General features: G+C 42.1%; 2 long non-coding RNA genes across 2 annotated transcripts; both read right to left on the reverse strand.

The window, feature by feature from the left end:
* Nucleotides 1-29,368: 29,368 nt before the first annotated feature.
* LOC310989096 lies at nucleotides 29,369-30,966 on the reverse strand. The gene is made up of 3 exons (XR_014595518.1): nucleotides 30,828-30,966; nucleotides 30,480-30,584; nucleotides 29,369-30,400 (listed from the first exon to the last, which is right to left on the reverse strand). It is a non-coding gene; the product is annotated as an uncharacterized lncRNA (long non-coding RNA).
* A 1,443-nt stretch (nucleotides 30,967-32,409) lies between these two features.
* On the reverse strand, nucleotides 32,410-34,722 carry LOC310989326. The gene is made up of 5 exons (XR_014595529.1): nucleotides 34,605-34,722; nucleotides 33,794-33,870; nucleotides 33,602-33,691; nucleotides 32,981-33,142; nucleotides 32,410-32,645 (listed from the first exon to the last, which is right to left on the reverse strand). It is a non-coding gene; the product is annotated as an uncharacterized lncRNA (long non-coding RNA).
* Between the last annotated feature and the right edge of the window lie 37,367 nt (nucleotides 34,723-72,089).

A 72,089-nucleotide genomic window follows, 5' to 3' on the forward strand; every position in this document is an offset into this window, starting at 1 on the left:
CCCCGATTTCAACCAAACTTCTGCGTTGGACTCCCCTCGGACCCCCCGATGATATATCCGAGTTTGGAGAAATTTGAAGAAATTTTTTTTTTTTGGTCAAAAAAAAAAAAAAGGTAACACCCCCCCCCTGTCGTCTTTTTTAAAATGGCCTGTTTGGTTTTTGGTCATTTTCTCCAAAACCACCGCCCCGATTTCAACCAAACTTCTGCGTTGGACTCCCCTCGGACCCCCCGATGATATATCCGAGTTTGGAGAAATTTGAAGAAATTTTTTTTTTTGGTCAAAAAAAAAAAAAACGTAACACCCCCCCCTGTCGTCTTTTTTAAAATGGCCTGTTTGGTTTTTGGTCATTTTCTCCAAAACCACCGCCCCGATTTCAACCAAACTTCTGCGTTGGACTCCCCTCGGACCCCCCGATGATATATCCGAGTTTGGAGAAATTTGAAGAAATTTTTTTTTTTTGGTCAAAAAAAAAAAAAACGTAACACTCCCCCCTGTCGTCTTTTTTAAAATGGCCCGTTTGGTTTTTGGTCATTTTCTCCAAAACCACCGCCCCGATTTCAACCAAACTTCTGCGTTGGACTCCCCTCGGACCCTCCGATGATATATCCGAGTTTGGAGAAATTTGAAGAAATTTTTTTTTTTTGGTCAAAAAAAAAAAAACGTAACACTCCCCCCTGTCGTCTTTTTTAAAATGGCCTGTTTGGTTTTTGGTCATTTTCTCCAAAACCACCGCCCCGATTTCAACCAAACTTCTGCGTTGGACTCCCCTCGGACCCCCCGATGATATATCCGAGTTTGGAGAAATTTGAAGAAATTTTTATTTTTGGTCAAAAAAGAAAAAACGTAACCCTCCCCCCTGTCGTCTTTTTTAAAATGGCCTGTTTGGTTTTTGGTCATTTTCTCCAAAACCACAGCCCCGATTTCAACCAAACTTCTGCGTTGGACTCCCCTCGGACCCCCCGATGATATATCCGAGTTTGGAGAAATTTGAAGAAATTTGGTCAAAAAAAGAAAAAACATAAGCCGCGCGCCTGTCGTCTTTTTAAATTCGCCCGTTTGGTTTTTGGCCATTTTCTCCAAAACCACCGGCCCGATTTCAACCAAACTTCTGCGTTGGACTCCCCTCGGACCCCCCGATGATATATCCGAGTTTGGAGAAATTTGAAGAAATTTTTTTTTTTGCTAAAAAAAAAAAAAAAAAAAAAATTCGCCTGTTGGGTTTTTGGTAATTTTCTCCAAAACCACCGCCCCGATTTCAACCAAACTTCTGCGTTGGACTCCCCTCGGACCCCCCGATGATATATCCGAGTTTGGAGAAATTTGAAGAATTTTTTTTTTTTTGGTCAAAAAAAACAAAAAAAACATGAAATTCGCCTGTTTGGTTTTTGGTCATTTTCTCCAAAACCACCGCCCCGATTTCAACCAAACTTCTACGTTGGACTCCCCTCGGACCCCCCGATGATATATCCGAGTTGGGAGAAATTTGAAGAATTTTTTTTTTTTGGTCAAAAAAAAACAAAAAAACATCAAATTCGCCTGTTTGGTTTTTGGTCATTTTCTCCAAAAAGACCGCCCCGATTTCAACCAAACTTCTGCGTTGGACTCCCCTCGGACCCCCCGATGATATATCCGAGTTTGGAGAAATTTGAAGAAATTTTTTTTTTTTGGTCAAAAAAAAACAAAAAAAACATGAAATTCGCCTGTTTGGTTTTTGGTCATTTTCTCCAAAACCACCGCCCCGATTTCAACCAAACTTCTGCGTTGGACTCCCCTCGGACCCCCCGATGATATATCCGAGTTTGGAGAAATTTGAAGAAATTTTTTTTTTTTGGTCAAAAAAAAACAAAAAAAACATGAAATTCGCCTGTTTGGTTTTTGGTCATTTTCTCCAAAACCACCGCCCCGATTTCAACCAAACTTATACGTTGGACTCCCCTCGGACCCCCCGATGATATATCCGAGTTTGGAGAAATTTGAAGAAATTTTTTTTTTTTTGGTCAAAAAAAAAAAAAAAACATAAAATTCGCCTGTTTGGTTTTTGGTCATTTTCTCCAAAACCACCGGCCCGATTTCAACCAAACTTCTGCGTTGGACTCCCCTCGGACCCCCCGATGATATATCCAAGTTTGGAGAAATTTGAAGAAATTTTTTTTTTTGGTCAAAAAAAGAAAAAACATAAGCCGCGCGCCTGTCGTCTTTTTAAATTCGCCCGTTTGGTTTTTGGCCATTTTCTCCAAAACCACCGGCCCGATTTCAACCAAACTTCTGCGTTGGACTCCCCTCGGACCCCCCGATGATATATCCGAGTTTGGAGAAATTTGAAGAATTTTTTTTTTTTGCTAAAAAAAAAAAAAAAAAAAAATTCGCCTGTTTGGTTTTTGGTAATTTTCTCCAAAACCACCGCCCCGATTTCAACCAAACTTCTGCGTTGGACTCCCCTCGGACCCCCGATGATATATCCGAGTTTGGAGAAATTTGAAGAATTTTTTTTTTTTTGGTAAAAAAAAAAAAAAAACATAAGCCGCGTGCCTGTCGTCTTTTTAAATTCGCCTGTTTGGTTTTTGGTCATTTTCTCCAAAACCACCGGCCCGATTTCAACCAAACTTCTGCGTTGGACTCCCCTCGGACCCCCCGATGATATATCCGAGTTTGGAGAAATTTGAAGAAATTTTTTTTTTTGGTCAAAAAAAAAAAAACATAAGCCGCGCGCCTGTCGTCTTTTTAAATTCGCCTCTTTGGTTTTTGGTCATTTTCTCCAAAACCACCGGCCCGATTTCAACCAAACTTCTGCGTTGGACTCCCCCCGGACCCCCCGATGATATATCCGAGTTTGGAGAAATTTGAAGAAATTTTTTTTTTTGGTAAAAAAAAAAAAAAAACATAAGCCGCGTGCCTGTCGTCTTTTTAAATTCGCCTGTTTGGTTTTTGGTCATTTTCTCCAAAACCACCGGCCCGATTTCAACCAAACTTCTGCGTTGGACTCCCCTCGGACCCCCCGATGATATATCAGAGTTTGGAGAAATTTGAAGAAAAAAATTTTTTTTGGTCAAAAAAAAAACAAAACCCCATAAAATTCGCCTATTAGGTTTTTGGTCATTTTATCCAAAACCACCGGCCCGATTTCAACCAAACTTCTGCGTTGGACTCCCCTCGGACCCCCCGATGATATATCCGAGTTTGGAGAAATTTGAAGAAATTTGGTAAAAAAAAAATATATATATATAAAAATAAAGTCTCTTGGGTGGGAAGGAGCATCCATATTCTCCATTCACGGACATGAGGATGACAAAGATGATACGTGCATCACCACACACACACACACACACACACACACACACACACACACACACACACACACACACACACACACACACACACACACACACACACACACACACACACACACACAAACGCACACACACACACACGGTCACACTTATGATTTGAAATTCTTAGTCACTGCTCAGCACTAAGCCTTGAGCAGGGACTTGACTTGAGCAGCAGCCCCATGATCTCTACATCTCTGCATTTCCTCACGTCTGGGTAATTTTGTAACAGTTTTTCAGCCGTGTTAAAAGTCTTTTACGCGCCGTTACGCACGGGGCACGTCTGTCCTGCAGTGCGCTCCTCTCCTCTCCTCTCCTCTCCAGTACCTGGCTGCTCAGCTCCGTCTCTCAGTCCCGGTCCCGGACTGAGACACATCACCACTGCCTTCACCCGTCTTTGATCCCTCTGGTCAGTGGTCAGAGTGTTTAGATCCGTGTGTCCCACCTGAGCTCTCTATTAATCCACTCGATCATGGGCGGCACACACATATTATAGGTGTGTGATTGTCGCTGCAACTGCTGCCTGTTCGTCAGTATATGACGAGTTGGGCCCTGTAGCGATTTGTGTTTATTTATCTAAACAGAGCGCGAGAGAGATGAACACACGTGCTGTCACTGTATGCATCGGATCAAATGACATTCTGTCCCTTCGTCCGTCCAGCTCCGTTTACGAGCGGCAAAGCGCAACCTGTCCATGTGCCCGTGTCTGTGTGTACGTGCGCGCGCGCGCGTGTGTGTGTGCGAGCGGTGCGACCGCACGCGAGAGAGACGGCAGGTGGACTGACTGGCAGAGATGAGAGGTGATGAAACGCTGTATAAATATTCTTATTTGTGAGAGTCTGTGGCGGCCCAAACGTTGGGAAACACTGCCTCTGGTCAGTTCAATCTTGATTATTCTGTCTGAACTTTTTTTGTTTGACAAAATTATCAAATTATGTAGGTTTCATTAAAGGCAAAAATTCATTTTTACTTTTTACTTTTACTTTGAAAGTACATTTCAGAGCCTGTACTTTCTTACTTTTACTTAAGTAAAGGAGTTGAATCAGTACTTCTACTTTTACCAGAGTATTTTTTTACACATGTATCTGTACTTCTACTTAAGTACAGAATATGAGTACTTTTGCCACCTCTGGTTATGAACCTTGCTTTGTTTATGCTGTGTACTCTATGCTTCTTCGTAATCTTTTGTGAACTGCTCTTTGTATCTGTATAATATTTTTTTGTAATATGTTAAACCTTAAATAAATATATATTTTTTAAAAAGTAAAGCTAACGGTTAGCCAGTTCCCTGGAGGCATGAGCTTTCAAACAAAGGTGATGGACAGGAGTGTGGAGTGGTGGCTTTAGTCTGGGTCAGTTAAAGCAAAATCAATCAAACCCTCCTACAATGGATTTTACAGGCAAGAGTGAATTGAATTGTTAGGTTTTACATCTAATGTAAACACCATAACTGACGCTGTAGCATTTCATTAGTTAATGTTGGTTAGGTCTGAAAGGGTTTGAGAAGCATTGTATTTGAGAGTAAAGGATAGTTGCTGACAGGTTTTTCTAACTAAGTTCTAAATAAGTGCATTTAAGTAACTGACATAACAGATGTTTAAGCATATATCCCCAAAATGTTCAACTTTTTTCTTTAAAGGTACGGTACTTGAAATGTTAAAAACAAGCCACAGCCACTCTGTTTGGTGAACTTAAGTTAAATACTTGTTTCATATGGTACAAGATAAAGTCACACACTACACTTTATCAGAAAAGAAAGCTGGAGAAGATTAGGTTGCAAGCTCACTACCAGCTACTCACAAAGATATCAGAAGTCTGTACAGGGTATATACAGGAATCTTCAAGTTAATTTTAAAACCTTTTTAAGACTTTTTCAAGACCTTCTCAATATTTTTCAATACCTCACCACCACTTCAAGCTGTAACCATTTACATCAGTGACACTTTTAACGTAATAACAGTTTTAGTTTGTGATAAAGACTATAGACCACTATGATACAACAGAATTCAAAATAGGCTGGGATAATAAATCAAAGGCAAAGTTTATCAAAAAAAAAAAAAAAAAAAACATTGCTCCACTCTCAAAAAAAAAAAGCAACAAGCTTCTTTTCTTTTTTATGCACCGGTTCATCTTTGTTTTTTAATAAAATGCATAAATTCACACATTTTTACAATGTTTTTTAGGACTCAAACTCTTGGACAGCTAATTCAGAAAAAAATATTTAAGACTTTATAAAGTCCTGATAATACTTTTTAATACTTTTTAAGGGTCTTAATTTTCCCAAAATTGATTTATCACCTTTTAATACTTTTCAAGACCCCGCGGATACTCTGCTGTAAAAAGATTATTGTTAGTTGCAAATACAAAGTAGAGCTTGACATCTGCCTGAACCCAATAAGACCCGACTGAACCGGGGGACGTCAGTCAACTTTTCAGAGGATCTGTTTCTCTGCATTGTAGAGAAATAGTCTTTGTGAATTGGTGACACACTGGCTTAAAGAAAAAAAAATCTCTCTCCTCTCATAGTTCTACAAAAAAAACCTTTAGGTTTTCGTGTAATGGCGTCGGATTTGAAGGCACAAGTCAAGCTCTAGGAGGAAGCGGTTGGGGTTCCAAGAAAGGATACCTGTCATCTTCAGGGGAAGCATGTTGAATTAGAATCCTGGGGCTTGCCGGACGTCTCCGGGGCAGGGAATGTGAGAAAGATTTTCTATGTGTACACATACAGAATATATCACCCATATGACCAAATCAGTAAGCCATTACAAAACCAGAAAGCCATGCTATTCTACTGTATTATCAGGCATGCACAGTGAAAAGTTGCCAAAGCCTCTTTTTGACCACTTCAGGCAGTGGACCAAAGTGTAAAACTTACAGTTGTCTACTTCCAGACGACCCTTATAAATACACATTTAAATTTTAAGTCCAATGTTCAATTTGCTTTTAAATCTGTTTTGGTGTCCATGAATCCCTCAGGGAAAATACTGGTTAGGTTATAATATATAGTTAGATATAGTTATAATTTTTTAAGCATAAAATCCATTTATTATTTTATTTTCAGTGACAGTGACAGCAACAGTAAACCTACAGTCCAGGATGGAGATACCCACCAAACGGACCAAGTCATTCCATGGCGAGTACAGACCGAACCACAACTCCTTCAGCATGCAGTGGCAAGAAAAAGTCAGTGAACTCTTTGGAATGACTTTTCTGCCAGAATTGGTCATAAAATGTGATCTGATCCTCATCTAAATGTAGGAAAAACTGACCCATTGAACTTTACTGCTGGCAGGAAATAAGTAACTCTTTAAAACATTGGTAAAATCTCCTTTGTCAGCAGTAACCTACTGTACTTAACTCTCTGTAGGTTATTCCACTGCATCTCTGTTTGATTAAGGTCTGGGTTCTGACCGGGACTCGGTTTATTTATGAGCAAAAGTAGCTCTAACCCACACCTCCAATCTGATTTCCTCGATTAGACACCAGGGTTTGACAATTCCTGCCAGTTACTTTAAAATGATAGCATTAGGCAGGAGGTTCAACTACACTGTGTATTTCTGAATGATGTCAATACCAAGACAAGATCAATGCAATCATTTGTAAGTTATTAGTTAAAATAGATTGTCTGAGATGAAAATTTGACCTTTAAAAAATTAAAAATAAAATAAAAAATAAAAATGCAGGTCATTCCAATGAGCTCCCTTCCTCTTGCCACTGTATGTCATGTAAGTATTGCATTCAAATTCAAGTATCCAAGAATCCAAACCTATCCTTCAAGATATTTTAACTACATTGTGGGTAATGGTTGACCAAGAATGTTAATCTCATATCTCAGTCTAAAAGTGTATATTTTGGTGAGACTGTAAACAGTTATACTGGTGTTACTAAGAAGTCAAAAAGCAGACAAATTATTGGTTTAATACTTTTTTGTGCTGAGGACTGGCTGCTGTGAAGTTAAGCGAGTTAAGATAAAGGACGTTGACTAAAGGAGAGCGCTGAGGATCAGTAACAAGATGTGCACCGATTCTGTTATCAAGTGGTCAATCACATTCACAACTTCTAAATGTTCAATAAAAGGGTCAATAAAGGTGTCATGATGTCTTGCTGGCATCCATTTTTCATGTGATAATGTGATTTTGGACAAGAAATATAACAGTAATGACTTTAATCCTGGTCCTGGCCATCAAACCACACTGAAACTACACTGCCAACAGTTGATTTGGTGACCTGGTCAACTGAACAGAGAATTGTTGATCACCAGTAATTACTTCTGTTGGTGTAAAACTCCAGGTAAAATTCACTAAATCAATTTCAATGTACAGAATTTTTTTTTGTTTATTTCAAAAAAAGAGTTTCTGATCTGATGCACATGTGAATAAGACTTTCAAGAGTGTTGTGGAAACTGACTATTACTGTACATTATGATACAAATAGACAGCAGCGCCATTATATTGGGTTCAAACAATCTAATGGCAGATTATCTGCAGCTACACTGCTCCCATGTGGTTATTACAAGTAATACAGTAAAGTCTATATTGTTGACATGAAAATGTTTCACCAAGATGTATAGTAAGAACTGTAATTCTAGTTTCATGGTGAATATGTCACTAAATCCTTAATATATTGTTACAAATCGCTGCACCTTCACACACAACCTGAGTGGCAAAGTGGCAAAGCACAGGAACTGCTGGGTGGAACAGCAGACTAGAAGAGTGGTGTAGAGCAGGGGAGGGAGGGAGTGAGGGGGAGGGGAGGGTTTAGAATCATCAGCCTGTGTAGGAGGGGGGAAAGAAAACTACAAAGACCAGGGAAGAAGCTGCAGGAGGACTAGAGGATGCTGGGGTCAGAGGCTGGTACCTTTCAGTCTCATGATTGTCTGGAGTCAGACAGTTGGCGCTAGCACTCCTAACCCTGTCCAGAGAAGGCTGGAGATCACTAGAGGCACCACAGCACAAAATGCCATCCAATGGAGGAAGAGGAGGAGAAGAGAAAGAGGAGACAGGAGGAGAGGACAGAAACAAACACAAAGAGAAAAACAATGGACAAACAGAAAAAAAAGAAAAAAAAACATTTAAAAAAAGAAAGTCTGGTTAGATTCCCAAAATCATGATGCTTCTTTGAGAACTGAACCATGACTGACTGACTGGTGTGAGAATGGGTGGGGGGTAGTCTCCCTCAACCTGGGAGCTTTACTCTGGCTGGTTTCATCGCTAACAGTGATAATCCGTGTGTGCGTGTGCTTACCTAACTGTCACCTCATCTGTGAACATCACAACACGGTGTGTGATGGAATGGCGCGTTGCCATGACTACTCGCGATCCCGTGACAGAGCTCGTCTTTCGACATGCAGGCAGCGTGGAGCTGAGAGAAAAGCTGAGAAACTCATCTGTGAAGCTGCTGCTGTGGAACATACTCACAGGAAGAGACGCCCACTGGTCTCTGCACGGCCGTGTGACTCCATCTATACTATACATATGTACAGCTTATATCCTGTGTAGTGTAATATTAACAAGATTTAACTACAAAATTGATTAATTGCTTCTCTATTGGTTAAATGTCTGAAACAAATGAAAAGTGCTTGTACAAAGTGCACTGAATATACTGTACAATACTATGTACAGATGTTATTGTGAATGTATGATAGGATATGAAATTATATGTATTTTAATCAGGTATTCTACTCATTTCGTAATGGAATCTCAAACTTTGGATTCTAATAAATAAATAAATAAATAAAGACAGTACACTGAAAAAGGCCTAACATTGGATAATCTGATAGCCACACCTACTTCATACTGGCCAGGTGAGCAGAGGTGTGAAAATAGTCCATTTGAACTTTTCTGTCAAGCATCATTTACACAAATTGTCCTGTCAAAAATGTGCACTGCTGCACTGTTGTCTTCTGGACAAAGACACACAGGTGATGCAGCCAGGAGGAGGAAGGAGCTACAGAAGTCAAAGTCCTGTTCATTTGATATCTTTTATATCTTAAACAACTCTGGAGGAATCTGTTGGAGTATTGACATCATGCAGATCATGAAGTGGTCATGGTTAAAAAAAAATGTAATGAGATTAAAATGATTATAAAGGGATACTTCAACATTTTGGCTAATTGGCCCATTGCCATAATCCCTATAGTTTTAGGAGTAAGTTTGTTACCTTTAATTGTCGGTGCAAGCTATTTTTAGATCAGCGGAGCAGAGCTGCTCAGAGCTACGCTACGGAGGCTCATGGGATTTCTTGATTTCCCTCATAAAACTCATCAAATACACAATCCAACAACTCCACAACGCTCTGGTGGACAAGTTGTGACCTGCACATTCACCACGCTATGAGATAATAATGGAACATTATTTTCGAGGCAAATGCAGAGACTGCTTGCCGAAAAACTGCCCCTGATGGGAACGAGCATCAGCTGTGTTGCATGAATTTACCTCTAAAACAACTCTGTCTGGTAACGTTGTGTTATTATCTCATAGCGTGGTGAATGTGCAGGTCACAACTTGTCCACCAGAGCGTTTTGGAGTTGTTGGATTGTGTATTTGATGAGTTTGATAAGGGAAACCAAGAAATCCCATGAGCCTCTATATAGCATAGCTCTGAGCAGCTTGCGACTCTGCTCTGCCTTTCTAAAAATAGCTTGCTCCCTTTAAGTGTCACTAACAGTGTCAGAGGCTAAATATTGCACTGTAGAAAAAACTGATCACAAACTCAAACTAAATTGCTGTCTGTCAGTCAGTTTTGTGTGACTTCATAAAGCACAGCTCTGTGTTTTGTAGACATGGGCCTGTATGATATTGGTGAAAAAAGCCTCAATACCAAGGCTGTAATTGTCTATAGTAGCATAATTATAATAATTATATTTCAATGGGACTTTGAATGAGGTTATCTCACCTCTGGAAGTACTGTACACTGAACTCTAATCTATGAACTTACCTGGTTGTGTGTTTGTGGATGCCGTTGAACAAAAGTGGCATCTTAGGTGGCAGTGTGTTACTGTGCCTAGTAGATCTCCTGATGTTAGCATGCATGTAGCAAACACAAGTAGGGAAAACAGGAGGAACAGGGAGAGGAGAAGAAAAACAGGTGTGTGGGAGCATGTGGACAACAGAAAAAAGTTCCACAGGGCAAAAGAACAAAGAAAACCCCACTTAACCAGTGATTTTATATTTACAGTTATATGTCATTTAGCTAATTGAAGATACTGTGTGGTAAGATTGTATTTAGTTTGGACCATCAGGTGGATTGAAGTCTATTATCATACTTTCAAAGTAAAGCAGGTTTCCTGTTAGAGAGCATGTCTTGCAAAAATCACTGGCTAAGCGTCTGTGGCTTTGCAGTGTGAGTAGCTACAACAGATATACAAGCATCAAAAGCTGCTTCTCATCTCAACTGACACTTCAAAACACTGTCCTCCTTCAAACACATCCGTGTGTGTGTGTATACAGTCCAAACAGAGGGTGTATCCAGCTCATGTTTCTATTAGAGAGGTGTAGTTGCATAGAGATAATATTATCTCTCTGCCTGGAAAATGACACATACAGACGTGCTTTCCAGAGTAGGATTTACCTCTCCGGCTGTGTGCTTCAACAGCAGCCTCAGACCCAAGTGAAGGTGACTGCAGTACATGTGATAAACCAATGATGAGTGTGTTGATATGTGGAGCTTAGGGGTGTAACGGTACATGTATTTGTATTGAACCGATTGGGTACGGGGTGTTGGGTTCAGTACAGCGCTGAGAAGGGGTGAGTTTGGGTACAGAAGTTGTGTGTGTTTACAGTCCGCCTGCAGCTACACGTGCAGCCCGTTTACGTCCTGCTATCGCTATTGCTGCCGCTAGCGAGAAAACAGAGGCTTGAAGAGCCTTCCTGCTTGTAGGAGGAGTGGAGGTGGGGGCTGTGGCTCCTATCTCCTCTCTGTCTGTCTGTCTGCCTGTCCCTCTGTCCGTCCGTCCCTCCGTCTTTCTGTCTCTCTCTATCTCTATCTCTCCAACGGTTGCATCGTCAGCCAGCCGCTGTGGCATTTGCCCACATTGCCCTATGATCAGTCCGTCACTGGCTTGAACTGTTGGCTCTCCATGTGATAGTATTAGAGAGTGAATTATTTTTATCATCAGAGCACAAAAAGCTAAATAGCTGAGGAGGAAGTGTGCTGTACATCCTTAAGCTTGAATAACAAAGCTCCAAAGTTTTCTTTTTCAAGTCCCACATTTTAATGCAGTTACTTTATCGAGTTAAATGGCACCAAAACAATCCAAATGTCCACCGCGGATCACTGGAATTCAACTGGACTGAATGACACAGGACCACTGCTGAGAGGTTCCTGTGAAAATAAATAAATCACCACATCCCTTACCAAAGGACAAATGATCTACAATTTAACTGTTTGTGTAAAGGCTCATAATCAATAGTTGAAGAATGAAGCTAGTAGTAGTGCTGTAGTCCTCGAGACCGGTCTTGGTCTCAAGACCGGTCTTCTTGAGACCACATTTTCAAGGTCTCTGTCTTGTCTCGGTTTAGATCCAGTTGTTGATTTTTTCTCGCTCACTTTGCTTCATGTGATCTAGTTCAATAACTTAAAGAGAATTCAAACTTCTACAAAGTATCTGCTTGTGTAACCATCTGAAAGACTTGGTTGCACCAGTGTCACCAGTAGGAAGAGACTTCAGCAGGTTGTGTGTTGCTGTGTTCTTCTGTTCAGTCAAAACTTTGTTTCAATTAAATATGGTTTAGATTTGATATAAAATGTGCTTTTCTTTTTAGCTGAGCAATAATGTAAATATCAAGCCACAGGACTATTATCAGTACTGCTACTGGATACAGTTATAGTCTTGAAAGTGGTCTGGCATTGGTTTGGTCCCGGTCTTGGACTTGGGTCTCGTCCCCCCTTGGTCTTGGTCTTGGTCTTGACTCGGTCTCGACCCCCTCAAAGTCTTGGTCTTGACTTGGCCTCAGGTCAGGTGGTCTTACTACAACACTAGCTAGTAGTCTGCTGTATGACATCATGCTAGTAGCCTCCTAGCTCCTGACATGTAAACCCATTCTACACTATTCTAGATGACTACTAATAATAGGCTAGATATGCTAACATGTTAGCTTGCAGCCTGATAGCACTGAAGTTACTGCACAGCAACCACAACACAACAATCTGCCTCAAGGATACAGGCTATTCAAAGATGATTCTAAAAATAGCAACACACTTTTCATGACTGTGTGCTGTATTTTTAAAGTGTAGTAAAAAAATCTTCTTTTTTTTGGTTTGTGGCAGAACTAATCTCTGAAGATAAAAATATAAATAAAGAGGCTGATCAGCCTTGAAGAGATCTGAGCGACTGTGTCTGGGTTTTGTTGTGATTCCAAGGTCACTGGTTTCATTTCCCAAACTCAGTGTGGGCCATTAGCTTCACTTCACAAAGTGCTAGTGAGCTTTTTCATGTATTCCTGCCGTGCATGTTAAGTAAAACAAAAACTTGGTGAGAGTGATATATTTTTACATCCCTCCTTTTATCTCTTTTTAACTTGACTCTCATCCAAAGCCCAGACCAGTCCAACCCTCACGTACGGAGACAAAGACTCAGACTTTTACGGTACACAGATACACACAAACAACCAGCTGGGTTTCAACATGGCAGTGCTTTGTCTTATTTTGGAAATTCAACTTTATTTTAGATGAGACTCATCTGAGACAGAAGCATGGAGTCTGTATGATCTCTACCTTTCTACTATTTCAACATGTTGTCTACAAAGTTGACGGTGTTTCCCGAACATATCTGTATGTTAGACATTGAACATTGTGGAAGGCTTTGCTTTTTTTTCTTACTTGTATTTTTCTCTCTTATTTCTATTCTGCTGTATTTTTGTTTTTGTTTTTTTACAGTGTTTTTTAAAATGATTATTGTGATATGGATCCCCCTGGGTCAAAGAGAGACTTTGTGATTTATGTCTCATCTTCGTATAATCATATTTGCTGACTATTGGAAAACAACATCAATAGTCAAGTTGTGTTTTGTCCCTTTTTTTTGAATTAGCTCATGAGTGTCACACATAATTGTACAAAAATATACAAAAGTACAATTATTATTACAAGATATTATCATATATGTGTCATCGACACAATATCAGTATTTCATTTTTTCTGCTGATGTTGCTGTTAATGAATGCACCAGAACACCACCACAAATGAAAACACGGCTCTGGGACACACTGCATTGTAACACTTGGAAACGGTCCCCACCCACCTTTAGACACTACTGCTGTAACCTCATCAAACTCAGGCTCTGTTACACGCTGAGAACCTAAACAGCCATAGACACACACACACACACACACACACAGACAGACACAGATGTGTATACCACACACCACACACACACATATACGAATGCACACATCCAGGTACAAAGGGCAGGGTTAGGGAAGGCTGATGAAAACATTTGCATCTTCATACATGTTAGATTTCACTGATAATAAACCACACAGTCTTTTTCTCTCTTACATGTTGATGCAAGCATGCACGCACACTCACACACACACACACACAGAGGATCAGGAAATAGAATATATATATATATATAGGAATATACTGACAAACGGATTCATGCACATGCTGCACACACGTAATCTCAGACTCACGCTGCAGCTTCTTGCCAGGAGGCTCGGCCTGTCGTCGGGGCAGGAACGGGGAGGGCCGGGGCAGCGGTATGGATGAGACATCGTGGGTTTGGAGCGGATACCAGTGAGGCTTGTCGTCCAGTAAGGCCGTCTCCAGCTCTATCAGGATCTGTTCAGGGCATAATCCACAGAGTAGATGAATATAAATGTTATGCTACTGAGGCCCTACCCAGGATTATTATTATTATTAATAATAATAATGCATTTTATTTGGTAAACAGATGCTCACTTTACATTAGAACACAGAACAATGAACAAACATAGTGGCATGCAAAAGTTTGGGCACCCCTGGTCAAAATTTCTGGTAATGATGAAATGATCTCCAAAAGGCATAAAGTTAGGACACGTTAAAATGTTAAAACACGCTTTTGCAATATTTTAACAATATCAGTGTATTATTTTAGTTTTCTACAGTTTTAGAGTGAAAAAGGGAAACAAAGCAGCAGCCTGCAAAAGAAACCCAGGAGACTTGCTCTCAGATAACTTTGACCAAGGTATCAGACAAGATATTTACTATTAACAGGGAATATGGGAAGGGAATATGTCATCTGTAACTTTATGCCTTTTGGATATCTGCACATAACTGTGTTACATGGAATGAAGTTAGGATAAAATAAGTGAACTTAAAACATCAATTATGTCAAACATAATTGTTAAAGAGGGGACCCCCCTCAGCTTGTATTTTGGTTGCGAGTGGCCATCAATAATAAGTATTAGTGTAAATTAAGATTAAAGCAGAAGTAAGCGATCCGGTCGTTTTGGCTAATGCTGCGTTCCAGGCAGGCTTTTGAAACCGTAAATTACAGCTTCAAGTCACAACTTACGATTTTGTAGCGTTCCAGACAACCCACTCGTGTTTTTCCGACCTGTTTTACCTGTGAAAGTCACTATAACGGCCACTCGTAACTCCCGACCCGTGAAGTCGTACCAGATCGAACTGGTACCACTTCACAGGTCGGAAAAACACGAGTTAGGAGTTTCCTTGAACGCACCATAACAGTCCTCGTCCCTACGTCGCCACATTCACGGCGTTCCTTGGCTGCACACACAGCCCTGCATGCCGTTCTCTCTCCTCATTGGATAAAAACTGTAGGATACGATAAATGTTTTCTCCTCGACTCAGAGCAGAGCAGAAGGACTGACAGACCCGAGTTTCGGTCCAAACACTCTATGTAAGTGATTGCTGTCGGAAGATATAACTATTTAAGACTTATATTAACACAAATATATCACTTACTTCTGCTTTAAGTATAGGCTTCCCACTTATGTTGTGTATCTCCCCAATCCCTATCCCCTATTTTTGTGTTTCTGGTTTTCACTGTGTTGTGTTGCATTACAGCGGGGACACTAATTTATACTGAAGTCCTGTGTACAGTAGGTAACAACTGTGATACAGACCAACCATCACCATGAGGTGGCACAGGTACTAGTCACAAATATGTGCTACAAAAGAGAGTACAGGAATGTTCAGTGTGTGTGTGTGTGTGTGTGTGTGTGTGTGTTACCTCTCCCATAAAGATGCTGTCTTCCTCCGGTGACCTGGGCTGGTCCCACACCGTCAGCTCCAGCATGTGGTTGCGGAAATCCCTGCGATGGACGTGAGTGTAGACGAAGGTCTGGTTCCACTTCGGCTCGCAGGTCCTCTTCACAGCTTTTGTCCTTGGTTTGCTCTTGTCGCTGTGTAAAACAACACAACACACACTCAGACAGGTCACTGGACTGACTTATATTGTTTATCCTGTGTATAAACCACAGAATCAAACCTTTCTACAATCACAGATCTATCTGTCCTTCAGTCATCTAAATGTGCTCCATGTAGTGACATGCAGGTTTGCTTTCATTTGTGTAATTGTTAAAGGGATAGTTCAACATTTTGGCAAATTGGCCTATTGCCATAATCCCTATAGTTTTACCTTTAATTCTCGGTGCAAGCTGTTTTTAGAACGGCGGAGCAGAGCCGCGAGCTGCTCAGAACTAGGCTAAGGAGGCTTATGGGATTTCTTGGTTTCCCTCATCAAACTCATCAAATACACAATCCAACAACTCCACAACGCTCTGGTGGACAAGTTGTGACTTGCACATTCACCACGCTATGAGATAATAACACGTTACCAGAGTTGTTTTAGAGGCAAATGCATCGTCAGAACTACATTCCAAAAAACTGCCGCTCGAAAACAACTCTTAACGTTCCGTTATTATCTCATAGCGTGGTGAATGTGCAGGTCACAACTTGTCCACCAGAGCGTTGTGGAGTTGTTGGATTGTGTATTTGATGAGCTTGATGAGGGAAACCAAGAAATACCATTAGCTTTCGTAGCGTAGCTCTGAGCAGCTTGTGGCTCTGCTCCGCCGTTCTAAAAATAGCTTGCACCGACAATTAAAGGTAACAAACCTACTCCTAAAACTATAGGGATTATGGCAATGGGCCAAATTGCCAAAATGCTGAACTATCCCTTTAACTACATGTGTATTTTATTGTTTGCAGCTTTTTGATTTCTCTTCATGTTGTTCACTGTTATTTAGTAAGTAAATCATTGCTTAAGAAGCAAACCTGTCTCACCATACTGACATTTAAAAGTCTGTGTAAAAGCAGTCTATTGTTCTTAGTGCCATGGGGCAAATGCACCGAGGCACTGACCTCTACAGCTATGAAATAACTGCAGACCTCTGAGTGCACTTGTGTGCACAGATCACCAGTTATAAAAAGGAAAAACTTGACACTGGTACAAAAGAACCTGGAGTGCACGCTGGAACTCCAGGACATGAAGACCAAGCCCCAGCAACGCGAGGCATGACTCTGAGGCCAAAGTCACTCGCACAGGAGAAGAAAGAGAAAGAGGAGCTGCACAAAAAGAGAATAGACTTGGAGGAGAGCTGGCTCAACAAGGAGAGACAGTGGTTGCTACAGACCAGAAGGATGGAGGAAGACATGCAGCGCCTGACCATGGAAAACAATGGGCTTCAGGAACTGGCCTCCAAAACTGATAGAGAGGAAGCAAAGATAAGGAAGAAGTAAGAAAAGAGGCTCAAAGGAGATGTTAGCAAATGATCCCTCTCATCCACTCAATAGGGAGTTGGAACTTCTTCCCTCTGGTAGACGTTATAAAGTACCAAGGGCAAATCGTAATATTTTTAAAAATTCTTTTATTCCTAATGCAATTGGGGCACTGAACACCATGCCCCGTTGATGCGTTGATGCGATGTGTTGTAATGTAACTGCCACTGCTGTCCTGCTTTTTGCCATGAAGATGTCTGTGTGTAAGTGTTGTTGTTGTTGCTGTTGTTGTCCTGCTTGTTGTTGCTGTTATTGTCCTGCTTGTTGTTTTTTATGAGACCAAAGACAAATTTCCACATCGTGGACAAATAAAACTAACTAACTAACTAACTAACATCTGCTGTCAGCAGGGTCGGAGCTGCGTCGCTGGATGAGCCCGGTGACATCACTCGCCATTCGGCTACTGTCGCCCCTCCGCCGGTGTGGCCGCCGCTCCCGATGACACCTGGGCACGGCTCGGAGCGAAGCCAAAAGCCGCTGTGAGCTCCACACCTCTTCATCCGGAGCATTGGGTTCGTGTGGGCGCCAAAAAAGGGAGAAGCAGCCCCCCCTCCCATGCACCTGCACCCCCCCACTTTAACATCCAACTTAACAATAAATATGATGTTCTCAGCGTAACTGACTTCCCCCTCCTGGATGACAGGCCACAGGTCTCTTCACCATCTGCACCTGTGCGTTTCCCCCGCAGTAAGACTTGCAGGCAATCCCAGCCTGCGTTTACTCCTGCTCCTAAGTCCCGCGGCTCGTCACACCGCTCGTCCCTCACCGTCTCCCGGCCACCTCAGCAGATAACATCACAAGGATCTCCACCATCGTATCCACATCCCCACAAGTCCCCACGGAGGTCTTCTGTGCAGCCCCACTCCCAGGTGCAGCAGCAGCGCTCCCCGTCTCTGCTGGTGATTGGCACTTCGCTGGTCAGGCATGTGGCGGTGCGTAACGGCAGGACTTTCTGTCATCCAGGTGCCTCAGTGAATGACATCAAAACAGCTGCTTTGCACCTAAGTGGCCAGTACAGGTCCGCCTCTGCCCTGGTTCTTGAGGCAGGTGTGAATGACATTAAGACCCGGCGGTCAGAGGCCCTCAAAGAGGATTTCATACACCTTGTGGATTCGCTGCTGGACACCGGAAAGCAGCTTATTATTTCCGCTCCGCTGCCCTCTCCCCGCTACGGCGATGAGAAATACAGTCGTCTCCGTCAGCTCCACACATGGTTGAAGGGCGTCTGTATGCGCAAAAGCATCCCTTTCGTGGACAACTTCACTACATTTTCAAACAGACCTCAACTTTTTCCAAGTGATGGCTTACACCCAAACCTACAAGGTTCCCGCCTCCTAGCTTCGAACATTGAGCTGACCCTCCGCTCATGTGACCACAGTGACCCTTGACTAGCTGTAACCATGGCTGTAACCCAGTCTAGCTCCCCCTACCTGTGCAATAGGTACAGTGCACTCCCACCAGCTGTAACCCAGTCTAGCTCCCCCTACCTGTGCAACAGCCTCATTACACCCAAGAACATCCCAGTAAGAGTGACAACTAGACCTTATCGTTCACAGGCTCTGTTTGCAAATCATAGCAACTCACTTAACTTAATTCCAATCAAAATTGCCCCTTCTACTGTTCCTACATCATGCAATCCACCCTTCGCCATTCCTGTCATTATTTCACACAAACGTTGTCTTGCTCAAAGTCACCAACATGGGGCGCATACATATCTCCTGCATTCACTACCTCCCTCTTCCCTCAACATCAAGAACCCATCCATTCCAACTACACCTCTCCCACTCAACCCAGCCACTTTCAAGAATAGAAATGGCATGGGAATAATTCATTTAATTCATGGTTTGATAATAACATTATTTTAGTTACCCAACTACTCAATGATAATGGAAATTCACTTGATTACACTGAATTCCTTTCAACATGGTATTCCTGTGACCCCAAGGGACTTTGCAATTGTAATGGATGCTGTTCCTTCTGGTATCTTAACTCTATTAAGAGGTGCTGGTAAACCAGTTTGTCCTCCTTTAGATCCCATACTAACACCAGTGGGGCATATGTGTTTTTCTGTTAATACTAAAAAAAGGAATTATATAATAAGATCACTGTTTCAAACTGATATTACCATGACTCCATCTGTTGTTCAGTACTGGTCTAATATTGTTCATGGACTGAACTGGATCCAAATATGGAACCTTCCATACAAATACCTAATTACAAATAAAGTGAGAGAAGTGTCTTACAAACTAATTCATAGATATTACCCTGCCAAACATTATTTGTTAAAATTTAAGAAAGATCTATGTGTGAATTGTTCTCTGTGTGAGTCTGAGCCTGAAACTGTGATGCACCTGTTTTGGAACTGTAACTATACTGCCACCTACTGGAAAGAAGTAATGTGTTACATCATATTGAAGATTGACTCAGATTTTTCTTTAGACTGGAACAAGGTACTTTTTGGTGTCCACAATGTCAAAAGTAAGAAACAGAAAGAACTGTATGTCATAAACTTGATAATAATATTAGGGAAATATCACATACACAAAGCTAAACCCCTACTCTAAACCCTGTTTTGTGGCATTCCAAAGGGAAACGGAACAGTACATGCAAAGTATCTGTGACTCGAATAATAAGAAAGCTATGAAAACATATGATTTGTGCTCTTTATTCTCTGTATTTACTTAATAGCCTACCCCCTGGCTGTTGTTCAATTGTTTGTTTGAAGATACATTAATAATAACTGCCTTTGTATTGATTATATTTCTGTCAATAAAGATTTATTGAAAAAAAAAAGTGAAGCTCACTTCCGCGTTCAAAAAACTGCAATCCCCTCGGCTTCCTCTGGGGGCTGGTGTCAGAAGGGAGCATTCCCCATAGACCCCCATGTTAAAATCGCCGATTTTACATCCTCAATAAACATGTTAAAAGCCTGGTGTCAGAACGTTTTTTTGTCTCAATCGATAGTTTCTACCCCCGCACACACTCTGAGGGGGTGATTTTTTTTTTTGGCCAATTAGGGCGCGGAAACGTTGAGTGACAGGTCCTAGCAGCTCCGTGGACAGCTGCTTCGAGGTCAGTGGGCGGGTTCTCGGCCGGCCAATCCAACCTGGCGCTGTTCAGGCCGCCATATTTGAGTCACAATTTTTTTTTTTTTTTTGGCGATCAGCTGACTTTTTTATTTTATTTTATTTTATTTTTGCTTTATTATAAGCATGACATAATTATCTAAGCACATAACATAGCATATGTTGACATTATGCATTATACAGAGAGATAGAAGTGGACAAAGCAGACAGGGGGATAATGAGAAAAGGAAACAAAAATGACAATGACAGTACAAATAATTACATTACAAATAAGAAAAAATAAAAATAAATAAAAATAAACATTTGGAGGAATCCATTTACCTAGTAAAAAGTTCTTAAAGAGGGCTATGTTGAATCTTTCAAAAATACAGTTCGTTTTCATAGCTTTTTCATTTTTAATGTCTTTTATTGTAGTTGCATATTGGATAATTTCTTGTGTGAAATAATCCAGGCTGGGTTTTGATTCTGTCAATTTTTTGGGGGGGGATATGAAATTTGGCCATAAGTACTACCAGTTGTATAAAGAATGTTGTGTCTTTGTCCAACTTGTTGTTTTCAAAAAAAAATAAAAATGTCCTTTTCTTGTAGAGTGATCACTTGTCCGGTTGTTCTTCTTATGAAGTGTTGAATGTCAATCCAGAATGTTTTAGAGTACATGCATTTATAGAAAAGGTGCTGTATTGTTTCGATTTCTTGTCCACAGAAAACACAAAGAAAATCCATATCAATTTTGAATCTTTCCAGAGTCTTTTTTGCTGGATAAAAATTGTGCATTGTTTTGAAAGACACTTCTTTTACTTTGTTACCAATGCAAAACCTTTCACCCACCAACCAAGCTTTGTTGCAGTTTATGTTATCATAAAAAGAGTTCCAGTAGAACTGTCCTGATGGCAAAGTTATAGTTTGTAAGCAATTTCTGATACATTTATTGGAGCATTGTTTCTTTGAAATATCTATCATATCAATGAAGATGGTACTGTTTATTTGAGTCACAAAAACGACTCCCCAAAACCAATGGGTGACATCACGGGTGCTACGTCCATTCTTTTTACAGTCTATGGTCACGTCACGTCCTCCAGAGGGTTTTTAACCTTTTCATCCCCCTCATCCAAATCCAGGCTGGCTGCTGGGTCACGACAACACGGGACATGAGAAAAAATATCAGACTGAAGTTACATGAACACAATGGCAGTAAATTTAAATACATATAAAACCAAGTATTTAATGAAATGAATATGGAAATAAAACCAGGGTCTGGTTTACTGAAGTGGTTCTCACTGCCAAAACAAAACAGCACAGCAAACATCAGCACTGCAAGACAAGAATTTTGTCTCTATTGCTTCCTCAACACTCTCACAGTTACTAGTTCTGCTCAGTGGATTTAGTATTGCAGTATTTACAGTTAAGCCGAGTACAATGGAGAACTGTATATTCAGTTATTTGGTAAAAAAGAAAAGGAACTGAAGTTAAAGATTTCATCTCAATCATAAAAACTGTGACATCTTCATGTTTCAGAAAAGCCTCAGGAGCAGTTGGGCACTCACCCAGATCAGAGGGAGGTGGACACGGCTCGGTGGAGGTGTTGATGGTCGGACTGAAATCCCTCAGCTTGTCTCCCTCCATGCTGAACCCAACCACGTACTTCAGTTTGACTTGGTCAGGACTGTACACCACATACTCATCATCCTGGAGCACAGGCAGAACCACACGTCACACACACAAGTCCACACAGTAACAGACAGTGTAGATGTGTTCAGGCTGAAGGAGGTTAAGTCAAATGTGACATTCACGGTGCGACCACAATCTGACCATGACACTGGAACTCAGCAAATTAAAAAAGCTTGTCACAGCTAATCTGTGTCCCATATTAGGGATGAAATCAGATTCTGGACAGCTCATTTAAAGGTCTACCCATTAATCTATTTATCACACACACACACACACACACACACACACACACACACACACACACACACACACACTATGCCGGTACAATCGTGTCATATTACGTGCGCAGCTATCAACTGGACGTGTCACACCCGCGTGCTTTGACGCCTGTGCAGCAGACAGCGCCTGACGTGTAATGTAGTTTCCTCATTGACTTATAATGGCCCCCCGTTCACGCGCACGTTCACGCGTGATGGCTGCTGCACGCCGGTAATCACACTACGCGTAGTGACCACGTGTAACATTCATGCGTTTTTCAGCAAACGCACGCATTAACGCTCGCGTGAAGCTGATTGAACATTTTTGTCAGGCGCTCACGCGTACGCGGAAACGACGTGCGCAAACTGTGTCACGCGTGACAAGAAGCTGCGTTCGTATGAAGCAGATTGTGCACGTCTGTCTGTCACTGTTTGACTAATGTTGTTACGCGTTCACACGTGCGTGCGGTCGCAGACCCTATTGCTGCGCAGCCGGAAGTTGATCTGCCCGGTGTGCACCACTACGCGTAACGTGACGCGTAGTGTAACTTAGTTGTTCTGTGTTGCATTTTCATTTTCATCCAGTAGATGGTGCAATCGATCCAATACGAGATACAGATATAGCCTATAGGCTGTTGCATGACATGATTTATTTGTTCAATGAAGACAGAGAGAATAATCTGTGTCCCAGCTGGCCACAGCGGCCGGCCGGAGCCACTCTCTCCACACCTTGCGTCTGAGCCGCTGTGGACCGTGGTCGCCATCCCCGGGTCAAGCTGCTGCTCCGCCCCGCTGACCAGGCAGCTCACAGCGGCAGTGGCGGCTGCGGCGACGTGCACTGCAGGGATGGCATATGGACCACGGAGCTCCGGCCGGGGGGGGGGGGGAGCGGACGCAAGCGGGGGGTGTGGAGAGAGTTGCTCCGGGACCTGGCCGCTGTGGAGCGAAGTTTCCAAATATCATAATAACAAAACAATAGAAAAGTCAAATACTTAATTTTCCACGTTATTCTGTTTTTGTTTTAAAACAGAATAACAGAAAAACAAAGTTGTTTTTTGTTGTACATTTTCACAGCTGTGTTTATTTTTTCACACAAGCTGATCGTTAACTAATCTTCCTCATGTACTGTTCTCCTCGCTCGTTCTCCTGATCCACCTGTTTATGTACCTCTGTGTAGGCTCCACCGTGCCATGAGACAAACGTAGCGCAGTTTATTGTGTTTCACCGGCGAGGAGCTGTCATTACGCGCGACCATTACGCACGGCGATTCCCCTCATCTAAGCTGCCGATTAGAGTGCCCTGTGCCGGGAAGGGAGCCTGATGAAATCCCGGACTGTAGCCGAGGTCTGGGACTGGATCCCATGTGACTGAAAAGAGTAGAAAAGAACCATAAAGGGGCCGCTGCCACCTGCCAAATATGCCCGGGGTTGGAGACCTCAGGGTCGGGTTGAGTCTCTGAGAAGAGCTGGTCTATCACCCAGCCCCATGCAGCATTATTCCATAGGGTGGCGAACGTTACTGCAGCAGATCGTAATATAGCTATATTCCTCAAATAAAACAATCAGTCAGTATTCAATTAATAGCCTGGTCTCATATAATGGCGTTCAAGCCATATAAAATTAAATTAAAAACTACCTATTTCATAGGCTATTAATATAGGCTACAGTACAGTGGCTATAACTCAATTCACTGGGCTTTTATTTTGAAGTTCAGACACTTCCAGGCTGTCATCGGCGTTAATGCAGGAGTGAAGCTGACCACCTCACCCTCTGCTTCAGAGAGGGACAGCCTGTCCGGAGCCCGGTTGGGACCGGAGACGGGCCGCAGAACACGCTGTGAACATGATCTGACTGAATGGAAGCAAGCGAAGCGCTACAGCAGCGGAGACAGAGAGCCAGGCAGCGAGGAGATGAGGAAGATTAACTAATTAACGATCAGCTTGTCACTCATATGTAAAAATAAACACAGCTGTGAAAATGTATGTGCTCAAAACACAACATTTACAAAGAAAGAAAAAAAGATTTTATAGGCCATTAATCAACAGTCTGTGGCTATAACGCAATTCACTGGGATTTTATTTTGAAGTTCCGACACTTCCGGTCTGTCATCGGCGTTAATGTGTTGTTTAAGATCAAAATCGAAAAGGCAATCAAAATTTGACCATAATTTGATTTTGTTTTTTTTTCGTTGTAAAAACAAAAAACAAAAAAACAAAAAAAACAGCCTGAATTGTGGTTTTTTTGGTTTTTGATTTGAAACGGAAAACCAAATTACCAGCTGACTTTCGTTTTCTGACAGTTTGGTTTAAGGAAAAATCAAACTAACGAAACGTACACGGACCCAGCTGGAGATGTGCGTTAGGTTTGTGCACCTGAATAGCTGCACAGAGGCTGCAACACTGTCCCGGCCGAGTTTTTTTTTTTTTTTTTTTTACACTTTATTAATAATTATATAGGTACTGTAACAAAACTGTCGAGCCATCAGGAAGGTTGAAATTGAAATATGCAGAATCAGTGTCAACCATGGAGCATAAAAAGACATGACATCACTGAGCCTCCTCCTGTCCTAATATAATTATCTCATGGGTCTTTTGTGGTGGCAAAAAGTTTTCTATCCATTCAGTAAGGAATGAGCCTGGCTCACAGCTGAGCAACACATATCACAAGGTGAGGAGAAGTTCTGTTTAAATACCAGAATTTTCCATCACACAACTCTTTAGGCAGAGGCCGTACAGGGCCGTTTCAAACAATCTGACTGTGCTCATAGGCAGGACTGCTGTTCTATGTAAGGCTAAGCAGTAGTACTAGTAGTAATTTAAGCCGGTGCATATTCTCATTTGTCCAGGTCATAGTATTTCAAAGGAGGTTAAATCGAAAGCAACTGGACTTAGTTATTTGTCTAGGAAGACGTTTCACCTCTCATCCAAGAGGCTTCATCAGTTCATGTACGCAGCTGACCAGGCTGGGACTGGTCCAACTATCTGGTGTGGAGACTCACTATTTAACCTCTTGTGTGGGTGTTTCACAAGGGTGATGATGTCACTGGTTCCCTTTTGTGCTCCAAGTGCCAACGACAGTCGTTGGAGTGACAGTCGTAGGTGGGAAGTTGGTTTCGACTTCGTTAGTGCCCTATTGTGTTCTAACGGCAGTCGTTGGAGTCACTTGCCACTTGTGAACAGTAGTTGTTCTTTGAGGCTAGATTGTTGAGTCTCCTGGGAAGGGATGAAAGGGCAGCATTGTAAATTGGGGATAGGTGGTGTCTCAGACCTCCTCCCCTGTTGAGGGTTGGTTTTTCTACTTTTACAAAAATGGCTTCTTTAACTCCTCTTTCAAACCATCTGTCCTCTCTGTCTAGGATTTGGACATTGCTGTCCTCAAAGGAGTGGGCTTTCTCCTTGAGATGTAAATGAACAGCAGAGTCCAGTCCTGAGGAGTTTGCTCTCCTGTGTTGGGCCATGCGTTTATGCAGTGGTTGTTTTGTTTCTCCAATGTAGAGGTCTTTGCATTCCTCGTTGCATTGGACTGCATACACCAGATTGCTTTTGTGGGTGTGTGGTGTTCTGTCCTTGGGATGTACCAGTCTCTGTCTGAGTGTGTTGCTGGGTTTGAAATACACAGGGATACGGTGTTTGTTAAAGATCCTCCTGAGTTTTTCTGATACTCCAGACACATATGGAATGACTATGTTTTTTCTCTTGTTTTGTCTTTCTTTCTCAACCACTTTGCTGGTTTTCTTTCTGGAAGCAGCTGCAGTTTTCACAAAGGTCCAGTTAGGGTAACCACAAGTTGTGAGGGCGCCTCTCAGGTGCTTGTGTTCTGCCCCTTGGGCCTGTGAGCTGGTGGGCACGTTATCAGCTCTGTGTTGCAAAGTTCTGATAACACCAAGCTTATGTTCCAGAGGGTGGTGAGAGTCGAAAAGTAGATATTGGTCTGTATGTGTGGGTTTTCTGTATACCCCAATGTGGAGGCTCCTGTCCTTTTTCATATGGACGTCACAATCTAAGAAAGGCAGACTATTGTCCTTGACATCCTCTCTGGTGAACTTGATGTTTTTGTCCACTGAGTTAATGTGTTCGGTAAAAGCTTGCACTTCTTTGGTTTTGATTTTAACCCATGTGTCGTCCACATACCTGAACCAGTGGCTCGGTGTTGTTCCTTCAAAGGAGTTTAAAGCCTTGTTCTCTACCTCCTCCATGTACAGATTTGCCACAATAGGGGATACTGGTGAACCCATGGCACAGCCGTGTTTTTGTCTGTAAAATTTGCCGTTGAACTGGAAGTATGTGGTGTTCAGGCATAAATCCAGAAGCTGGCAAATATGTTCGGGTTTGAGTTTTGTTCGGTTTTGCAGGGAGTTGTCTTGTGTGAGTCTTTCCCTTACTGTGGCCGAAGCCTCCATAGTTGGAATACAGGTAAAAAGAGAAGTCACATCGTAGGATACCATAGTGTCATCTGGTTCCATTTGTATGTCCCGGACTTTACCCACAAAGTCTATAGAGTTTTGGATGTGGTGTGGGGTGTTCCCCACCAAAGGAGCCAAGATATTGGCTACGTGTTTGGCTATGTTGTAAGTGACCGAGTTTATGCTGCTGACGATGGGCCTGAGCGGGAACCCTTCTTTATGGATTTTGGGGAGTCCATATAGGCATGGGATTGAATCCTGGGGATAAAGCCGGTAGTATTGTGTTTTGTCAATGACCCCTTCTTTTTGTAATTGTTGTAGACATTCTATCACCTTCTTTTTATAGCCACTGGTCGGGTCTCGTTTCAGAGTTTCATAAGTGTTGGAGTCGCTGAGTAGTGTAGATATCTTAGCCTGGTAGTCAGTTGTATTGAGCACAACTGTGCTTCTACCTTTGTCTGCTGGGAGGATTGTAATGTTTTGGTCTTTGCTCAAAGCCGTCACTGCTTTCCTCTCCTCAAAGGTGAGGTTAGAGGGGGGGACCTTAGCCTCGGCCACCGCCGCTGACACTTTTAACCTTAGCTGATCTGCCTCAGTTCCGGTTAAGTTGTTTTTCCTTATAGCAGATTCTGTAGCTGTAATCAAATCCACTATAGGTAGCTCTTTCGGTGTCATGGCGAAGTTCAAGCCTTTGGCTAGGACCTCTTTCTCAGGTTGGGTGAGTTCTCTGTCAGACACATTCTTAACCCATCTGTTTTGTGTTTCTTTCTGTGCTGAGTGGTCAGTTTTTTGCCCCCATGTGAGTATTTCTGTGTTATTGTCAACATGTCGAGATTGTAAATTGCGGAATTTCTTGGTTTGTCTCTCTTTGCTTTTGTTATGTTGTGATAGTTGTGCCTTTTGGGTGGGTCATTGACAAAACACAATACTACCGGCTTTATCCCCAGGATTCAATCCCATGCCTATATGGACTCCCCAAAATCCATAAAGAAGGGTTCCCGCTCAGGCCCATCGTCAGCAGCATAAACTCGGTCACTTACAACATAGCCAAACACGTAGCCAATATCTTGGCTCCTTTGGTGGGGAACACCCCACACCACATCCAAAACTCTATAGACTTTGTGGGTAAAGTCCGGGACATACAAATGGAACCAGATGACACTATGGTATCCTACGATGTGACTTCTCTTTTTACCTGTATTCCAACTATGGAGGCTTCGGCCACAGTAAGGGAAAGACTCACACAAGACAACTCCCTGCAAAACCGAACAAAACTCAAACCCGAACATATTTGCCAGCTTCTGGATTTATGCCTGAACACCACATACTTCCAGTTCAACGGCAAATTTTACAGACAAAAACACGGCTGTGCCATGGGTTCACCAGTATCCCCTATTGTGGCAAATCTGTACATGGAGGAGGTAGAGAACAAGGCTTTAAACTCCTTTGAAGGAACAACACCGAGCCACTGGTTCAGGTATGTGGACGACACATGGGTTAAAATCAAAACCAAAGAAGTGCAAGCTTTTACCGAACACATTAACTCAGTGGACAAAAACATCAAGTTCACCAGAGAGGATGTCAAGGACAATAGTCTGCCTTTCTTAGATTGTGACGTCCATATGAAAAAGGACAGGAGCCTCCACATTGGGGTATACAGAAAACCCACACATACAGACCAATATCTACTTTTCGACTCTCACCACCCTCTGGAACATAAGCTTGGTGTTATCAGAACTTTGCAACACAGAGCTGATAACGTGCCCACCAGCTCACAGGCCCAAGGGGCAGAACACAAGCACCTGAGAGGCGCCCTCACAACTTGTGGTTACCCTAACTGGACCTTTGTGAAAACTGCAGCTGCTTCCAGAAAGAAAACCAGCAAAGTGGTTGAGAAAGAAAGACAAAACAAGAGAAAAAACATAGTCATTCCATATGTGTCTGGAGTATCAGAAAAACTCAGGAGGATCTTTAACAAACACCGTATCCCTGTGTATTTCAAACCCAGCAACACACTCAGACAGAGACTGGTACATCCCAAGGACAGAACACCACACACCCACAAAAGCAATCTGGTGTATGCAGTCCAATGCAACGAGGAATGCAAAGACCTCTACATTGGAGAAACAAAACAACCACTGCATAAACGCATGGCCCAACACAGGAGAGCAAACTCCTCAGGACTGGACTCTGCTGTTCATTTACATCTCAAGGAGAAAGCCCACTCCTTTGAGGACAGCAATGTCCAAATCCTAGACAGAGAGGACAGATGGTTTGAAAGAGGAGTTAAAGAAGCCATTTTTGTAAAAGTAGAAAAACCAACCCTCAACAGGGGAGGAGGTCTGAGACACCACCTATCCCCAATTTACAATGCTGCCCTTTCATCCCTTCCCAGGAGACTCAACAATCTAGCCTCAAAGAACAACTACTGTTCACAAGTGGCAAGTGACTCCAACGACTGCCGTTAGAACACAATAGGGCACTAACGAAGTCGAAACCAACTTCCCACCTACGACTGTCACTCCAACGACTGTCGTTGGCACTTGGAGCACAAAAGGGAACCAGTGACATCATCACCCTTGTGAAACACCCACACAAGAGGTTAAATAGTGAGTCTCCACACCAGATAGTTGGACCAGTCCCAGCCTGGTCAGCTGCGTACATGAACTGATGAAGCCTCTTGGATGAGAGGTGAAACGTCTTCCTAGACAAATAACTAAGTCCAGTTGCTTTCGATTTAACCTCCTTTGAAATAGTAGTAATTTATTTGTCCCCGTAGGGAAATTGAGTTGCAGCAGATCACACGCTTGACATTTCATCTAGCAAGTTTATTTCTTGATTGATGCACCTTTTCTATAACTTAACATTGGGAATTGTGTGAAAGGTTACAGAGGGACTTCTGAAATCAATGCCTGTATGGCCTCAAAATTAACTGAATTTGTCCAAATCGTAGCAGTAACCTTAATCAGTTGACTCAAAGCATGTTGTAAAATATTGACTGGGTGTGTGAGGGATTATGGTGGATCAACGCAATGGGTTGTTTAAAACAATGCCACAAACACAGGGGATCCAGTTCATCGTATTTATTGTTTAGCTGGTTGGTTTCTGATGAAAAGGAAAAGGAAAGAACAGCAAAATATTAGTCCACAACCCACACAACTCAAATATTCAGATCAATTAACAACTAAACAAAGTGTACTTAATCTTGGTAAGCATAACTCACACTTAATAAAGAGTAGACGTTAGTGGTGGCATGGCATTTAAATGACCTCATGGTTTTTGTGGCCTGGCCTGGCTTAGAGGATTCACTTATCAATTATGCTGTTGTGACTGATCAACTGTATCCTATAATAAAAAACAAGATTTGATCCTGATGGGAGTGCTTTCTTCCAGCTGACCCAATCCACAAGGGAATGAGGTGTAACTTATATTCTATAGCCTTCATGGTGATTGGTAGAAGACCAATGGGTTGTTTTGGACATGTTACACACTAGACAAGACTCTCCACCATCAAAATAACAATTAAGGAAATATCTGTTGATACAAATGTGTGTTGCAATTTATTAATATTCATATTAATGCTCACACTTACTGTATCTAAGCTACTAAATTTGTGTCTGCGTTTTCATTTAGCCTAAATCTAATAATAAAACTATATAACATGTCTATATAGACCCAGCTAGCAAAAGTTATGTGTAATTTAAAATATGTTTTCAATCAAAACAAGCTCTGTAAGTGCGAGGGGCTGTTTAAAACCAAGAAAGTGCTTGGAGACTGTAAAGAGCATTTAAAACAATATTTATTCACAGAAATTATAAAATGGGGTGTGGGGGGAAGGAGTCCGTAATTGTGGTAGCTTGGCAACACCGATCCTCCACGTCCACCGCTGGTCTTCCACTTGCACACTGTCCTCTGCCGGGCGCAGACTCGGAAGCTGTGAGGGAAACAAGATGGCAGTCACTGCATTTACACCCAACACGCCACTTCATTTACGTCCTAAGATTGTTACTCACATGATGGGGCAGAGTATCAACTGTTCACCGTCACCTCGGGCCAACACCACTCTCGTCGCTTGGCACCACTGCTGTCACACCATCCTCGGGCGTCGGCCTTGTACGCTGTTATGTGGGGGGAGAGACTTCAGTCACTGTACTTTTTACACACATTCACAATAACTTTCCACGGCCAGGGATCACTACTCCCACAACGGGGGCAGAGTAGGGATGTAACGGTAATGGTAATACCGCAATATCACAATAACAATAGTGTCTCAATATTATTGTGGACATGTAGAGAATGAAATGACGCAAATACTGTAGATTTTAATACCATTACATCCCTAGGGCAGAGTATAAACTCACATTTCACTTAGTCCGACAGTCAATGCCCGTCTGTTGACGACAGCTGTCGCTCTCTTTTTTCTCCTTTCCCCGTGGATCTCACACTCCTCTTCCTCTGTCTGCTCGCTGCAGGTGTAACTGGGTCGGTCTTCAGGCCTTGACCACTCTGCTGTGTTCTGGTGTAGAATCAGAAACTGACAACTCTTGTCGAACTCTGGTTTAGCCCTGTCTCAACAACACACCTGACGTGAAAAAGGACAAGCTTAGTGTATATAAAATGGTGAAAACCAGACACAACGTTACAGGCAACACTAGTTTTGTAGGCTCTCAAAACTCAGTTCTACAGGTGCTTTTCACCAGTGTGACATGTGTCTGAGTGGATCTGCTGTTAAACTATAATGTAAAAGTTCCCAATCATGATTTGGGTTTAAGGATCGCATACAGTATCTCACAGATTGAGTACACCCCTCACATTTTTGTAAATATTTATTGTATCTTTTAATGGGACAACACTGTAGACATGACACTTTCATACAATGTAAAGTAGTCAGTGTACAGCTTGTATAACAGTGTAAATTTGCTGTCCCCTCAAAATAACTCAACATACAGCTATTAATAACAGGATCACAGGAGCGCTGCTGGTGTCCCTCAAACCACCGGTGCTCTTGCAAAGGGTAACAGATCAAAAACAGAAAAAAGTGCAGGCACTCCGGTTGGTTTGAAAAAGTTAAAAACCCTTTATTTTGAGTGCCTGCACTTTTTTCTGTTTTTGATACAGCTATTCATGTCTGAACCACTGGTGAAAATGTCCAAATTGTGCCCAAAATGTCATTTTTCATCACAGCCTCAACTGTCTTGGACATGGAGTTCACTAGAGCTTTACAGGTTGCCCCTGGTCCGAAAAAACATTTTTACTCTCGAAAGTGAATTTTTGTCAATCACAAGTTTCATGAGAATTGTGTTTAGACCAAAAGAGATTATTATAAATGTGTAGTATGCATCAGTTGAACCTTTTTGCATATGGGAAGTAATAAAGTCAATATGGTAACTGTGGGGTACATTGTGCCACCTGCCCCATACACTACATCAATGTATTTTTATATTTTTCCTTTTTTTAGTTCAGTTGAGAGAGACAGGAAATGGGGAGAGAGAGGGGGAATGACATGCAGGAAAGGACTGCCCGATGCGGGATTCGAACCGGGGCCGCCTGCAGTGAGGACTGTAGCCTCTACATATGGGGCATCTGTTCACTTGACGCTCCTAAATGAATGTATTTTGTCTTTACTTGTCCTGATTACTGAATCAGGATTCTGGATGTTTATGATTACAATAAGTACACTGCTGAAAACAAGCTGCTGTTTATGGTGAGCCATGTATTACTTTAAAAGAGAAAGATGAAGGATTCTTCCCAAGATGCAATGTAATCACAAAACTCCCCGAAGCTCAGTGAGCTCAGCAGCAGGTCCCTGCAGTTTGTGTTCACCTGCCACCTGGACAGGTGGAATATGAAGTAAAGGGGGAGGTGGGAGCTGGTGGGGGTCGGGGGGGGGGGGGGGGGGGGGGGGGGGGGGGGGCACTCAACTTAGATGCTCCTATGCTCAACTTGCCCAATTCTCCTCTGGTGAATGTGTATATTAAATGGTTCATGTAGCCTATATAAAACCCTGAAAAGATGAGAAGTGTTGGTAGAAGCCCTTGTAATATCTGCACACTAGTAAACAGTATTCCACTAAAAACAACAGAAACAACAACCACCACAAGGACAACTTACTTTAGTAATCCTTTGCCCCACAATCTTGGAATAAGGGAAGCTCTACAGGTTTATGTGGACGTCACAGTCTGGAAATGAGTGAAAGTTTGTAAGTTTAGCATAAAAGCACAAAAAGCTAAATTACTGAAATGACTAAAACACTTGTTTTGAGAGAGACATCCATGAATGACGTGAATACAAATATTAATACTTAGAAAAGACTTATACTAATAATTTTTGAGCAATTCTTAATGTTAGTGATGCTATCTACATAATGGATGTGTGTGAATGCATATACACCTGCCTGCCTGTACATGTGCATCCCTGTATACAAGATCTTGTTGTTAACAGATAAAGTACTAAATAACTTGGAGAGAAGAGTATAGTGTCAGTCAGCTGCAAGTGCTGAAACAGTTACAGTTACCTCTCACTTGATGCCATATGCCTTGGCATAAAGCACAGACAACAAGGACGTCATGGTGGTCAGGTGGCTGTATTCAGGCTGTATTAGGACCAGTACTTGCCAACTACGTCCATACAGAAGACTGGAGGACTTGAGAACATGGGATATGCGAAGATCTCTCCCCTGTAGGATTGCATACAGCATTAATAACAGTAATTGTTGGACTGATGGTGAAAATATATTAACAGTCACACAAAAAGTAGTAAGTAAAATTGCAGTTAAACTCTTATTGTCTTCTTTCAAAAAACAAACAAACAGAACAAAACCAAAAGAGCCCAATAGATAGGTTAATTCAACTGGGTTTTTGTTAGTCTGTGAAAGTGAGTTAGTGAAACCTTAATCAATTACACTGATTTCCATTCAAGTGTAGTACAGTTGTGAATAGATGAAGTGCAAAATAACTTGTAGAGAAGAGTATAGTGTGTCAGCTTAAACAGTGAAACATGTTGGTTGCATAGATTTAGGAGAATGTAGTTGAGGACTATCAACAAGAATAAGAATGTTATTATACGGTACTTGCCTGTACATATTTAGAGCACAAAGAATAATGCCATGATGGCATAACTCTTATATGATACACACCTGCTCATCAAGGCTGGAGCGACTCCTCCTCGTTGTCCTCACCTTTGCTGCATTCAGCTGAGACCGACCACAGATGCCCTTTCCTGGTGCCTACATAGACAAAAAGTTTCTAATGTTATTTTAAAAATAAACTTTCAAGTAGTACAAGAAGTTCAATGAGAATCTATGTGGAAAATACACAAAAACACTTACTGCACATGCTTGGCCCTCATTTGGAAGTCATCATCATTGCAGAGAAGCACCCGTCAAAGTAGCCCCCTTCCTCAGAGCTGGAGAAAATAAAAAATAAAAACAGTACACTGGTCACACCATGTCCATTTATGTCCATCTCAGTTGAATGAACCCAAACATGTTGCAAAAATGTTGCATTTTGTTGTTATTGTGTGTCTCCTGCACCCACTCCCCATTTAACTAACTAACGCAAGCCAAAAATAGTTTTGGCTCACTGAAAGATGACGCGGGAATCACGTGACCCGTGGGAATTTCCAACATGTATCATCCTCTATTCTGCGCACAACTTGTCCACCTTGAAGGAGCTTATCACCCACCCACTCCATAAAACTCTGGTAAAACGGTGTTCAAACACACATTGCCAGTCTGTTGACAGAATAATTGAAAATACACTTATATGTAGAATTAAAAGGTGGTAATTGTAAATATTGCATAAGCCAGCCCACCCTGGCATACTCCATTTTCTGCCAGCATCCATATGAAGTTTAGGAGAGAGTTCTCAGGTGGTGTTATGTTGCGTGTGTTGGAAATATGATTGGTAAGAGCACCGGTGTGATGCTGCACTGAGCTAATTTAAGGTGGTACTGTGGCTTAAATCAGGCCCTGTGAAAATCACATTCTAAATGAAGTATTATGGTGATGTTGAGGTGTGCAGGCCTACGACTACAACTACTACAGACTTCAGAAAGCTTCTTGGACTGGTACATCCGCATAGAAATCCTAACATGATGTTTTTCTACCAAAATTAGAATAATGATGCACAATTACATACCAAATCCTGGCTCTTGTTCATCAAGCATCTCCACACCGTTCTCCTCAAGGACACAGAGATGATCATCACGTTTTCTCCATCGTGGCAGGTCTGATGCCTTTGTCCTCTTTTTTGACCTAAAAAAAAACACACAATATAATCAAAGTAATGCAGTTAACCACACGGCCTTCCTGCACAAATGCATCATAATATCTGATCCCCATGCATGGAATAAGATATTAAAATTACCTTTGTGTCAGGCTCTTCGTTTTACTGAGCATCTCATCGAACTCAGCTTCAGCTGTAGCCACTGTATTATCTGTAACCTGTAAAACAGTGAGAAAAGTACAGTGAGGGCTGGGCATGTAGCATTAATGTTAGCCTAGCTATGTTAACGTTAGCCTAATCATTAAAATCTACATCAAACAGTGCAGCTAGTAAAGTCAGCCAGTTTAACAACTTTGATCAACCACAAACAGTTTGTGGTTGACGACACTGGCTGTTTTTGGAGGTAAAATAGCTTTAACTGTTAATTATTTAATCACAGTTTTCCATGTTGTTTGTTTACCTGAACGGGGGCTGCCTGTCGGTGAGACGATGTCGGACTTGCCGGAAGCTACGTCAGTCACAATGAAATCAGCTGATCGTTCACTGTAACCATAGCAACGATGGAACTCTGAGCAATCTTCGTAATAACTAACAAACGAAATACACATTAACCGAATAAATATAACGTTAATGATTAAAATAATGCAGCAAACGTTACCACAATAATGAAAAAAAACAACAACCACGACAGCAACTACAAGCTGAAAAAATCTTCGTCAAAACGAAAAAAGTATAAGCCCATAGGTCGTCAGCTGCCTTGAATGGTTACAAAGTTATAGCTAAAAATCTGTTTTTTTTCTCTTCTGAATATCCATTTCATTCGCACTTTCGGGAACCTCCAGCACCCACAGCATGCATGGATGTATTGGTCTTTTCCTTTCTCCTTTTCCTTCTCCTTTTTCTCCTCCTTCTGCTGCTTCTTCTTCTCGTCCGGCAGGCAAAGTCTGACTCACTGCTGCCTCCCCTGGTTGACTAAAATGAAAAGGCCAACTACATTACACGTCAAGTTACGCGGAGTGGTGCGCACGGTGCAGATCAACTTCCTGCTGCGCAGCAACAACATCTGCGACCGCACGTACGTGTGAACGCGTAACATAATTTGTCAAACAGTGACTGACAGACGTGCACACGCTGCTTCATACGTACGCCGCTTTTGTCACGCGTGAAATACAACCTGCGCGTAACAACGCACGCACGCACGCACGCGTAACAAAGTAACCATGCGTGCACACACACGTCGCTGTGCGTCTTTCCAGTTGTTTTGACTTTGATTTCACCTCATACACACACACACACACACACACACACACACACACACACACACACACACACACACACACACACACACACACACAAACTCTACCTCAAACTCAGAGTGAGTGTTAGGGCGGCGGCCGACTCCGTGCACACTGTGGTGTCCCTCAGGGGCTTCGGTTAGCGTGAAGTCTCTTTTGTGGACGTCCTTGCAGCTTCCCAATGCCACGTCGCACACCAACAGCAGCCGAGAGCCGTCGGTCATGTTTTGCTCTCACTTTGATCAAGTGGATAAATTAAGAACAAGTTTTTGTTAGGTTCTTATGTTCTTATGTCGGTGTAGCATTGTCTGCTAAAACAGCACTAACCTAAAGGCATCGGTGAAGTAGATTCCACTGCCCAGATTACCGATGTCTGTTCTCTCAATCCCATGATGCTCCACTCCAATATAAACACTGCATAAACATGCAGCAACGAAACACTGAAAAGACATGAGAAACACAATAACACATCAACACTATCAAACAAACTAAACTTGGCTTTTAAAGTGCTTTCATTAACCCCTCCACTTCCTCTGCAAAGCAGCCTATAGAGAGCAGGTGGACTAACTCTGGGCTGCTCTCTGCATGTTGAAAGACCTCCATGTCCAGCTCTGCCATATTCAGTTGTGGAAGGCCTGTAGCAGCAGGAGCATGCAGGTTGTGGTGAGTCTGGCCCCCAAGGCTGCGGAAAAACTGAAAGCTTACTGTAAATGTGGTTTTCTCTAGTAATTTGTCATTTTGATATTTGAACTTTACCATGCTACCAGACAAATTATTATTCAAAGCATACATTCCTATGGGGATGCCAGGTTCAACATCATTGTACATTTATTTTCCACCAAAAAGTCTCAATCAAAGGCTACTTCTGTATTTAAAGTAAATTATTTGTGCATTTGTTCAGCCAGTAACAACCCAGGGTTTCCCGCAGCGCTTTCCTGTTAAGGCGGCCGCCTTAACAACAAAGAGCTGCCGCCTAAACTAACATCTTAAAAAAAAAAAAAAAAAGTAGCGATATTCGCCGCCGCCGCCGCCCACCCCCCCCCCCCGTCGGACGATGGCCGCATCCTCCCACACACATACACAGCACAGAGAAGTGCGCATGCGTAACAGCAGCGCGTGTTGAAAGCGAAACTTAATACGGCGCGGTGCGTCCCCCCCCCCGCGACGATCGATCCGCTCCACACACACACCCCCCCCCCCCCGTCGACAGGTCAGACACCACCTTAACTGACAAATTTTCTGGGGGAAACACTGCAACCAATTAGTGTGGTTCTGTAAATGTACAGTAAGTATAAATACAATTCAAGCTTCAAGAAAAATGAATAAAATTGACTGTTATTACCTCCTGGAGAGTGTTTGACTGTAATAATGAAATAAATAGAGCTACTGTTTTTGTTTGATCAAAGCATCAAATAGTTGATGAAAATGTAAAGGTGTAAACCAGCGGTACTCAATAGGCGGCCCGCCGAACCTTCCAATCAGACCCACGACTGAGTTCTACTAGTTTACATATTACTGTATACTGTATTTCTCGGGCTCCCTGCGCCTGTAAGTCAAAGCGCTGGGACATGGAAACACGTGCGGAGCGTTTGTGTGTGCATGTGAGGCCCTGCACTGGGATACAGAAACGCCGACGAACCCAAATCACCATGCGTGAAAATTTGGGGAGCGGGCTGGACTGCAGAGTTTTCCCTGCCTGTCTGCAGAGACCATGGGTGATTTTGACCGCCGTCTTGGTTCAACTGTGTGTGCATCATGCATGGGGGGCCGTTCAGATGAAGCGTCTTTTGCGCGCGCTCAAACCCATTCAATGTAGCCGCGCGTCATGCACGCTCACGACTCAAAAGCCGTAACCGCGCGCACAGCTGCACGACCTGCTTCTCCCCCGCTGTTGTGTCCCGGTGCCCTCGGCCTGTGTCTCTCCTACTGTTTCCCACTGAGCTCTGCCTCGTTTGAAAGGTGAAGGAAGCCCGTGTGTGGAAAGACGTCGCCTCCGAGATGTAGAATGTGTATTATAGAAGAGAAACACAGGACCAATGACTTGTATCCTCAGAACAGAGTCAGACATGTCCTGTGATGGTCAGGTCATATTTAAGTTGAAAATCACAGGGCATGTCTGAGGATACAAGTCAGCAGTGTAAAGCTCCAGCATGATATGTAAATGGTGATATGATCATGTCAAGATTTTTCATTTTATATCATACAAAACACCATGAAGTGTATAAATAAAAATGATGTGCTTACAAGTAAAATAAAAATATTTAAATTATTAGATGAAAAAGGTTAATTTAATTTCAATCTAGGCCTATTTGAATGTGCGGCCCCCAAGGTGTCTGTTAAGAAAAATTCTGGCCCTTCGACAAATGTATTTGAGTACCCCTGGTGTAAACAAACAGTGTGAAATCCTTATGTGTATGAGGAGTCCTCTGCAGTGCTCTGCCTCCGCAGTAGAGGCTGTTATGGAATGGTGAGCAATAATAAAAATTAAGGGGGGAGGGGGGAGGGGGGGGTTCGGCTCCACTGCAACATTGAGGGACATCAATGAACATATATAACAATCAAACGAACAAAATCTCCAGTCACATCCCAAACATACACACAAACAGGATGTGGATGGAAAACCCAGTAACACACTCAGACAGAGGCTGTGTCCGAAATCACCCCCACCCATTTTGTAGTGGTGTCCGAATGTTTAGTGATTATTAATGTTCACTATATAGTGCACTGAATCTATCCCACAATTCACCGCGAAATGTAGTGAGCATCCGATGGTCACTAACCGCAGCAAGATATCCCATCATGCATTGCGGTCACGGATCGACGCCGTTAACACACCGGCCCAGAACGACCGGTGTAGCTACCAAATAAATGCAGTAGTGCAGCAGCCTCAATAAATGTGTCCAGGCTGCCAGAGTTGACCGGTCGCGGCTTCCACAGACTCCCAAAACAAACGTCGGAGCAAATTTCCTAACAAGCGTTATAAGCTGAACACAGACTCTGGATAGCGAGGCTAATTTCTGTTAGCCCGTCTATGGTGTTTTACATTAACGTTAGCATTAAGCTAGCGGACGTTATGCTTAGTTGTGACACTGGCTGTGTGTGTTTTGAATGTTGTTTCAAATTATGTGGGTTTGATTGAACATCTTAACTGATTCTTGAGAGTCGGGACAAAACATGTCCCACATTGAAAAGTCTTATTTATATCAAAAATAAAGAAATTAATAATGATTGACATACTCACAAAGTTAGATCTAAAGGAGTTGTGAATACTGATGTTATGTTTTAGCATAGATAATTCCTTTTTGGGGGGATATTTGTTTAATTATATGACCAGTGGTCAGACGGCCCATGTTATTTCTCTTGTCCTCAGCAATAGGTCACAATATTCACCAGCCCCAAAAAACTTTAAAAACCTCTACAATTGTGAAAACATTTATATCAAATCAAAGATAAGGGTTATAAATGTATAAAACAATGCATGCCATGAACATCTAAAAATATTTTCCACAGAAATCTGCCCATCAAAGTTGTGTCCTCTGTTTCCGTCAACTCCGTCAGATTTTTTCATAAACCTCATTAAATCAGGCAATAGCATGGCCAGCTATCCCCTGAGGATCCCTTTTCTTTCTCCTGGCTGTGGTGAATGCATCAATACCACACATGGTCTGGTAAAGTTGACATTTTTTGATATTTTCGATGAACAATGTCAATTTTCCTATGGTCACAGCCGAAGCATGTCAACACCATCTCTCCCTTATGATACTTTTTTAAAACCATAGTGGACTCAATGAAAGTATTTTATTGAGATTATGGAGACAGCTAGCAATAGCCAAAAAACTAGCTAGCTAGCTGCAGGGCTTTTTTCTGCAGAAGGAAAAAAACATGCCATTTCGTCAACTCCGTCAGAGTCAACTCCGTCAGGTTTTATGTCTGACGGAGTTGACATGTAAGCTGACGGAGTTGACAAATCCACCAATAACTGCTTAAATGTGCTAATATTATACTATTTTCAAATATAGTAAAGGAATAGAATGTTATTTTAGGGTTTTATCTGCACATTAATGTAGGTATATAGCATGCAATTACATTATTTTACAATATACTTATGATTTGTAGAGCACGGCCAGACTGTGGTCTACTTATTGAATAATTGTCTTCTCTTTTCTATCTGCTTATTATTGGATGACTTTCCAGCACATGTGTTATATAAGCACTTGTCTACATGTTTGATTTATTGATTGATGTAAAATTTTAAAGGTACAGTGTGTAGTTTTCACTATTGAAAATATACACACTTCTTATAGAGCAGGGAAGAAGTTCAGTGTTGCTTTTTCAAATCAGTTTACTTGGACCATCAGACCAAAAGTGCACCTGTGGTAATTTTGTCTTGATATATTTTAAGACATGATCCATAGGATCTGTGTCCAGAATGCCACAGCATCCAGTCTCTTTGACTCGGACAGTGTGCAAAACCCTGCCTTTTCAACCGTCATTAGTGTAATATATGCAGTACAGTGTCATCTGTGGCAGATTTGTCCAAAACAGACACATCTTCCAATCAAATGCTAGATAATGTGACATTATAGAAGGTCTTCGGAGTACAAAATGAAGAAGTGCAATTTTTTATAGTTTGAAATGGTGTATTTACAGTTTTGTTTATTATAGTCAAATTAAAAATATGTTCATTAAGACAAGGGATTGCTATTTCTTAATGTAGTGTCACTTCCATCTGTTTAAAAAAGGTTTTGCTCATTGATCAGAAATGCAAATACAATTTTGTCAACTCCGTCAGCTCCGTCAGATCTTCATCAGCACCGCCAGATACATGTTTTTGTAATTTTTTGGGGAAACAAATAATTCTTTCTTCAGTTTTTGTTGTTTAAGTAATAAAGGATCATCAGATCTACATCCTCTTGTGTTTTATTCACTTTTGGATTTTTTTTCTATAGTAGCAAAATAAAAGATAAAGTTGGAAAATGCTAATTTTTAGAAATCTGTGTATTCATAACAGTGTGAAATTAAACCTCAAGTTTATATCTTACTTTTTATTGCATATCGGAGCAACTAAACACTATTAAAACATACATCAGAACTTAAGATTCTTGTTAGGCTATTAGAATTATATAATTATATACCTTTAGTGTGTCTGACGGAGTTGACACAAATCAAGTCCTTAAGGTAAACATGTGAATTTGTTAAAAATGTTTTTCAACCTCCAGCCTGCACCTTTACATGGTTAAATAGAACCGATCTTTATCTACATGAATATATAACTCTAATCAATATAGTGTACATTTTCAAAAAAAGTTTTTCAGAACGTGTTTTGTCCCGACTCTCAAGAATCAGTACACCGGCCGTTGCCATGGTTGTATCCATGGTACCTGCACCAGCTGTTACAATCGCGGTCGGAACGTTTTAATTACGCGACGTAATACGTCATTAACTGTGCGGCGGAGTAGTGTCCGAAAGTGTTTTTTTATTTGACCAGTGAGTCCACTATATAGTCCACTATAGACCTTTTCAGAGAGTATAAACAAATACAGGTGTTACCAAGGATACTAATTAAGGCTCCATTCCATTTAGTGTACCAGAGCGTTTTCTAATGAGCCACACCTGTCTTTGTTTATACTCTCTGAAAAGGTCTATATTGAATTCACTATATAGTGAGTAGGGAGGAGGGAATGAGTGAGTGATTTCGGACACAACCAGAGACTGGTACATCCCAAGGACAGAACACCACACACCCACAAAAGCAATCTGGTTTATGCTGTCCAATGCAACGAGGAATGCAAAGACCTCTATATTGGAGAAACAAAACAACCACTGCATAAACGCATGGCCCAACACAGGAGAGCTAAGTCCTCAGGCCTGGACTCTGCTGTTCATTTACATCTCTCAAGGAGAAAGCCCACTCCTTTGATGACAACAATGTCCACATCCTGGACATTGGGGACAGATGGTTTGAAAGAGGAGTAAAAGAAGCCATCTATGTAAAAGTAGAGAAACCATCCCTAAACAGAGGAGGAGGAGGAGGTCTGAGACACCACCTATCTCCAGTTTACAATGGCCACGCCCCCGTCACAAAAGTAGGCCACGCCCCCGTCACAAATTAGGCCACGCCCCCGTTACAAAATTAGGCCATGCCTCCGTCACAAATTAGGCCACGCCCCCGTCACAAAATTAGGCCACGCCCCTGTCACAAATTAGGCCACGCCCCGTTACAAAATTAGGCCACGCCCCCATCACAAATTAGGCCATGTCCCGTCACAAATTAGGCCACGCCCCCGTTACAAAATTAGGCCACGCCCCGTCACAAATTAGGCCAATCCCCGTCACAAATTAGGCCACGGTCCGTCACAAAATAGGCGACGCCCCCGTCACAAATTAGGCCACGCCCCGTCACAAAATTAGGCCACGCCCCGTCACAAATTAGGCCAATCCCCGTCACAAATTAGGCCACGCCCCCGTTACAAAATTAGGCCACGCCCGTTACAAAATGAGGCCACGCCCCCGTTACAAATGAGGCCACGCCCCCGTCACAAAATTAGGCCACGCCCCGTCACAAAATTAGGCCACGCCCCCGTCACAAAATTAGGCCACGCCCGTTACAAAATTAGGCCACGCCCCCGTCACAAAATTAAGCCACGCCCCCGTCACAAAATTAAGCCACGCCTCCGTCACAAAATTAGGCCACGCCCCTGTCACAAAATTTTCAACATGAACAAACACTCTATTCTCTTTTCCACTCTGGTGTCTGGTGTTGTGTTTCAGTTCCTTCTAACTCAGAGTCCACGTTCTTAGTGTCTCAGCTGAGTGATGCTGCTCTTGGTGGTACGAGTTGAAGGTGTCGTCTGTTCCTTCTCACCACTCCTCCCCGTGGCGAGTTCACTTGGTACGAGCGCTGTGTACCGCCCTCCTGCATGACAGCTGTAATATGCCTGCTGTTGCTTGGCCTCTGCATCTCTACGTCTAATAAGTTTAATAAGTCCTTCACACACCGACAATGAGTCTTTCATTGCAAAAAAGTCTTTTACACAATGTGGAATGTTACAGTCTCTTTCCGGCCATCCTTCTTTGATCAGCCGTCTTAAGCACTGTATCTGCTCATATTTCTGTGTAGCCGCCCTCATCAAGTCCAGCTTCTGCTGTGATACTGGCCAACAATGTAGTATGACAGTATTAACATGACAGGCAATGACAGACTCTGTGTCGTTGTCCTGAATTGGGCTGCGTGACAGTGTATCAGCTATGACCAGAGTCTTTCTGGGTGCGTACTCTGCTTTGGTGTTAAACCGCATCAAGCGCATTAAAAGTCTCTGACAGCGCACTGGAACCGCTTCTAAATCTTTACTGTTAATCAGCGGCACCAGCGGCTTGTGATCTGTAAGTTGTCTGAATCTGTCCAGTCCTACCAGATATTTCTGGAACCTCTCGCAAGCCCATACTCCTGCTAAACACTCTTAGTCCAGTCATTTTATGAGAAAAGGTTGAACAAATTGCAACAGAAGCAAACTCAACTGATTTTGTATCCTCAACATGTCCTGAATCAGGGACAAAAAAGCCCCGAAGAATCCCATTAGGGGAAAGTTTGGAAAAAGACCCAAATATAGCCCATTCATACGCCTATTAATTATTTTTCTCACGTGAATAGGGTAACGTTTTTAACCTTTGTTAAGGTGGTGGTGGTGGTTGTGGGGCCGCCGCTGCAGCGCTTCAGTTCGGTGTCTGTTCTATTTTTCACGCGAGCCGTGAGCGCCGTTGTCAAGCTCAGACAGGAAGTCGGGCACAGAAAAGGCGAGAGAATCCGGTCAATTTTCAAAATAAAAATAATTAAATGCTGATTAATTAAGTTGTTGCTGTCCGTCTATAAATAGCCTATTTGTCAGTTGCGTCTGCACACGAGACACACACACATCTCCATACTAGGGATGTGGAGATTCACCGATTCATATCGGTGGTCCGATATAAACGTATGCGATGCGACTGCACCGGTAGATTCAGGCTACATCGGACATAATTTATGGTTGAATTTGCGATGCATCTCTTCTAGCCTTCTACATCGGTAAATTCCATGGTTAAATCGATCATTTCATTTACCGAGGCAACCTGAATGCACCATCGTGAAAGCCGTGCGCAGCCTCCTGCCCTGCTCCTGCCCCTGCTCTGACAGGCAGCAGCAGCAGCAGCAGCAGCAGCTGTAGTCAGAGCCGCCAAGAAAAGTAAACAGTCGGAGTGAAGTGGCAGGTCAATACTCGGCCGTCACCGGCTGTAACTAGGAGAAGGGCCGTGGTAGATGTTCTGGTTGTAGTGAGCTGGGAAGCGGTGGTAGCCGCGGATGCTAACCGCTAGTTAGCGGTAGCGGTTAGCATCCGGGACAGCTAGCAGGGCTAGTACAGTTAACGTTAGCTCTCCTACTCTGCTGCACGGAGCTTCGCCTGAGTTCTGTCACTGGCTGGAGAGAAAACACAGACTCTCCACCCAGAAATGTCCCGTGCGCAACAAAACATCTGTGACTTGTCTCTTTTAAGTTGTTTTGTGAAGCACTTTGTAAACTTGTGTTTTTAAAGGTGCTATATAAATAAAGTTATTATTATAACAGCAAAAGACCAAACTGCAGAGGTGCCACCACACAAGACTAGCCCATATGATTAAGCTGGATTTCATTTCTACCATTTATTTCCTCTAGACTGTACCTTTCAAATATGATTTATTGGTTTGCCCTGTAAAAATTAACCAAATATAGGCTACATCCCTCAAATTGATACAGAGAGTAAAGCAGAATAGTGGTATTGAGGTAATAAACTTGATGTGGGAAGAAACTCTCATATCACAACTGTATCAAACATCATATCTAACCGAATCTATTTGTAATTAAGTCATATCGTTATCAAATCGCATTTGAATCGCATCGCATCGTGAACAGGAGTGAATCGTATCGCATCATATCGACGGCAGCTGCAGTGTATCGTTAATGTATCGTATCGGTGGCAGCGTATCGAGATGCGTATCGAATCGGCCTCAGTGGTGGAGATATACAACCCTACTCCATACACAGAGCTAGAGACAGACCTGTGTGTGGAGTCGTATTTGACCGGCGCGCAGAGAGCAGGAGAAGCAGCTCCCTGTGCCTCCAGCCAAGCACCTGTGAGGACGCGCGCTGCGCTCCTGCGGGCAGTGCGTCAGGGCTGTGAGACCCAGGTCCGACAACCCAGCAAGGAGAACAACACGTGAGGAAGATGAAGATGAGCTACTGAACAATGAGGAGGGATTTTGAAATAAAAGTCCCCCTCAGATAAAAGCCTGCTGTAGTGTATTTTGTACCTCCTAATTTGTAAGTAATTTACCCTGAGAGTTACTATTGTGTTTAGTATATAATCCACTTTAAATTCTTTACTTTTATCTTTAGAATTGTCTTTCATCTCCAGGTGTGTCCTTTATCTGCCTGAAGGTAAATGACTGGTATAATAAACAAGGCTTTGTTTAGACTAAACACTGATGTTTACGTTAGGTCACTTTTTCTGGACATTGGTATTTGGTCTGTTTTATCTATGCTTTAGTTAGCCTAAAGGGGTAACTGACTGGTCAAGATGTTACTGTAAATACCAGAGGGTAATTTAGACATGTTAGGTTTTGTCTTAGTTTGTGACCATCCTGGTCACCCACATTCTTCTGTTTAGAGAGGTGGAGTTTTAGAGTATATAAGGTCTGGGCTTTTGGCCAAGACCCAGAGGTCTCGTAATTGGCTATAGAGGCTTCTCGAAGATTCGGCTTTTTGACACTGTATCTTTTTTGTAATAAACCATTTTTTACCATCTACAAAGAAGACGTGTCAGAGTGGTCATCTTTTCATCAGCATCGACATCAAAATATACCACAAGTTGGCGTCACGAACTTCGGACGTGTTGTGTCCTTCTGGCTTCAGCTGGCTGCTTGGAGGAGCAAGCTCCCGCATCGAGTGCACACAATTAAAGGGTGAGTTTGTCACAAATCCTTGCGCTGGTTTGCTTTTTGGAGCTGCTGTCTGTTGGCTGTTAGGTTGCACCGTTAAAGAACCTTTGTGGGTTTGATTTGTTTTGCTGGTGATTTGGCCATCTCCTAAATTTTGAAATTTGTTTTAGGTATTTTTTAAGTTAGGACTCCTTCCGGTTGAAGATGGACGTGTTTTGAATAGTCCTATTCAAAAAGGGGGGATGTAGTGAAATTACATACAGTAAGGAATAAAAGAGGAATGTGTGAGTAGATGAAGAGTAAATAAATAGGAAACTTGAAGTAAAATAGGCCTACAGATAAAAGACAAGAGTAAATAAGAGAACGAAGAAATAGGAAAAGAAGAAATAAGAGTAAAATTAATTTGAATTAGTAACACATGAGTTGAGCTAAAATGCAGCATAAATTGGTGACGGCGTCTGTGATCTACTCAGTAAGTCATGTGCATTTTTAGAGAAATGATATGCAGGAGTTAGATATAGTGTCCTTTAACTACTAAACATAAAGAGTTATGTAGAGGAGCCTGTACACCTAAATAGTAAGTCATGTGTTTTTGGTCGCTATGTGAAAATTGGTTTTAAAGGAAAATAGGAATATGCATTAGAAGAGAAGTAAAATAGAAGTTAAATAAAGGATTAAAAGAGGAAAATAAAAAGAAAGCCTAAATGATAAAGAGAAGATAAAAGAAGAAAATAAAGGTAAAGTTGAAACTAAAGAAGAAATAAGAAAAGGATAACAGAGAAATAGGAAATAGGTTTTTAGTTAAAGAGAAGTTATTAAGCAAAAGAAATATGTGATCACTTACCGGTACATTTGGATGTTTTGTGTTTGTTGTGTATTATGTTTTGTGTTTGTTGCTTTCTGTTATATATGTGGCCAATGTAATAGATTCTATGTTGGATAAGACATAGGAGGTAATAGAAATTGAGAACAGGAGATATAATAATAATAATAATAATAAAAGTAATGATGATAATACATTAATATGAATTTATAGGATGAGATATCTTGTCTAAATGAGCCAGAAAAGGACTTTTAATAACATATAGAATTTATGAGCTTTCTTGGAGACTTTTGGAAAAATAAATCTGTAAGAAACTTATGTGCCACGGAAGAAGGATTTTTTATGTGGTGGAGAATTTTTGATAAAGCCTGATTAATTTTGGGAAAACACTTATTTAAAGTGAGAAAGTTTTTATAAAATTATAGCGTTCTAAAGTTATAATACAGATTTTTTGAAAGAAGGAAAGACTTGCAGTAGGAATGTGTTTTGTGCATCTAGTGATCTTATAAACTATTTGTCTGTCTTTTCTTTTTGCGAGCGAGAGTTCAAGGAGGAGACCAGAGCTCAAGAAGTGCGTCTAGAGGTGGACAGAGGACAGCTGGTTTGCATCACATGGATTGAGGCTTGCAGACGACAGCGAATGCATCTGGATCCAGTGATTAAGGTGTGATTTTATCCACAAACTCTTTGTAATAGAATACCTGCATTTAAATGAATGTGTATACATTTGGTTGCACATCTAGTTTGATTGGTAGTTTGGATTAATAGAGTGCATTTATTTGCTCGCATACATAAAACCCTAAGTTGTAAGTTGTAATTATTTAGAAGGAAGGCTTGGCAACGGACTGATCAATCAATAAAAATAAGTTAAATAATATTTAATTAGTTAAGTTAAAGTTCCAGTGTAAAATAGATTAAAAAATAAATAAATAAATAAATAAAAATCCAGAAGTACATACTCCTGTTGAACTAGAAGAATAATCCTAAATTATTAATCAAAACAAAACAGTAGCTATAGAATCCACATGTAAGGTGAGCGAGAAAAATAAAAAGGTGAGAAACGTAAAGAGAGGGACAAATAGAGCTTGGCATTCTCCAGTTGCTTGAAAAGAGCTAGGGTGAAAAATGGATGAAGGTTATGGGAAAGTTGTAGAGAAAGTTGTAGAGAAAGTAGAAAAGAATGTTAAGAAAGTAGAAAAGTTGATGGCAGAGATTGATATACTCCTCTCACATGTAGTCCCAGTAAAGAGACCCCCACCTTATGAGAAGGAGGAGGAGTTTAGGGAAATGTATCCTCAGCTCCCAGTAATTAGTCAGGAGGAGGAAGATCAGAGTGATAAGGAAAAAGCTGTGGGAGGATATGATTCAGTAGTTAGAAGGTTATTGGTTAGAGCAGAAAGAAGAAGAGGTGGAACAGAAAGGAAGACAGGTCTAAGAGAAGAAAGTGAAAGGGAAAGCAAAGATGAAAATGAGAATAGTGATAGTAATGGAGATTTGGTGAGTGAGAGTTCTTCATTTTCAAGAGGGTTTGCCAAGAAAAAACCTGTTTCCAGGGAAGAAGATAGACGACAAACTTTAAGTAGGATTGATAAAAGCATAGATCAATGCCTTAAATATTTGGACCAATACACCACACCAAAAGGCCGGAGATTACTACAGGAACAATTACAGGACCTGCAAATGCAAAAGAAAAAGTTATTGAAAAAAGCCTCCCAAAAATCACCAACGAAGGAAGATAAGTCTGATAAGATCTGTCCAGTGCTTATCAGAGGACAGAATTTGGTGTATAAATCTTGGGATGATACAGTTATGCCAGATTTATTTGAGAAATTACCCATTCTTCAAGATGGAGCACATCCTTGGATTTTAAAGTTGAAGGAGATTATAGTGGGGACAAAGCCTACCATGGGAGACTTTAAGAGACTCTTGGTAAATATTATTGGGGTTCCAGCTATGGAAGAGATTCTATTGAGAGCAGGGTGTAACCGATATGTGGGGTCTACTGTGTACGATTCAGAGCTTTTTGCATCAAATAAAGGCAGAGTGTATAGAGCACTAAGAAAAACATTTCCAACAAATGTACACCCTGACAACATTCTTATTGAGCCGTTAGGACAGGAAGAGAACCCAAGATCTTATGTCTCGAGAGCTCATCAGGTATGGAGAAATGTCATAGGAAATGATCCAGAGGACAGTCAGATGGAACAATCAATCTTACGAGCTAAGATTCAGAAGGGGTTGCCCCTGCCAGTGAGGAGCAAGTTAGTAGAAGTGGTTGGCTTGGGAAGTATGACAAAAAGTGTTTATGCAGACCATATTGCACACCAGGTTGAGCTGTATAGGAAGAAGGAGCATGATTTGAGAGATCAAGATCAAGAGGCTCTTAGGAAGCTCACACAACTGCAGCTGTTAGAAGATAAAAATGAGGAGAAGAAGCAGGCAGTAGTGATGCAAGAACAGCCTGTTGTAAATCAACCACCATCACAATTTTCCCCAGGTCAGGTTCAGCTTCAGGAGTTTTGTCCAATGCTTCCACCTGCTCCACCACAGTTCTGGAGAGGACGTGGTAGAGGCAATTTAGGAAGAGGAAGAAGAAACTTTAATCCAAAATTTCAGCGGATGCAAGATGTGTGTTATAACTGTGGATTGGTTGGTCATTTGGCTTATGCATGTAACAGAAGAGGAGGACATTTGAGAGGGAATTTCAGAGGAAATTCAAGAGGACACTATACACCTCCCTATGTTTGGTAAATTTATTCAGATAATCGAGTTTGAGGGAATAAAACAACTGGTTCCCCTGACCAAATCAATTGAGCTTTGCTATAAGAATCAGTACACCAAAATACCTATGTTTGTATCAGAACATACTGTACACCTATTGCACTTATGGGAATAAATGTTTTGTGTTCTATAATCATACTAATGTTTAAATCAGGTAATCAGTTCTACTTTTACATTTCAACTGTCTATTGTATTAGTGTGCATCTCTTGAGTCCGAGTATCCACTAATTAGGGGATAGCGTGAGGTGTGTGCAGTATAGACGATCTCTGCAGACACTAGAAAGCACTGCCACTCAAACGAAATATAACTGAAATTCTAAACAATCATATGGGTATGTAACAAGAGTGTGAAAACGGTTTCTCACACTCAGTAAGTTGCGTTTGTTTATGTTTGCTTGACCAACATTTACAAAATAATAGTAAGTGGAAAAGAACAAGGAAAGATTTTTAGCAGAAGAGGTTTTTATTTATCATAATTCTACAGTAGTTTTTTGAATGATGTCTTCCTTTTATGTTTTGGAATACACATATTCCTATGTTTCAGTAGAATATTTGTTTCAGTTGGAACCAAACTTCATTGCTGTTGTCTGGTCTTAGGTTATTTGAGTTCTTAGTATGAGGTCTGGGTGAATTTTTAAAAGAAGTCAAAAACAGTTGTGTTTGGATGGAATTAATAATTATAGTTCACCATTAGTGAAATATGAGTATTTTCTGTTTGAATATGAAATATTTTCTGAAATGTCAATTCTGTGAATGAACAGACACAATTCATATTATTAAAATAAGATGTCCACTGTTTAGAAAGGGTAGAGTAAAATTTTACATCTTCTTAGGAATGTACAAGTTACATTTAGTATTTTCTGATTAAACTACAGTAGATGGGACTGTACTTAGGTTGGCACATGGGTTAGCCCATGTGCAAGGGGGGAGAATATGAAGGAGTATGGATTTGTATGGATATAGATTTGGATTTGAATGCTCAGTCACTTGCCAAGTTGGCCAAGTTAACCAAGTTTTTGTAAAAGTTTTTGTAAGGTTTTTGCTAAATTTTAGTCTAGAGAAGTCATATGCAGGTGAAGACTTCCAGATTGAATATTCTTGGACAATGGATGAGAGTTTGTGGACAAAATTGCAAGGAAAAAATTGCAAGGATAAAATTGGAAGGATAAAATTGCAAACCTGATTTAGATGTAGATGTAATGTGTCTATGTGTTTTTGATGTTTTAATTTGTATTTGTTTGGCACAAAAGATACTGGTGTGTGTTTTCCATTTGTCTTCTTAGAATGATATTGGAAGAAGACTACTGTAAGAGCGGTTCTACAGGGATCCTGAGGTGCTGAAGGGATTCAGACACCTGATTAAGGACAATGAGAAAGGACTGAAGGACCCTGAACATGGACACTGATAAGATGTAGGCTATACAGTAGGAGTTGACGCTGCGAAGGAGCTGCAGTGAACTGACAGTGGGACAGTGTGATTTCATGTATTCAAGTTGTCAAATTTGTCACTGTCTATGATATGTTTTTGATGATTTGTGGATATGTTGGAACCTCAGATGTTTTCTTTTCTTTTCGATGTAGGGATATTAAGGCTAGGCAGGGAAAGATCCAATGGAGGGTCCAATGGGTTGACCAGCCTGAAATTGGATATTGTTTTGATTTTATTTTTCTGAGGTATCCATATGTATCTGCTTGAGTTATTTTATGTATAAGTTTTGTGAATTATTCTTTAATTTGTTTGGAGTGCTGTAAAGTGGTCGCCATGAGCAGTTGGGGCCGTAGGAGAATTTCCTGTCTTGGTTTGAGTTAACTGCCCAACAGGTTTTCGCTCCTACACTCCATCATTAGTCATTTTGTTATCTTTATATTTTTTAAGTTATTAGTTGCTTTTTATTGTCGAGACTTTGTAGCCTCGAAGGGGGGAATATGTAGTGTATTTTGTACCTCCTAATTTGTAAGTAATTTACCCTGAGAGTTACTATTGTGTTTAGTATATAATCCACTTTAAATTCTTTACTTTTATCTTTAGAATTGTCTTTCATCTCCAGGTGTGTCCTTTATCTGCCTGAAGGTAAATGACTGGTATAATAAACAAGGCTTTGTTTAGACTAAACACTGATGTTTACGTTAGGTCACTTTTTCTGGACATTGGTATTTGGTCTGTTTTATCTATGCTTTAGTTAGCCTAAAGGGGTAACTGACTGGTCAAGATGTTACTGTAAATACCAGAGGGTAATTTAGACATGTTAGGTTTTGTCTTAGTTTGTGACCATCCTGGTCACCCACATTCTTCTGTTTAGAGAGGTGGAGTTTTAGAGTATATAAGGTCTGGGCTTTTGGCCAAGACCCAGAGGTCTCGTAATTGGCTATAGAGGCTTCTCGAAGATTCGGCTTTTTGACACTGTATCTTTTTTGTAATAAACCATTTTTTACCATCTACAAAGAAGACGTGTCAGAGTGGTCATCTTTTCATCAGCATCGACATCAAAATATACCACACTGCCCCAATAAAGGCCGGGTCTCCTGGGCAATTTTGTAAATAAAGGCCCTGGTCCTCCTGATGAAATTAACACGCCAAATAATCGACCAATCAGAATTTTGGTCGAGCCAGAACGTATCGACCAATAAATCGACCAGTCGACTAGGAGTTTACAGCCCTACTACTGCGATGCCATCATTTATTACAATGCCTTTCTCCCCCCTCCCTCCTCTCACAGCACACAGGTAGGACACAGAGAAAGACACACACGCACGCACGCACGCGCGCGCACACAACGGAGGAGACGAGAGGAGACGGCAAATGAGTGTGGCTGTTACCTTAAAATAAAAATAAAAAAGACAGTTAAAAGAAAACCAAACACTGAAGCTTTCTGGTCGTTCGCCCCAACAGGCATATACCTCCTCGTTTTTTAAACGCACTGCACATGTTGCGGAGGAAAACACAGTTCGCTCCGTGACGCTAAAGCTCCACACCTGCTGTAATCACGGGGAGACGGTCCTGCAGCACACGGAGCGCTGTCTGCCAGCTGGGTAGTCACGTGATCAGACCTGCTGGTCACATGACTACTGACGGAGTCTGCTATGCTGCACACATTAGCGGCTCTGCTCCACACACTACAGGAAGTCCCGTTTACAGGCTCACGCGGTTGCACATTTATGTACTTTAAATCGCCAATCGCACTCTTTCGTGCGATTACGTAATCGCACGGCGTGACATCGCGATTGCGATTAGATTAATCGTGCAGCACTAATTAAAACAAACAAAAAATGTATTACAAGTTTTTTGAAATCCTTTGTTAACATGAGCAGATTTGCATAAATCCGCATAAATCCCACCGTTTTGATGCCACATGTATATATAAAGGTGCTGTGGTGGTACCAGCTTGAAAATTTCACGATGACTGCAATTTTTCAAGAATCCGTCGCTGCAGGAAGCACTCGTTTTACATTGTAGCCTAAGCGCCCTAGCTCATTAAAGCTACAGTTGGTAAGTTGACGAAAGTGAAAGTAAACTCCGTGACTTGGTCCGAAATTTCAAGACAATACACAGGTCCCTTTATGAACCTCTGGAGTCAGCTCCTTCCAATTGGTCGTGCTCCTCGAAAAAACGGCGAGTTCATGAGTACGAAGTAGAAGAAGAGAGCTGGGTTTCTCCAAAAATGGAGCTCCCGCTCTAGTTTCAGAGAAAAACTCACTTTTGTGTCAAGTGGCAATCTGCTCATTTTACCGGTACTCTGCAGTGTGGCATGTCTCCCAAATCATTTCTACGGCTAAATAAATATATTTGTAGGTAAATCTGGGGGGTGTGGCAGCCTGGAGAGCAGCGGTGCAGCGGTGTGGGTCTCTGGCCGCAGCGTAGCAGCTCCGGGACACTGCTGTGTGACTGGCCGGCGACGAGTGCTCTGGGGCGGGGGCGGCCGGTCACAGCACCCGCTGCAGAGCGCCCGCTCTGCTGCACAGCGCCGTGAAAACAGCCGTGATAACGGGCTTTCAGATCCGAGTCTCCAAACCAGAAACGTTTGTAACAGCACCGGTAAAAGTCGCCACATTTGTCGTCGGTCGCTTTTGTCAAAAGAGGGTTTGGAAAGTCGCCAGATTCAGCGAGAAAGTCGCAACACTATAGCCGACAGCCGCACAGCGCTGCACGCTGTCCCTACAGCAGCATTCAAGGAGAACGATTACTCAAACAAAACCAAGATCACACAGTTTATAAAAAACATTATGTTTTGATTTTAGTTTAAAACAGTTTTACATATCAGAGGACTACCATATTCACACACAGGGTACCTCAGAGGGTCTATTATCGTAATCTGTAAAAAAACGGTTTTGACGAGTTTACTCGTCAATGGTCGTGAACGTTCGGCAGGCTGTGACGAGTTTACTCGTCAATGGTCGCGAAAGAGTTAAAGGTTTACCACCGGCTGGTTAAATTATTTTCAGGAGATAAATGTTCCACTTCCGGTATGGCGACTGAGTGAGACGGACGCATGAGGAGCCGCTCTCGAGCCTGTTACTTTATTCCCTCCTGAATTACTACTCTTCCACAACCAGTAAGCTACCACGTACACTTTGTGGGATCGAGCCAAGATTTTGCTGAAATCTAAGAAAGATGTCTGCGAAAAATGAAGCAAGTTCCATACAAACGAGATCCAGCACACCTGCTCCGGGTGCAGCGTTAACGATCACTGAATTGGTCGCCGAACTGGAGAAGAACAAAACTGCAATTTCAGCCGAAATTCAGGCTTCACTCGCTCCAATTAAAAAAACTTTAAATGCTGTCAAGGCCAAGGTTGACGATTTCGGACAGCGGGTGACTACAATGGAAACGGCACTTTCTGATCACAGCGACCGATTAATTGATCTGGAAACTCAGGTGAAACAACTTCAAGCAGATAACACACTTCTCAAGCAGAAAACAACTGGCTTTGAAAACCAAATGTTACGCCGTTGTCTGAGATTAATAAACCTGCCAGAAGAATGTGACGGTCGCCTATCTTCAGACTTTGTATCTGCTCTCCTGACCGACATACTACAAGGAGATTCATCTCCTCCAGAATTAGAGGCCGTTTACCGGGTGGGGAGAGCCAGACCAGCGGCTGAACAAAGACCCCGACCCATCATTATTCGTTTCGCACGCTGCAAACAAAGAGACCAGGTGATGGCGTTGGCGAAGAAACGTGGCCAACTTTTCTATCAAGACTGCAAGATCTACCTCTTCCCTGATTTGAGCCGTGATCTCGCCATGAAGCGAGCAGCCTTCAACGAAGTGAAATCAAAGCTTTACAAAGAAGGCATCAAGTTCACTTTACGCTTCCCAGCCGTTCTGCTGGTCACAATGGGAAATGTGGAATATAAATTCAACACCCCAGCAGAGGTAGAGAAATTTATTAATGATCGGGCAAATCAGTAACTTTGCAACAACAAACAGCCTAGGGCTTATGTAAGTTTTTCTTTTCCCTTATTTATTTTTAATTTTCCTTTTTTTTTTTTGACTTTATTATAGCCTACTTAATATTTTGATTTTGTTTTACTTTAAGATTGAATGGCTAGACTTGTTATTATTATTTCTATTTTTATTTATTTTTTTTGGTAGAGAAAACGGCAACGTTTATATTAGACCTTTTTGCTTGTTTGTTTGTTTGTTTGTCTGTCTGTCTGTTTGTTTGTTTGTTCGTTGTTTGTCTGTTCTTTTTTTTTTCTCTTTCTTTTTTTTCGTCCCAAAACTGTATTCTTGCATTATGGACTGAATGGACTCTACGAACTGAACAACGAGGACATTACTAAATCTATTATCGTTACTCGCTGAAACCACAGCCCGATTCGTCAGAGACTCGCAGGCTACTTATGAACTGGACTGACGTGAATCTTCAAGCCCGCTGGCTTATTGAATTAACAACGATGCACAGAGACTCTTTTTTTCCCCTCTCCTCCTCCCCCTCTCCTTTACTTTCAAATCAACGAGTTACGAGCCTGCGGTGGCTTGATGGACATGTGTCAGCATACGATCCCAGAACGCATGATCCGGGGGACATAGTTTTTGTCTTCGTTTCGTTATTTTTCCATCTTTATTTTTTTTTCTCTTTCAAAATTTAATCCTTATTATTTGGTGTTTGTTTGTTATATAGGCTATTTCGATATAACCTTCGATATGTCAATCTTTTTTTTTGTGTGTGTATTTGTAGTTATTTTTTTCGACATAAATCTGTCCTCAGCAAACTTAAACAGCTATTGCAGCTTTTGTCTTTCTTCTCTCTCAGACCTTCGAGCTTCATTATGATTGTTGTTATTATTATTATTATTATTATTAATATCATTATTTATTTTATTTTGTTGAAATATTAACAACAGACCTAATTTAGGGGAGGGGGAGGGGGAAAGGGGAAGAAAAAAAAAAAAAAAACGTCAATTATGTATGTATGTGTGCGTGCTCATGTTTGTGGGTTTATGTATATGTATAGACGGGCTCGAGGGGCTCCTTATGGGTGAAAAGGGTTAACATCCTCACTCAAATACCGGGGGGTTTAGTAAATGGTTCCGCCGGAAGCTCATCGCCTTCTGATGAGCATAGGCGCTGGGGGTTGGATGGGGAGGGGGGTGTGTGAGGGTTTTTTTTTTTTTTTTTTTCTCTCCTTCTTTTTTTTTTTTATTTTTTTTTTTTTTATTACTTTATGCAAGTCCTTATTGGCACATATGTATCGCAGTGTTGTTTTGGTCTCATGTACATCTTTTCAACTGTCAATAGACTGCTATGACCGAGAACCCAGTTAGAGGGATAAAGGGAGACTCTGTAAAAATTGTTTCATGGAATGTGAGGGGTATGAACAGCCAGAAGAAGCGTATAAGGGTCTTTTCCCACTTGAAATATTTAAAAGCTGACATTTCGTTTTTGCAAGAAACACATCTGCGTACTGTAGACCAACAATATCTCAGCAGGCCCTGGATTGAACATATTTTTCATTCGAAATTTAACGTCAAAACAAGAGGCACAGCCATACTCATTAACAAGAATATTAATTTTATTCATTCCAATACTATTTGCGACGCTAATGGTCGTTTTGTTATAGTCACTGGATGTCTTAACCTCACTCCAGTGGTCTTAGTAAATGTTTACGCCCCAAATTGGGACGATGTAGAATTTATGAAGAAACTTATATCATCAATTCCCAATTTAGAAACTCACAAATTGATCTTTGGAGGAGATATCAATTGTGTAATGGACTCCACTTTGGATAGATCCAGCTCTAGAAAAGTTCCTCCATCTAAGATGTCCCAGGTTTTGTCCACCTTTATGGATCAGTGTGGCAGTGTTGATCCGTGGAGGTTCCTCCATCCAACTGGTAAGCAATTTTCATGTTTTTCGCAAGTTCATTCATCTTACTCCCGGATAGATTATTTTTTTGTAGACAAGTTTTTTCTTTCTTCGATAGTCTCAGTTGAATATGCTTCTATAGTTATTTCCGATCACTCACCTGTCATACTTAATTTAAAGTTTGAAAATGGACAGAAGAAATATCGTCCTTGGAGATTAGACTCCACACTGCTATCAGATGGTAATTTCTGCAGTACAATCAGTCAAAAAATTAATTTTTTTGTGCAGACCAATAAAACTGAAGGCATTAGTCCATCTCTTTTGTGGGAGACTCTTAAAGCTTGTCTTAGAGGGGAAATAATTTCATATGTAACTTACACTAATAAACTTAAAAAAAAGAGACAGTCTGACTTAATAGAGGCAATAGCTGAATTAGATCGTGAAGGTTTTACTTCTCCATCTCCTGAAATGTTTAAGAACAGACTGGCGCTCCAAACTGAACTAAATCTTCTTTCTACTAGGGACACAGAGAGAATACTATTAAAAACCCGGGGAACTCTGTATGAATACGGCGATAAAGCAGGACGTCTTCTCGCACATCAATTGAAAAGTAGAATGGCATCAAAACAAATAACGCAAATAGTGAACAAATCAGGATCTTTGACAATCAATCCCACTGAAATTAATGATACCTTTAGTGCTTATTATTCTGACTTGTATAGATCAAATGTTTCAGAAGGTGAAACTAATATGTTAACTTTTTTTTCTGATCTCAACATTCCTAAAATCACACCTGAGTCTCATAACAAGTTAGAGGCTCCTTTAAGCCTTAATGAAATATCAGATGCCATTTTCTCCATGCAAAGTGGAAAGTCCCCGGGCAGCGACGGTTTTCCTATCGAATTTTATAAAAAATTTTCTGTTCAGTTAGCACCATTATTATTTGAAATGTTTGAAGACTCTCGCCAGCAGGGTTCTTTGCCCTTGACTCTCACCCAAGCTTCCATCTCGTTGATTCTTAAGAGGGATAAAGACCCGGCGCTTTGTGGCTCTTACCGGCCCATCTCTCTCCTCAATTCAGATGTAAAAATATTAACAAAAGCACTCGCATGTAGAATGGAGGCCATTTTACCTTCTATTATTTCTGCCGATCAAACAGGGTTCATTAAGAACCGACACTCCTTTACCAATCTACGAAAACTTTTTAATATTGTTTACTCTCAATCCTCTTTGACTAGCCCTGAGGTTGTTGTAACTCTCGATGCCGAGAAGGCTTTCGATCGAGTGGAGTGGCATTATTTGTTTTTTACTTTAAGACGATTTGGTTTTGGTGAGAAGTTTATTTCATGGATTAATTTGATTTACACCTCTCCTCAAGCACGAGTGTTAACAAATAATCAATTATCACAGTTTTTCCCCTTATCAAGGGGCACTAGACAGGGTTGCCCACTGTCCCCACTGCTTTTTGCGTTAGCCATTGAGCCCCTTTCTATTTCTTTGAAAAATCATAATTTTTTTTCTGGTATCGAAAGAGGCGGGACAGAATATAAGGTCTCTTTATATGCCGACGACCTTCTTCTTTATGTTACGAACCCATTAAGTTCTTTCCCTTACATCTTAGCCACTCTCGACTCTTTCGGAGCCTTCTCTGGCTATAAGTTAAATATTCAAAAAAGTGAATGTTTCCCCATTAATCAACTAGCTCAGGGAATATCTCAAGTTCATATTCCTTTTAAATTGTCTACTAGCTTTAAATATCTTGGAATTACTATTACTAAATCAATTAATTCACTTTTTGAAGAAAATTTTGAAGCTCTAACCATTAAAGTAAAAGCTGATCTACAGAGGTGGAATAACTTACCCCTCTCTCTGGCTAGCAGAGTAAATTCGATTAAAATGAATATTCTCCCCAGATATCTTTATTTATTTCAGTGTTTACCTATTTTTTTACCAAAGCAATTTTTCCGCAAATTAGATACAATCATCTCAAATTTTATATGGGCAGGTAAAACTCCAAGAGTTTGTAAAACTTTGCTACAGAGGGAACATGCAAAAGGGGGACTTGGATTGCCAAACTTTCAATGTTTTTATTGGGCTGCAAACATACATAAAATTATGCTCTGGATGACAGGTGCAGACAATAGTTGGATCCATCTAGAAACTAACTCATGCCATGCTTCCTCTTTGAAAGCCCTTGTGTGTAGTAGCCTCCCTTCTAAACCTAGACAGTTTACTTCTAATCCAATAGTCATTGCCACTTTAAACATCTGGCAGCAAATTAGACAACATTTTGGCTGGAGAGGTCTTCCCTTGGCCACACCTCTCTGTAATAATCATCTGTTTCAACCTGCCAGAACTGATCCAAGATTTTCTAAATGGTGTAAGTTAGGATTGTCTTCCCTGTGTGACCTTTATGTGGACGGTATATTTGCTAGTTTCACTCAACTTTCCTCCTTATTTAACCTCCAGAGTTCGGATATGTATGGTTACTTCCAAATCCGTAACTTTGCTAAGTATAACACCTCAGCTTTCCCTCATATTCCAGTAGCCTCTGGCATTGATTTTTTTAATATGACTTCTCGGCTACTAAAAGGACAGTTGTCATCTATTTACAATATATTATTAACAGCGACTCCCTCTGCCCTTTGTAAGATTAAAACAAAATGGGAATCGGAATGGGGTACTTCATTTTCAGATGAATGGTGGAATAAAGCTCTTAATACTATAAACTCATCTTCATCCTGTGCATCACTTACCCTTATTCAATTCAAGGTGCTCCACAGGACTCATTATACTAAAGAAAGATTATCAAAAATGTACCCAAGTGTATCGGATTCTTGTGACAGATGTTTTCAGGCACCTGCTCACTCAACCCATATGTTTTGGTCTTGTTCTATGTTAAAAGAATACTGGAGATTTTTTTTTACATTTCTAACAGAAGTACTGGAGTTGAACATTGAACCATCACCAGAGATAGCCATTTTTGGCACTCCAGGAAGTAGGATTAAATTGAATTCAATACAGAAAAATGTAATCTCTTTTTCATCTTTGATAGCTCGCCGTCGAATTCTTTTACAGTGGAAAGACCCTTTACCACCTTCAAAAGATTCCTGGCTTAAAGACCTGATGACATTTTTGAAGCTAGAGAAAGTCAAATTTACACTTCGGGGATCCACTGAAAAATTCTATGAACACTGGCAACCTCTTATATCGCATTTTGAGAATATGAATTGTACATCATTAGACTAAGATATATATTTTTCTAACTGCTTTATATATGTGCTCATGCTGATAATGTGATTTTGGATGAAAGATTTATGATTATTTTCTTCATTTTTTTTTTATTTTTATTTTTTATTATGCATATACATTGTTACTATTATGATTGCTATTATTATTATTTTATTTATTATTGTTTATTTACTTTTCTTTTTTATTTATTTATCTCTTAGTTTGTTTTGTAAATTTGTTTGGTAGTTTCGTTTGTGGGGGAGACATCGGGTGGGATGGGAGGGGGGGGGGGAAGAAAAACCCACTTGTGTATTGTTTTGTAAGGTGTATTCTCTGAACCAAAGTGGTATAAATAAATATTAAAAAAAAAAAAAGGAGATAAATGTTGGTCTCATTGATGAAATCTCAATTGTGGCAGTAGCATTAGTTTGTTTGAATGTTATGTGAAGCTTCTTGTGTGTAAGCAGCGCTGCCTCGGGGCTCTGGAGCCTAACGTTACATACAGAAATCACCACATTTACAAAAAATAAATAAATATTTTACAATGAACCGATCAGTCTGCATTAAAGCAGAAGTAAGTGATATATTTGTGTTAATATAAGTCTTAAATAGTTATATCTTCCGACAGCAATCACTTACATAGAGTGTTTGGTCTGAATCACGGGTCTGTCAGTCACTCTGCTCTGCTCTGAGTCGAGGAGAAAACATTTATCGTATCCTACAGTTTTTATCCAATGAGGAGAGAGAACGGCATGCAGGGCTGTGTGTGCAGCCAAGGGACGCCGTGAATGTGGCGACGTAGGGACGAGGACTGTTATGGTGCGTTCAAGGAAACTCGTTTTTTTCCGACCTGTGAAGTCGTACCAGTTCGATCTGGTAGGTCTGTACAAAAAGACGTACTGGACCTGGTACGGGTCGGAAGTTACGAGTGGCCGTTATAGTGACTTTCACCGGTAAAACAGGTCGGAAAAACACGAGTGGGTTGCCTGAAACGCTAAGTTGTGACTTGAAGCTGTAATTTATGATTTCAAAAGCCTGCCTGGAACGCAGCATTAGCGAAAACGACCGGATCGCTTACTTCTGCTTTAAGTTTTATTTTATTAAACTATAGTTACGGTACACGGCTACACTACCGTCTTTGGTTACGCTCTGGTTACGGTTAGGAGGACGTCAGGGGAGCATTGCATTGTGGGATACAGTACGCGATGTAGTCTGGTCAGATGCATACTGGAGATATTTTCCGAATCAGTACGACATCTGGGAACTTTTCGCATACTGCAGATATTGCTTTTGTTCGCATACTGCATACTACATTTTGACCAAATCAGTACGTACTAGCAGTATAGTATGCGGTTTCGAATACAGCCAGACACATGATAAACCAGACTGACAGAGGATGTCCACGCACAAGCACAGGCATCACACTCACACAGACAGACACACACACACACACACACACACACACACACACACACACACACAGTCACACATGCACACATACACAAACAGACAAACACACAAACACAACACTGGTTGGTGTCTGTCAGCCAGTTTATGTTTCAGTCATGTATAACTTCCTGCCTCAGACAAACCATTGGGAATAGGTCATGTGAAATGTGATAATCCCAGCATGGCTCGGAGGAGCAATGGCGTTGATTTGGTTTTACCATTCTCTTTCTATTTTAATTTTTTTTTTCAACACGTTGAGCTTAAAGGTCCCGTGTTGGATAAAGTGACATTTTGATGTTTGTTTTTGTTGTTGTTGTTTTTGTTTTTTACAGTGATAATAAAGCAACATAGGTTCTATATTTATACTGTGAAAGTATAAAGGTAGTTTTTCATTCACAAATGTAAAAAAACTAAACAAAAAAAAAACTACCTTTATACTGTATGGAGCAATACAAACATCTACCTTTAGACTTTCACAGTATTAATATAGAACCTAAAGCTGCTTTATCATCACTGTAGAAAAAGCAAAAAACATTGAAATGTTACTTTATCCAAATGGGACCTTTAAGCTCAACGTTTTGATGTAGTTTTTAATTTTCAAACATGAAAATCAAAGTTAGACGTATGAAACCTGCAGAGATTTCATTTTAGTTCTCCAACAGCTGGTTTCAGTAGTGATCTATTTGTTGATTGGTGCTGCAAAAGAAAACATTTCTTTGAGAAAGAGATTTCTGAATGTGTACAATTGTGCTGCCACTTCATTTGGAACTTCATTTGGGTGTTCTGGAGATAACGCTAACCATCAAGTTGGACAAATGATGGCTAAATATGTTAATTAAAAAAAATCAATGGTAAAATCAAATCAACGCCATTGCTCCTCCGAGCCATGCTGGGATTATCACATTTCACATGACCTATTCCCAATGGTTTGTCTGAGGCAGGAAGTTATACATGACTGAAACATAAACTGGCTGACAGACACCATTCAATACACAAGTTTGGTTATGTTTTGGAGGTTGTTGATAGCCTACAATGCTTACTTCTTCCGTTTGCAATCATATCATTAAGCATGGTAGAAGTGAGAGAGAGAGAGGTGAAAGATAGTACATCTTGGATGAATAAATATGACGACTATGTCATCCAATATACCTATTTTTGATTAGCAAACTGCACAAAACTGCCTTTTATTTCCAAGAACCCTAACCCAAAATTATTACGTTATTGGCTGTTATTACGTTATTGGCCGTTATTACGTTTTTGGTTGCTACACACCCTCCAGAGTGGAAATCTTAAAAACGCTCCGCCGTTGAGTCCCCATGTAAAGGGTGAAAATGCAAAACCTCTGCTCCGATTGCAATGACCTATGGTGGGCATGGAGGGCAGCATAACAACGGCTGGCATACAGCCTGCCGGAAATCAAGAGGAAGAAGAATACACAGGCGTGCAGACTTAGTGGTAATGTGTGTTGTGTGGCACGCTGCCACCTAGGCGCCTGGCGTGCATACAACATTGAATTACACAGACTTTTGCGTCACCGTATGCATGCGGATGTAGCGGTTTTGGTACTCATCCTTGCGTTGTGTAGTTTTAACATACGAGTCAGACCTTCACCGTTGGCAACCTCGCCGTTTATTGTGCACACATGAACTGACCTGGCAGAGAAATCCACATTTACAGTCAGTCCAGCTCTTCTTTTCTCTCACACACACACACATACACGGCAGGGAAATAGTATCGTCCGACTGCCTAAACATTCTCAAAACTAACATAAAATAACACAAAGCGTACCTGGCAGAGAAATCCACATTTACAGTCAGTCCAGCTCTTCTTCTCTCACACACACACACATACACGGCTGAAAAATGTCAAACGAAAGGAAAGTGCAGGTTAGCTACCACATGTAACCCCAGCCATGTTGTAAACAGAAATAAAAGAAAAACACCGTCAACTTTATATGGAAAAGGACGTGCTTGACCGTTTGGGAGCTATATGTTTAAGAAATACAACTTAAACCACCCCTTAGCATTGAAATTAAAGTAATTAATATGAAACAATAGCGGAGCTCGTAGCTTGTGCACCTACCAGGGAAATAGCATCGTCCGACTGCGGCTACCCCCCGGGGTGCACGACCCTAATCCGCAGGGGCGATGCATTTAATTACCATAGGAAAAACAAGTTTTTGTGTTGTGTGGTGAGTTTTTATGGCAAGTGGAATCAAATTATCTTTTAACTCCGTTACATTCCCCCCTACTGATCTCCACTTGCCCATATAACCAAACCAAAAGAAAAAAAAAAAAATATGAGACTGGACCGCATATTCCCATAAGTACAAACATACCAGGTACAAATAACATCATATCAAGAGGAGGTAATGGATAATAAAAAAATGTTCAAAGTGTACAGTGCTGCTAATATCACAGATACCAAATACTCCAGTCAAGAGACTATTCTTGAAGAATTAGAATGAGGAAGGGTAGCAAAGCCTTCCGACACCCATAGGAATAACATGCCCATATACATGTTAAATTACTTAGAAATCATGTCAGTAAAGCAGCACACAAATTTACCACCCGGACACACCCATCTAGTAGTCACACACAGGTGTCAAACCATCACAAAAAAAATATAAGAACCAAACCCTTCTCAAAATTGAAGGAACTCATAGGCCATATTTGAGCCAATAATCACCTACACGTAAGGCCATAACAAGAAATAAAACTAGCGGCCAGCAACAACTTTCTGGTGCATGTTCTGAATAAGTCTGACGACTGGCCTAACAACTCTTCCATATCTTGTTCGCATTCGCTGCAAACTATCACAGGAATGGTTTTGTCCTGCCTCTGATGTAGTAACAGACCTAGCATCAGGAGGCAGCAAGTCAACTGAGAGAGAGACAGAAGGTTGAGAGTCAGGTAAGTCAACAGAACAGTCAGCATTAACAGCAGAACCACAAGGGTCAGACTGGTTCAGTTTGTCAGAAATGCTCTTGTCTGAACTGTCAAGCCTGTTCTCATTGCAACTGTCAGGGTCAACTTGATCAGGTGCGTCAAATCCGGTCTTGTCATGTCCATCCACATCAGCCATAGAGGTCGACTGATCTCCGGTGGAGGCTGGGAGCTGAGAGATCCAATAGACAGTCCTGTCCTCAGGTCCACATCCAGGAAGAACAGTCGAACCATCATGTTCTACACCCACCACAGACTCATCCTCAGCCTCATCAGTCAGGTCACTGACAAAAGAGCCACCATCTTCCGGATCAGCAGGAACAGGTAAAAAGTTTACAGGCATGATGAGGTTCCTGTGGACCACTTTCTCCTGGTTTGTCGCACAGTTCCTGAGTCTGAAGGTGTGAGTGTTATTCTGTTTCTCCACAACAGTGTACAGATGACTCTCCCAGCGATCAGCCAGCTTCCTCCGACCCCGTTCTCCTTTGTTAGCCAACAAGACTCTGTCCCCGACCTCCACAGGTGCACCCCTGACCTTGCGGTTGTACAGCTCAGTCTGTTTCTCTTGTTGTTTTGTGGTTGAAATCTGAGCAATCCTGATAGCCTCTGCCAAGTCACGGCGGAGACACTGCACATAGACATCATAATCCACCACTCGCTCATCCATGAGCACAGACTGAAACAACATGTCCACAGGCAATCTAGGAACCCTGCCGAACATGAGTAGAAAAGGTGCAAAACCTGTGGTTTCATGGACTGTTGCATTGTAGGAGAAGGTGAGTGAACGCAGGAGCTGGGGCCATTTCTGTTTGGCTCTGGGTGGAAGAGCTCTGATCATGTTCCCAAGGGTGCGATTGAACCTTTCGACTGCCCCATTGCCCATGGGATGGTAAGGTGTTGTATGAGACTTCTCAACGCCAGCGACTTGGAGCATCTCTGCAATCAGGCTGCTTTCGAAGTTCGCACCTTGGTCTGAGTGCACTCGCTCTGGGAAGCCATAAACACAGAAGAAGTTGTTCCAGAGTTGATGAGCGACAGCCTTGGCGGACTGGTTGGGACAGAGGTAGGCCTGAGCCAGTTTAGTAAAATGGTCAGTCACAACGAGCACGTCAAGAGATCTGTTGGATGAGTCTTCAGCTGACCAAAAGTCAATGCAGACCAACTCAAGAGGTCTGGATGTCTTAACACTCTCGAGTGGCGCCCTGGCCTCAGGTTCAGGAGACTTACTGACCAAACAACGCCGACAGTGCTGCACATAATCCTTGACATCCTTCTCCATCCCGATCCAGTAAAACCGCTGTCTAGCCAAGTAGAGCGTCCTCTTCTGCCCCTGATGACCCGCCTCATCGTGGATACCTTTCAGGACCTTACTTTTCAGTTGTGTGGGTACGACATACTTGTACGTCTTTCTCTTCGTCACAACATCTTTCGACGTGCGATACAGAACACCTGCCTTGATGGAAAGTTGTTCCCAGTGCCGGAGAAGCCGCAAGGCTTCAGCTGGCTCACGGGGGCGTTCTCGTCTCGACGGACGTCTCTGGCGTTCCACAAAGTGGAGAACTCGACCCAAGCACGGATCAGCACGTTGCAACAATGTCAGTTTGTCAATGGGTAAAGGGCGGAAATCAGACAGGTCGGAAGGCAGAAGTGACTGAGTGAGTTGCGGCAAACAGAATGCATGAGGGGGCAAGCAATCATTCTCCAGAGAGTGTTCAAGAACAGCTGACACAGCTTTTGAGGAGATAGGAAGGTGTTGGGGCACTGCCACTGCACTGTTGGAGGCCACAGTCAAGGGACGATGTTGCAGGCGGCTGAGAGGATCACAGGACCAGCGAAAAGCATCCTGCACACAGTCAGGTTCCAAGGCATTTGCTGCCTCCAAAAGTGCACCATAGGGGACTGTAGTGAGGCGATGGAGAACACTGGGGTGCACAAAAGGCTCACGACTGAGGGCGTCCGCCACCACATTCTTAGGACCAGGAATGTATCTGATGTCAAAGTCATATGGGGCCAGTTTCGAAACCCACCTCTGCTCACAGGCGTCCAGCTTTGGTTTACTGAAAATGTAAGTGAGCGGGTTATTGTCGGTCCATACAGTGAATTTGTGACCTCTCAGCCAATGGCTGAACTTGTCGCACACAGCCCACTTAAGTGCGAGGAATTCCAGCCTGTGTGCTGGGTAGCGAGACTGGGCATAATTCAGCGACTTGCTGGCAAACGCAATGGGCCTCGCAACATCATCACCATCAGCCAGCTGAGAAAGCACTGCCCCGAGACCATTGGAGGAGGCATCAACCGACAGGAGGAAAGGCTTACTGAAATCGGGGTGAGCGAGAGTAACATTGTTCAACAAAGCCTGCTTTAGCTTACTGAAAGCCTCACTGCATGCAGGAGTCCAATCAGCCGAAGAGAGGGTCCGAGATGTAAGCCGGACCTGCTTACCTCTGGTACGTCGCACCCTCTTTCCACCAGATGTCAGCGCGAACAAAGGCTTGCTAATACCAGAGTACCCCTCAAAAAACTGCTGATAAAACCCAACCATCCCAAGAAAGGATCTGATCTTGGTGGGGGATGGGATGTCAGTGCCCTCCACCATTAAGTCATTCTCCTGCAACTCCACAATAGCTCTGACTTTCTCGGGATCAGTTGAAATGCCTTCCTTCGTCACAATATGCCCCAGAAACTTCACCGAAGGTCTCATGAAGTGACACTTTTTGGGAGCTAGTTTCAGGTTGTGCGCCTTTAACCTCTCGAACACCATCTCTAACCTCTGTAATGCCAGCTGTTCATTGGGGGCGAACACAAGAATATCATCAAGATAACACAAGAGGCACAAAAAGTTTTGATCACCGAAGATAGCCATCATCATCCTCATGAACGTGGCCGGGCTGTTGCAAAGTCCCTGCGGGAGCCTGTTGTACTCATATAGCCCAAAAGGGGAGGTGAACGTGGTGAACTTCTTATCCTCCTCATGTACTTCTACGTTATAATACCCAGAGGTCAGATCCATGGTTGAAAAGAACGCATTCCCCCCCAGGGCAGCCAAGGCATCAGCCTGGTGAGGCAAGGGATGTGCGTCGCGGACAGTGCGTGCGTTCAGCCACCGAAAATCAGTGCAGAGACGCAGGTCGCCGTTCTTTTTCCAGACAAGAACAAGAGGTGATGCGTACTCGCTTGCAGACTTCCTTATGATGTCACGCTCCTCCATCTCATTTAAAGCTACCCTCAGCTTCTCATAGTGTGATGGGGACAGTCGGCGATAGGGGAGTCTGAAGGGCTTGCTGTCACTCAGTCGGATGCAGTCTTTGGCTTTACCACAGTCCATCCTGTGGCGAGAGAAGATGGACTCATACTTAGCCAGCAGGTCAACAAGCTTCGCTTTCCAGAAGGGGGACAGGTGAGTTGCGTCAATGTCAATGTCCTGCAGTCCAAGGTCAGAGAGCATAGGGTTAAGTGTCGGTCTGGCAGTACAGTCTGAGTCAACAGTCAAGCTCTTCTCACTGGCTGTGTCAGGTTTGTCAGCTGTCTTTGTCACAGTACATTTCACTTCATCAGGTGAGTCAGTCACATAAAAGTAGTCAGTGTCAAAGTCTTCCAGTGCCACACAGGGCGACACGTCAGCAATCTTGCAGTTGCGTCTCAATGTCACTGGTCTGGGGGAGGGGTTAATGACTCTCACTGGAACACATCCGTCGCCCCACAGTGGTGTCACAACACGGCCCACCATCACTGAACGCGGCACAGTTCTTGACACACTTGGCTCCACAACCACCGTGCTGCCAGCTGAGAGACATAGATGGGCAGGTAGGCGACCCCAGACTAAGTGTTCTGTCAAGGGCTCCAGGGTCACTGCATGCTTGAGTTTAACAGTACCAACCTTAGCAGGACACTCATCACCTCTCCATGTCTCCACAGTGGTCAACAGCTGCAGCAGGCTCCCTTCCTCCACAGGGACTTGACCAGAAAGAGACGTTCTCTCCCCGAAGTCTCCAGAGTACTTCAGCGCTCGAATGAGGTGTTTCATGACATTGCTGCCCAGAATGAGATCATCACTTTGGCCCTCCACGATGAGCGTTGGAACCGAGAAGCAACAGCCAAACACCCTCATCTGCAACTCACACACACCGACAGGGTTTGTTCTCGAACCTCCACATCCAACAAGGACAACTGAAGTGGGAGAGACAGAGTCAGGGGAAACAACATTATTCTGCTTCAGGAGGGGGAGCACACTAGAGCTCAAGGAACAGGCCATAGAGCCGCTGTCAAGCATAGCTCTAAGTTTTACAGTATCTTGGATCAGCACATCAGTGTGAAACAGGTTATCAGTTGCAGACAGTCTCTGTGTATTTTGAATAATCACAGTGGAGTTATCACCTGCTAAGGAGCAGAACTGTGAGTATACTGACTCAAGATCAACATCATCAAAATCTTGTGGGGACACGTCATTTGGCCCTACACTACTCCCCTGCTCATGTGGGCCAGCTAGTTTCCCTGCTGGTTGGAACCACCAGACTGAGCAGCAGGTAAGTCAGAAGGAGGAGCGCTATGACAGGTCACAGCCTGATGTCCAGTAGCGTAACAGCGAAAACAAAGCCGCTCTCTCCTGCAATGAGACACAGTGTCATGGTCGTCACCCCCACAAACAGAACACGGGCCCCGAGACCTGCTGCGGCCACCAGCACCTGACCTTGGTGACCTGGAATGACGGGAAGCCTCTCGCTGCAGTAACCGCTCAAGGAGAGTGATAACATGGTCAAGCGACTGCCCTTCAGACTGTGACGTTCTGCCGACTGTAACTAGTTGAGGGGCAGGGGCCCCCCCTGCAGACTGGGCGTGGCACTGCAAAACGTTCGCAGCCTGGTTGGATTGCAGGCTTCCGGTTGGGGTTAAAGACTGACGCTGCTGGAGGCGCCTCTTTCGGTGGTGTTCATCCAGCCTCACCTGAACATCAGTAGCCGTCCACTCTTCCAGCGGCTTGCAGCTGAAGACTAGAGACAGCTCAGTATCTGGACAGTGAGTGATAAACATGACTGTGACTTCACGGGAAGGATTGTCGAGAGTCTTTCCCTGTCTCTTTAGTCCATCTACAGCAGTGTCAATGGCTTTGTTAAGCCGGATCCAATAGTCAACAGCTGTCTCAGTGGGTCGTGGCTTTGTGTCATAAAAGTCAGCAAGGGGCATAAAGGAGGTCACAGAGTCACCAAAGTGCTGCTTAAGTATGTCAAATACTGGTTGAGGGCCTGACTTTAAGTCTAAGGAGGGTTGACTGCGAAGCCCAATGGTCACTACATCACGTGCCCTCCCCCTTAGCTTGCCCAAAACCTCATCCACCTGGTAACATAGCTCAATGCCCCTCCTACTCAGGTAAAGCCTCATAGCTTCCTCCCACTCAGAGACTGACATCCTATCAGTGTTATCCCCCCGGAAAGGATGTGGTTCATAACTGTCATGTGTAATTGTCAAGTTAACTTTAGAAAGATCTGCTGTGGTTGACTGAGTCATGTTAGCATCAGTAGCTGGAATGGACTGAAGACATGAAACAATGTTCTCACCTATACTGGTCCCTATCTGTTTCACCAGGTCACTGAGAACGTGGACATCTTGACCAGAAAGTGCAGACTCCCCATCCACCCCAACATCTGCAGTGGCACATGCACTATCCCTCCCAGGGCGACTGTGAGGAGTAGATGTAACATGTCTGCCTTCACTAAACCCATCCAGTGTAGGAAACTGACTGAACCACTGTCTAGAACCCCTACCAACACTTGACACGTTATGTTGAGCCATTGTCTTTGAAAAAATGAAATAAAATCTCAAAATCTACAACTAAGATTATGTTGCCCTTTTGCAGCTTTAAGTTACTAACTTATTACTCTTCTCCTTTCTTTTCTTTTTCTTTTCTGTCTTGTTGACAGTTATCTCAAATAGAGAAAAAAAAAAATACACCTTGGGGGATTTATGCATCAAATGGACCACAAATATGATGAAAGAGTGGAAAAAGAAAGAAAAAAATATATATATATCCCCACTAATACACATTAAAACACATCACTATATCAAAGACATGTTCACTACTGGAATCCACAAAAAAAAACTTCTCTTTTTTTTTTTTTTTTTTCCCCGTGGCACAGACAGGCCACTTATAAACAGAAAAAAAACAAACAAACACAGTCCAAACCCGGGTTCTTTACTGCAACCGGACTCACGATACCCAGGGCATGAATAAAGCACAGGTGAAGCAGTCGCGTGCAGAGCCACAGGTCCCACGTCGAGCTCGCAGCGTCACCATGGAGACGAGCAGACCCCGGCAGCAGTGAAGTCACGGACGGGTCACGGCACCATTGTAGCGGTTTTGGTACTCATCCTTGCGTTGTGTAGTTTTAACATACGAGTCAGACCTTCACCGTTGGCAACCTCGCCGTTTATTGTGCACACATGAACTGACCTGGCAGAGAAATCCACATTTACAGTCAGTCCAGCTCTTCTTCTCTCACACACACACACACATACACGGCTGAAAAATGTAAAACGAAAGGAAAGTGCAGGTTAGCTACCACATGTAACCCCAGCCATGTTGTAAACAGAAATAAAAGAAAAACACCGTCAACTTTATATGGAAAAGGACGTGCTTGACCGTTTGGGAGCTATATGTTTAAGAAATACAACTTAAACCACCCCTTAGCATTGAAATTAAAGTAATTAATATGAAACAATAGCGGAGCTCGTAGCTTGTGCACCTACCAGGGAAATAGCATCGTCCGACTCCGGCTACCCCCCGGGGTGCACGACCCTAATCCGCAGGGGCGATGCATTTAATTACCATAGGAAAAACAAGTTTTTGTGTTGTGTGGTGAGTTTTTATGGCAAGTGGAATCAAATTATCTTTTAACTCCGTTACACGGATTTCCACCCCAATAACGCTCGTCTAAACGTTAAAAAAAAAAAGTGAGGACGCAATGCTACTTTTGCATTTTCTGTTTGGATTGTTTCCATATAAACGTAACCAAAGACGGTTTAGAGTAGTGAAGTATCTTTGCATTGTATCGTAACAATTTTATATAACTTAATGACTTAATAACTTGACTGCAGACTGATCGGTTCATTGTAAAACATTTATTTATTATGTAAATGTGGTGATTTCTGTACATACAGAGCCCCAAGGCAGCGCTGCTCTTCTGTCCAATACACACATGAAGCTTCACTTTTCATTCAAACAAACTAATGCTACTGCCACAATTGTTAGATTTCATCAATGAGACCAACATTTATCTCCTAAAAATAATTTAACCAGCCGGTGGTAAACCTCTAAAAACCTATGGGTATATGCTCTTGACGGCATATACACGGGTTAGTGTAAACGAAAACTCTTCTGAAAATGGACTGGTGTGCACGCAGTTATTTTTGTAAATGGAGAGGGTGAAATGTCCGTTTATGAAAATAGCCGGACACGTGTAAACGTAGACCAAGTGGACATTTGAGGAAACTTTCCCCAGGCTGTCATGTCAGAGTGAAAAACAGAGCACAGCCTGGCAGCCATCTACCGTAATTTCCGGACTATAAGCCGCTACTTTTTTCACAGGCTTTGAACCCTGCGCCTTATCCAACGATGCGGCTAAT

Source organism: Trachurus trachurus, assembly GCF_905171665.1.
Source record: "Trachurus trachurus genome assembly, chromosome: 7".
Taxonomy (NCBI): domain Eukaryota; kingdom Metazoa; phylum Chordata; class Actinopteri; order Carangiformes; family Carangidae; genus Trachurus; species Trachurus trachurus.